Source organism: Apteryx rowi, unplaced genomic scaffold (assembly GCF_003343035.1).
Source record: "Apteryx rowi isolate R43461 unplaced genomic scaffold, aptRow1 scaffold_89, whole genome shotgun sequence".
In the NCBI taxonomy this organism is placed as follows: Eukaryota; Metazoa; Chordata; class Aves; order Apterygiformes; family Apterygidae; genus Apteryx; species Apteryx rowi.
The window spans coordinates 1201464-1262411 of NW_020451193.1; the positions used below are offsets into that span (position 1 = coordinate 1201464).

Here is a 60948-nt window from a genome sequence, read left to right on the forward strand (position 1 = left end):
ATGGATCTGTCCTTATGCCTTGTCCTGTCCTTATTGCCTGGCTCCACTCTGAACCTGCCAAGAACTGATCATGCTGGTTTGTTTCTTCATATGACTGCTGAACTTGTTTCTCAGATACTATTGCTAGCAACAACATTGAGACATGATTCCTTTAGACAGTAATGTCCAACAAAGCTTACTATTTTCTTTTAAGTATGAAAATTTACCAGAGACAAACCACAACTTCAGATCTGTCTATATCCCTGTGTATGGAAGAATATTCTGGGTTTGGAGCTGTCATTGAGGTTAGTGGCACATCAGCTCATGAAGGACTTGCGAAATTGGATAATTACGCTGTCCTGAAAACCTTCCACAACTCTGATTGTTGTTAGTGAAGTCTGTGTGTGTTTCTGTTACTTTTTGTGCTGACTCTTAGCTGTACCAGCAATATTGTTGGAATTACGCCCTGGCTCAAACTATCTCTGGAAGTCTGTAAAATCAGTTATGACGGGTCCTTGTAGGAGTAGGCAAGGCTTAAAAATGATCTTATGAAACACTGAACATTGACATTGACACTATTCTGTCTCTCTCTCTCTCATTTGTAAATGAAACCGAGCATTTAACCATTCACAGAAAATGTTCAAGACTTGGCTTGAGAAGGTCCAGGCTAACCTAATCAAAGGCCCTACTTCCAACAGAAGATGGGAGCAGATAACTCTGGAGATCCCTTGCAGCCTAGACTTTTCTCTGGTTCTGTGATTCTAGGTTAATGCCATGCAAACTATCACAATAAATCTAACAGAAAAATCACCAGCAAATGAGACATGCCCTCTGAGGTGATTCATTCTGGTCTCTAACCATCTAATACCTTTGTGTTGTATCAAATGAGTATGTTCTACCCACCAAAAAACCGGTGAGCGCTAATTGTTATACAGCTCAGGTAAGAAAAAGCTTTCTTCTACATTAGAATTCCAGTTGCACAGTTGGATTCATTTATGTAGGCCTCTATGAGCAGGGGTATGTCTGAGATTTAGTGTTTGCAGTTCAGAGAGAAAATGTGGGAAGACAGAATCAGTGTAAATTTTTTGTTTAAAAATTCCTAATTGCATTCTCTTTTATTTAGTCTCTCAGGAAAAGGACAATTTGTAGGTGTCAAAAATACTCTATTTGAAAGATTTTATACATGTAATCCACATTGGTAATGTTTTTTTACAGAAAAGAAACTCAACAGCTTCAATGGCCCATATGATCTTTTTTAGTTCCCTGCTATAGTGGATCCATGGAAAAAAAAAGTCAGAGTTATTACTAAAATGATTCCCAGTCTATAAGTGATGTCCTTGCAAGCCTCAACTTTAATTATGGGAACCAGGGATCATCTTCTGTTAGAGAAGCAAAATAGCAGAATATGAAAACCTATTATTCTATGGTATGGGCTACAGTAATGAGCCCCATGATTCTCTTCTGCCCTCTCAACATCCATTGTAAACCACAACTTCCTAATATCGTTCAAAAATGACTTGCACTGACCTATACAAAACATCAAGCAAGTTGTCAGTTAAAAGTCATTGGCATTTCTTCCAGCTACTAGCCGTCAACTGGAAGCCACTGTGGTACGTAGTAGTTCTGAGGTGGGTGAGGAGGGGAATTTCTGCCTTTGCTCTGAACTTTTTTGCTCATTGAGTCAACCAGGCGTTTAGCTTTGATATATTCTCTCCTCCTGGGCTATTTCTGGTTCCTCAGCTTGCTAGCGTGTCTGCCTCTGTTCAGAAATACCCTGGTATGCTGTTAATGCGTTAACAATTTTCATTTGTATACATGAAAGCCAAACAACTCTTCCATCCTAGACTCTCGGGTTTATCCGGCTGTGCAGACATGTGGCTTTGTCCTGATCTGTGTTCCCCACTCCTCCCCCACACCCACTGGCACAGATGGTGAAATACTCATCGGCTTTAGAATAAACCTGTGATGAACTGTGAAAATCCTTAATGTTTTCAGCGGCCTACACCAGAAGCGTGTTTTCAAATTCCTGTGAGTTTTGGTGATATTCAGCCACAACTCTGGATTTTGCTGCTTCGCTGTCTTATTACTCCAGAGATCTTATTGATCTTATCTTATTACTCGGAGATCTTAATGTGCTCAAGTGGTTGCTCTTCTTTGTGACATTCATTTGGTAGCTCTTCGTTCTGGCTGATTGTGTTTCCCTTCCTGATTAAGGCAGTTCATGAGCCTTCCTGTGACCTGACAGAAATTCCCTTACTGCCTGCGGGTAACCTCACCCCAGATAAAACTAATTTGGGGACAGACTATGCCAGTATGGGCTTTCCTGCTCTACCTCATTTTCTTTTTCTTTCCAGTTGTTGGTTGTGTGTTACAGGAGATTGACCCAACGCTGGGGACTTCAAGCTACGCTTTAAGCATAGCCCTTTGAACTGGCTAGGACATTTTCTGTCCAGGGCTGCACTTTTAGCACAAAGCCCGCCTTTGCTGCGGGAGCTCTGCTATGCTGTTATGCAGTGGTCAGGGGCGCTAAGTAAAGAGGTAGGCTGAGTCAGTGGTAGCTGTATATTATTTCATACATCTCTTTTTGATTGAGATTGAATGAAATGTGTAAATCGATTAGATTCACCATACAGTAGTATTTATCAAATTCTTTTCCTGGTACTTAGTAGAAGGCACAAATTTTGTACCTCAAAATTGGATTTGATTCTCTGAATTTTAGCCACCTAAAAGGTGTCTAGTCTGGATCATCTTTACTTTTTCCAGGGTTGATGAAGAGAAAATATCATCTCCAGTGAATGCTATATACTACTTATCCTGGGACTCTTGTCCTAGGACAGGATGAATTGTCTTTGGAGGTGTCTAGTGAGAGGGAGCCTAGATGGCTGGTTTAGAAGTGGAAGTTTTCGGTATCTGACGCTATGCGAGATGGATCCCATCAGAAGAGATTGCAGTCCATATCTGGATTAGCCTAAGGTGCAAACCCATTTGGTACACCAGATACGCTTCATGGAATTGTAGGCATCTGTATAGCATCATCATCAAAAATCTTCCTGGAAGAGACTTAGAAACAATTGAAAGAGCAAAGAAAATTGTTTGCCATGGGAGAAGAGGAGACCGGTTCTGGCACACTGCAACAGAGATGGAATTAGTGCATCCACCCCTCCTGCTACCTCCACCCCCCCCAAAATCTGAAAACTTCCTGATTTGTGTTCATCAATAATTAAGAGCCCATCAGCAATGCTCAGAGGGAGCTTGCATTGCACTTTTGAGCAGCCAGTTAGTAATGTACAGTGGAGAGATCCTCTTTTTCAAATCCCAGGGCACCAGGCCATGCAATGCTAGTATCGCATTTTCAATTAGCTTCTGAGTGAATGCTTGGCATACGTAGAAGTGAGCGGGTACACAATTAGCTTATTGTTCCTTTCAGCTTTGTGCTGAGAGGATCTGAAGGACTGGAGAAGACAGGCAGGGGAGGAGGAAAAAAAAAAAAAAAGACAAGTCAAGCCAGCGGCATCTCTGTGGATGTGGAATAAGGGAGTTGCTCGGCTCGCAGAGATTCACTTGCTAAGTCGGGAATTACAGCTGTTATCGAGGAGCGCTCAGCGTGGCTTTAGGGAGGGCGCCGGGGGGAGCACAGCACGAGCCTCCGTCTGCAGGAGCTCCGTCCGGGCTCTTCTCTCTCCTGATTCACCTCGGCAGCGTTATGGAGCCCAACAGTCCTAAAAAGATACAGTTTGCCGTGCCGCCATTTCAGAGCCAAATAGACCCCGAGGCAGCTGAACAGGTAAGAAAGACAAGTTTCTCCCACTGTTTTGAGGGAATGGGGTGGGAATGAGGGCGCCTGAGGCCTAAATGCTTTTCTAGCTTATATCTGTGTACCTGTAGATTAAATGTTCTGAAGGTTATAGCAATATGTTTGGATGCATCCAAAGACAGAGGAGGAAGTATCCTTTAGTTAGAATAAGTCTTCTTTACCTTAGTATGTTTATTCAGTATATATTTGCTGTGCCTTTTTTATAACTGGATTTCTGCTCTAATACATGTACTTCACATTAATACGTGCTCTCAACAAATCATCTAAGATACCTTGTTTTTATATACAGCAAAACATGAATTTGATAAGAGGTACCTGATGGAAAAATTGTGCAGTCCAGATAGAAGACAGTTTACTTACCATTCATTTTAACACGAGAAAATATGATTTACATTTTGCATAATGCTTATCCCTTCAGTTAGCTCCTGTATATTCAAGATTTTGATACCATTTTCTTTTTGTTATTGTTACAGTGTTTTATGTATCTGAAAGATATATAAGTGTAGAAATATGCCTGAATGGAGCATTATGTACACATGATATGAATATGCGTACTGTTTTAGGTTTTGACTCTCAAAACATGCACATACACACACACACACACACACGCACACACACACATGTATAATAATCAATCTATGGAGGAAAAAAATCTGTTATTGTGTAAAGATATGCATAGATGTGCATAAAGAAGGACGCACAGAATCTTAGGAGAAAAGCTGGAAAAATCATAATTAGGTCACCTAGTATATCACCTATAACAGTGCAAGTCCTTCTGGACATTCGCTTCTATTTTGGTAAGTCTACTTTTAGATGATACCAGAGGAATATTATAACCTTGACAGTTCCGTGTTAATAGCTATGAAATTATTCGCATCTTTAGGACAGATATCTTGTTTCCTGAATATTCTGATGTCATGTCTCTTCAGAGGCAACTGCCTTTGCCGGAAAGTGATGAGTTGTGGGTGACCACTGAACGAAGAAATATTAGAAGGGTACAGCAGAGAATTGCTGCAGGTCTTCATTTTGTCCGTAGATACTTTTGCGCTATAAGATGTCTGTGCCTTATGGAGCAGTACTGCAACTAAATCACGCAGGATGTGTTCTGTTATTTATGAGAATCATAGGATTAGGATTTCACTGAATTCCTATAGCTTCTGAAATGCTGTGGGCCAAATTCTGCCTGGTATTTATGGGCAGTCCCCTTCTTATGTTGTGATTTTAATTTCAAGTGCTATACATTTATTCTGTGGGTGTGTGATGAAAGTGCACTAATAAATTTGGCTATCAGCTACGTTTACGTTAACCCCATTAAACCTGATGATGTAATTTTCCATTTACACCTTTGACAGCAAAATTTGAACCCAGCTATCCACAGATGTTGGCTCAGCAATTAAAAAGAACAACCACACTGACACTGAGGTTTTGTTTCAGAATGGTTTCTAGATTAAATACTCTTGGTCCCCCTCTCAAATTCAGTAGAAAACCAATAGTCCAGAGGCTGTAGTATAGCAACACAAAGCTTTCAGCACAAATGTGTCCATTATCGGAGGATAGTCCAATATCATCTAGCTAAATGCCTGACATTAATGGAACAAAAAAATCTTAACTGAATAAACTTTAAATAAGAAGAATCACATACAATTACTATTCAGGATTATATGTTAATATGTAAATATCTATGCTATAGTGCTGTTTGGAAATGCTCTTTTGGAAGTATTCAGTATTGTTTTCCTATAGTAAAAGAACAATAATAGTGCCTGTGGCCACATTTAAGAAATATTCCTAACTAATTTCATTGGAAGGCTTATGTGTAATATGAGCTCTCAAGTGGGCTTGCAAAATATTCATATTGATAATTACTTGTGAGAATTATGACAATACTAGAAATTTGCATGTATAAGCTTACAATCCACTACAATCATTTTCCTGAAGCGGAGCTAAATGTCAATATTTTAAGATATATCTGAGAGGCTCAGTGATACAGGTCCAATAACTTATTCAAGATGACTGCAAATCCTAAAGGTATTTTGGAAAGCTCTCCCCAGCGCTGTTGCTTTCTGTGTACAAGCACTAGCACGATTCTGACACTAGAACAGCAGTTAGTAAGACATGCTGCCATTCTGTTAATATTTCCTTTTTTAACTTAATCAACTAGTTAGCTTAGTTAATCTAACATAGTTAACTTAGTTTACACTCAGGAGAACACCAGATGGATTTGTACTTTGCTTTGAGTGCAGGGTAGCTGGTGGTCCCTAATGACTCGGCTTTTGTGCATGTTACAGATCAGGAAAAGAAGGCCTACCCCAGCATCACTCGTCATCATGAACGAACATGTGCCCCCAGGTAAGGGTGAACATACCTTCTAAACTATTGAACTTGTATAAGGGAATAACATATCTTCTGCAAATTGTTTTTATTAAATACATGATTTAAAAAAAAAAACAGCATCAATTTCATGCACTAAATATCAAAAAATGGATCTTAGAACTGTTTGGAGTAAAACCCATGAATCTGCGTAACTCTTGGCCTCCAGGTAATGTCAAGTATTTCAGGATTTTAACAGCTGTGTAAATCTTCTGTTGTACGTAAAAAGAGAGTTCACATGCCCCTGATCCAGCACTTCTGTCCACAAACCTTTTTCTCCCTGGGTGGGTACTATGGAGATTAATGAAGTTGTAGTCATGGTTCTCCAGTTTCTAGAGATAACAGGATGGGTCCATGGCTAATGCAACAATTGCTTCTGCAAAATAGGTTGTTTTCTAGCCTTCTGTTCAAACATGTTACATCCGTTTTCACTATTCCCTTTCAACTGTGAATACGTTTTCTTCTTCTAAGACTCCTCCCATAAGTTTTTATGTGGGATGAGAGGATTTGCGATTGCGACATACTTGTCATGTAACTGTGACTTCAGAAAGACTCTATAATAAGCTGTTTTGGAAAATATTATATGTGAAAAAGCTCAGCAAAAATGAATTGCAGGAAAAAGTCGTGTAAGCATAATCCCCTTGAAACACATTACCCACTTGTTATCAAACTTTCTTTTTTATATAGTGCTCTGTACATTTTTTTCCTGTCTTATCTCTTTGTCACCTGAAATATTTTCTAAAAGCAGCTCAGGTTTTTCCCACTGATGTATCTCTTAGTTCATTGCTGTATTTGTCAGTCTCTCGGTAAAGCAAAGCCGCCGTAGGTCTGTTAGGATCTCCACGTTGTGCCCTGTATCGATGGCCTTCGGTTCTAATTACTACCAACAGTAGCTGAAGTTCCTCAGAAATGTGCAGGAAAAAGCATTCAGTGAGTCCTGCTTTTGTGTTTGGGCCAATTGYGACATAGATTAGGGATGTCCAAGCATGGCATACAGCTACGGTTATATACTTTTGGCACTGAAGTGACCTGTGCATTTGGCTGGTTTGGCTGAGCCAGGGGGCTGACGCTAATCACACCTCGAAGAGCGGCGTGCTGGCTGCACCCCTTGCTTCAGGTCAAACTTGTATTCTGGCAAGAAGATAGGGTGTTTTATGCTGCTGGCAGTGGGGCGCTGAGAAAATCCCCCCGGACCTGAAAGACCAGGCTGAGGTGCCTGCATTCTCCGGTGGGGCGGCTCTCGGGAGTCACACATGAAAGACCTGCCTTGGACTGACTTTCCTTAGCTAAATGGGATCTGCAGTATCTGTGTTGCTAGGCCTTATTTTAAAGCAAACTCACCTTGACTGTTGATCTCTTTTGCAATTCACTTTGTACGCTTAATACTGTGATATTTCCTTTTATAAATAGATACTTGGTACAGTACCAAATCAAAACCAAACAGAGAATAAGGACTCTTTTTAATTTACAGAAAATTTTACTGTAAACAGTGGTGCATGTCTGCTATGTCCTTTCCTGCAATATTTATAATAAATCTTTAAATAAATAATTTTTATTACCAATTACCATTGCCACAAGTGTCAGTCAAATTCCTGTAAGCCCAAGAGCTAGTATCCACCTTTTTCACTTAGTTATATAAGTCAGCAAGAGCTAGAGCCTCTTGACGCCTTGCTGACTGGAGCCCCAAATGCTGGTCTGGTATCGGATTTTGAATAGAATTCAGCAGAATATTGAATAACAATTTGTCTCCAAAAATGGTTAATTTATCATTGCACACGTTTACAGTCAAGAAAATAATAATAATGGTAACAGTATAAATTTGACTCTCAACATATATTGCTGTGTAAGCATGATAAGCATGATTCTCTGGGTCAGTGGGGAAACTGAGTGGCAGAGAATTTAAGTGGGTTTGTCGTAGTCACCTGCCCAGTTAGGGCTGCAAAGCCGAATCCCGTCTCTTGACTTTTACCCACTGGAGCACTCAATTCCCTCCTTAGGAGTGAACAGTCTAGTGAAGGATATGCTTCCAAGGGTTTGAAACATGCGTCTCACTGTGCTTCTAAATGTTTAGATGCCCCTGCAAAGTTTACTCAAATGATCTAAACTTATTTTATTTTGAAAAGAAAGAGACACATTTTCTAAGAATTGGGCTTTTCTGTAGGCTTCTGTTGCAGCTGCTCCTGATTGCAGAAGGGAAAAAAAAGCATCATTTTTGTGGTATTTTGACGTTCTGGATGCAGATCCATCTGGAAACCAGAAGGGAATAAAAATGTGTTTGGACGTTTCAGAACTTTATAATAAATTCAGTTTGAGTTGTGCTGTGTAAAGGTCTGAAACAGTTGTTTTCTTCTAAGTCTTCTCATCCATCCCTGAGGTATGCTACAGATTTGACAGGAATTTGTCTTCACTGATTAAGGTAAGGTCCACTGTGCCTTAAAGTGAAGATGAAGTGGTTTCTAAAGCTAAATGATTTTAAACTGATGATGGCTTCTCAAAAACTATAAGAAGAGTCTGCTTGGCTTCCTCGCTTCCAAGGAGACAGTAAGTGCCAGACCCCACTAAATGATTTAAAGACAAGTGGTAGATCTGACTGCAGGAGCTATACCCCGCACGTAGTATCATTGATTGGTGCACTTTTGCCTGTTCACTCTGGTGGGCACGACATACAATTGCAGTCAAAGTCAGGAAAAGAGAAATTTGAATTGCAAAAGCAACAGTAGCGACTGCAGTGGACAATCTAGATTGTGAAGCAAAATAAAAATGAATAAGCCCTTAATTTGCTCTGTAAATACTCTGTAAACTGCTCTGGGATGGATCTGAGCAGAGCAACTAGCACCAAAAAGATCAAGACTCAAGTTTTGAAGTTACTTAACTCTATTGTGCTTCAGTTGCCATCAATGGAGCTATATTTTATGGGCATCTGGTGTGTGATTTCATAATATCTAATGAATTTTACTTTTTTTGAAATTAAAAGACCCGTTTACTATATGTAAGCAAAGCCAGATATTAGTGAACAGAACTACAAAAATGTGCAGTATCTCATCCTGTGCAAGATTCCTGTATGGGCTACTTGAGTAACCCAGTCATATCCTGCTATAGCCACAGTCACTCCACGTCTATGCRCTTAAAAAAAGAATATAAACATGTGCTTAGTTTTAAGGACGCATTTAAGTATTGTGCTGCACAAGAGCTTAATCCAAAAATTGCTAAAGCTCTCCTGTTTCCTCTTTGTTTTGTGATGATATCATTGAAAGCAACAGAAACTAAAACTTACCATACCTCGTAAGCAACCTTTTATGGAAACAACCATAATATACTCAAAAGCTACTGTCTCCTTACAAAGCATAGGAGAATATATATAAAAAACAGTTCCTTTACTTGAAGTAAAAGTCTAACCATGCTGTAAACTAGCAGAGTGTCATACTGCAGTGGCTCAAGAATAAGCTGGTAGTGATGTAAAGGAGTGATGGCTGAGGGAGGAAACATTGCAGACCACGTCTCAGGTTGAGTGTCATTAGTGCTCACTTTGATCAGAAAACAATGCCAATGTTCTTGCGTGGACGAGCTTTGTCACGGAGCCAGGGCAACTTCAAATGGTCTGGCTGGCAAAGTCTGCTCGACTTGTGTCAAAGTGTTCAGTCTTCTCGAAGCTTTAGAATAAGGGCAAACATTAGGATAAACTTCTGCATTTCTGGACTTTCTACATATCTGCTGTTTCCAACTCTCCTTTTTAATAGTTGCATGTTTTGGCTTCCTTGCTTGTAACGTAAATGTTACTCAGTGTTTGGAAATAAGAAAAACATAGCACAGTGTTTTGATAATTCTTCCCCAGAGCTGCCTTTTTATTTTCATGAATCTCATTTCAAGGCAAAAAAGATATTATCACTTCAAAAGCAATATAAAACATATATACCAAGTACAGATTGGTACAAAATCTGAGTTTTCTGAATGCTGGCAATCATAACTGAAGATACAAAAGCTGTACCTATCTCCAGAGAAGAAACTTGCTTGCAGCTTGGGTTGGGGCATTAGCAGTTTTCCCATTGTGTTCCCAGCAGATTTGCAGTTGCCCAGACGGGGGTTCATGCCTTTCAGCTTACTGCTGCTTCCCCAGGGGCCTGCTTAGATGCCTTGGGATCAGCGTCAATATTTAGTACGGTAGCAAACAACACAGCTGGATGGGTGATGGGAGGAATAATTGTCCTTACACCTGCTGCAACCCCATGACAACCCAAAGTAGATCAATTTTTTTTATGCTGAATTGGTTCTAGGCACTCGATGCTTTCCCTGCACAATGAAACTCATTACCATGTATAGCCATGCTTTTCTGGTGAAGAAAGCTATACCACAAGCATTTCCTTGAGGGGAAAAAATGCCATATTCTCTATACAAAACTAATGTTTGTGACTAATATTTCTTACATTATACTTCTAAGTAAATGGGTGGGGTTTTTTTTTACATCTAGTGCTCACATTTTTTTTTCTSCCAAGGCAAAATAACCTGGGATCAAAGAACACCTATTAAGGAGGAGACAGGTGTTTCTGGGCAGTTATAAAACCTCTCCTGCAATCCTTTTTCAGACAAAAGTTTCACTGAAGCTTGAATCAGCAGAGAATTCTTGGCCTCACAGTTCATGAAAACTGATATGTTTTTCAAAAGCACGAGATTCTGGCTACTTAGGATGCACTGCTTGCGTTGGTTCAGGAAATAGAAAGTGAGTAAGCCAATAACAGCTGTTTTCAATTGAAAATTTAGGCTTCTAATATGGTAGTAAACTATTCAGAGGAGCAGTTCATCAATAAAAACTGTCATTAACTGTATTTTTTTTTTTTTGTCAAACTACTTGGTTTTTCTATATGCTAAATGTGCGTACCATTTGAGTATGCTGGCTGTTTTTATTTCACTCTAGGACATTATAGAGGTATGGCAAAAAGCAATGAAAAAGATTTGTTTCCTGCACAGGATTAGGGCCGCTCTGTGTACGTTAGTAGCGGCAAAAGATGACCAGAGATCAGGCGCTGGCAGCCAGGGCAGTAAGTACCACTGTGAGATTTAGGCCTGCATCCCCCTTGCTAAAAGGGACAGCCGACCCAATGAGATAGTGAAATATATATAACAAACATTGCTTGAGGCCATACATGCGACGAAAGGCTTCTGGAACTGAGAAGAAAGTATATATGGTTGAGTAAATCCTGCTGTTTGCCGGCTCATGTAGCTAGTATGACTGCAAATGTTGGGTGGCAAACTACATCCCTTTTTCTTATCTGTATAAAGTGGGCTAGAATGGTCCTGTGTTCAGGTTATTTTGAATTTACTCTGCAGTTCAGGATCACAGAAATCCCTGGGACAAGCCACAGCATAATTCCCTTACACATAAAGATGCCATGATGCAATTCTTGAAAATAAAAAGAAAAGCTCTGGAACTTAAAAAATAAATAAATAAATAAAAAGGACAGGAAACTGTTTGAGCTGTTTTTAATGCAGCCCAGAGGCAACAGCTCACAGGTTCCAAACAGAAGCAATGAAACTTTTTTTTTTTTTAAAGAAAAAATCTTTCCTTTTGCTTAGCATCTTTCAAATGCAGGCACTCCCATACTTGCGTGGACAGGAAGCATGTTCTGTTTTCATGAGAGAGTGAGGATTTTATGTCGTTGTCATTGTCTGCCAAAAGAGCTGTCAGGTGCTCTGTGGTATGGTAAAGGCAGCAAGCTGAAGGACTAGGCTTTAATCTGTTAAGGATGACTGGTGCAGTGCTGGGCCTAAATTAGTGGTTATCACAAAGGCATCCAGATGCTTTTGAGATCCAGCAAGTAGATTGGTTAATAAGATTTTGCAGAAGGTATTTTAAATATCCTCCACCCTTTAAGAGTAGATTTCAAATAGCTGCAGCAGGCTCTGTTTCACTATCCTTTCTGCTTAGCACAGCGGGATCTGGACCTGGACCTTAAAACTTTGTTTGGTGGAAGATGCATGCAGTGGTAAGTAAGACTGAAAGCAGTATCAGATGAGACCCAAAGCTGCAGTGCTGCACACTTCAGATGCGTTTCACTGCTAAGAAGCTGCGACTGGACATCTTGGCCAGGCCACCTCTCTGAAATCAAGTTCACTGCTTTATTTAGTAACTTTTCTTTTCCTCACTCTTGGTAAATGTATAGATTTTTGTGAAATGTATTTACCCAGTGGCTAGTTGAGTGATTGCACTGTTTCAAATTAACTTAACTTTCATTCTCATTTCTACCCTGTATTTTACTTATCTTTGTCAGAAATTAAGTGAGAGAAGATCCAATGCATTTGTGCTATTTTTTCAGGTCAGGAATCGTATTAGTCCACAAATATAAACATTCACTGGGAACATTTTAGTCATTGTGTAAAACACACCCCTATGCACTGTTTCACATAGCGCCTGGGTAAGCCATGTGTTTTGAAGATGGAAAAGAGCCAGGAGTTTCAGATATTCTGTTGCTCTGAACAGCTCTAGTAGCTTCAGGTGACTGTAATGCCAGCTGAACTCTCTCTGGGTGACATATGGTCACCGTTCTGCCCCCACACTTGCTTTGGCTGTTGTAGACATCAGGGCTGCTAATAATATATTGTGTGCATAAGGGTTAAGATAATTAAAGCAACCTTCAGGTTGCTTTAACTTGCAGCTGAGGAACTGCTTTGGTACAGAGGCATGAGGACTACAAGGACGTTATCTCCTTAGGATGCACTACCTGGTCTTCAGCTCCAGCTCAGGATGAGCCTTTGCCACTTGCAACCGACAGTCTTAAATCCCTGAACCACACTGCTAGTATAGTAAAACATCTCTGTGAAGAAACAAAACGGTCTCAAATGATAACACAGTCTGACAGCAGGGTGTTTAACTGAGGAATGAAACCGAGAGATCTCCAAATGGCAGGTCTGTGATGGCCAAGCACTGAAGTCAGTGAGCTCAACTGTCTAAAAGAAGAACTATTCATTCATGTTATCAGCTGCACTATTTGACCCTAATGTGTGTTGTATGTATAGGTAATTTATTTAAGTAGACAGTACTGTCCAAAGCTTGAATTGGATGTTCAGCTGAAAGTCTGAGTTTGAACTGTCTCTTTTAGTCAGTTAGGTAATGCTCTAAATGAGGAGAAAAGTAGAGATATTTGACTAAGGAGCCAGAACCCTGTTGAACTTGATGGGAGCTGGGATCCAGAAATAGCTACCTTTCACAGCGCCAAGACCTCTCCTTTCTAAGACAAGGGTCTCGACAGGTCTCAAAGCGCATCAGCCCTGCTGCCGTGCAGCAACCTGCCTCTGGCAGCTGCCAGGTGTCATCAACCAGCTCTGAGCCCAGGGGACCTGGACATGGAGCAGGGCTGCCTCACCTTGGGGGCTGGGGTCCCATCCCCAAGGGCCAGAAGCCACCACCTCTCACTGCCACAAGGTATCGCCCATAGCAGGCAGGCAGCTGGGAGAGACGGCGTCTCTTGAGACGGTCTCCTCCGTTGGGAATGCCCACAGGAGTTTGGCAGGAGAAATGTCTCCTGCTAAGTGCTTGTAGGTGTTCTGAGGACTTCAGCCTCTTTTTTATCTCCTCGCCTCTCCCCCCAAAACATGTACATGCTAAAAACATAAGTTACAGAAACAGTGAATTTCACAAGGAATTATGTCATTCACAATTTATATTAGCACTAATAATTAGTGTCCTTTTCCAGAAATTTTCATAATGAAAACTAACTACTCAGAGAAAGTCAAAACAAAAAGGTGTCATGCATGTTCAAGTCAAATTCACTTATTTTACATCATTTTTCTTGGCTTTTCTACATGCTTCATTCATTTCCAATGTTTAATTAAGATGTCATAGGCACAGTCTGCATGCTACATAACACATGTAAGCTTGGTGTCTTTTACTGACTACAATCTAGTTGGCTGAAGTGAGTAAATTCACAGTCAAAACAAGTCAAGAAGTCTCTCACACTCACCAGCGGTTGGCTTCTCTCCGTGAGCAGAGCGAGTATGTGATCCAAACACAGTCTGCATGGCCTCTGGTGTGTGAAACGGGCTGAACCAGTCCAGCAGACTGGAAATAGAGGTTGAGTGTTGACAGCTAGAACTCAAATTTCTGACCTAGCTCAGAGAAGTGGTACAGCTGAGGTGACATGAAGCCAAAACAGTTTACTCGCTCCCAGTTCAGCAGAATCGCGTTTATCCATTTCTCTCATTTCAGCCTCAAATACTAACAGGTAAATTTATCCACTTTTTGTGAGTGCAGCTGAGCTCCTCACACATATCATGACATGCTTGTTCTGCCTGCCTGCTCTTGGCTTGGCATTGGAGGTTCAATGTCTGTGGAACTATCTGAAAGTAAAGGAGATATTTTTAGAATTGAACCTTGTACTCTTTATCTGTTTTCCTCATTCCTTATACAAAAGCTCCATAGAAACAGCCTTCTTCCATCTTAGAAGATTATTTGTAAATCATTTTTAATATATATGGCTTCATGTTACAGATCTCCAGCTGCTTGATTGTTCAGTGTCAGATAAGCTTTTGGACTATTTACTTCTGTTATCATCTTGCTGCTTATTAACATGACAAAGAGGTGTATCATTGTGGGTAGAAATTAACAGTGCACTACATAATGTTGGCAAAGTAAGAAAGTTAGTTTGACAACTTCTGACTTTATTATCCTCATAAGGCTTAATATTTTGCCAGAAGTACCCTAACAGATTTGCACTAAGCCAAATAGTTATACACTTCGTACAGTTTGTTTTTGGTGAGGATTCTGACTAGATTGTGAGTTTTCTATTTAAAAAATAAAATGCCTAGCTGTAATTAACTATTTCTTGTAGTCAAAGTACTTATGCTGTATTTAATGCAGCCGCACAAGTATACAATTTTTTGGCTTGGTGGTATTAAAAATATTTAGATCAGAATAGTTCAAAATAGATCAAAATAGATCTACTTTAGCCTGCAAAAAAAATTACATTTGTATTTTGAGTGTTTTTTTAATGGCAAAATATTTAGAGACAATTCAAAATGAAGTAATTTAAAATAATAGTTTATAGTTTCATCTGAGCATAATGAGAGAAAGTGTTTTGAATAAAAATGTCAACTTATTTTAAGATTATGTTGAAATTATACTTTGATAATGTGCTAATATTGATGCATTTACTTTTTATATAAACAAGGTAATGAACTAAAATCCATTAATAATCCATTTCAGCCTTGCTGAGGGGAAAAAAAAAAGACCCCCTCCAAAACCAGGGTTTATCTCACCTCTACTATTTAGTACTTAATGCAGCATTCATTTACCATGGTGACGTGTGCAGGATAAATAGATAATGCTGACAGATGAGAGAGAATCCAGCTTTTAGCACTAACCTCATTATATTCAGACTATTTGGGGGTGGGGAGCGTTGCATTTTCAACATCAAACAAGATAGCCTCATTTATTGAGCTCCTAGAGACAAAATTTAACTCTTTATATGAAGTAGCTGAAATTGAAGCTTCATTTGAAAATACCCTTGAAGTAGGAATTTAACAAATCTGAATGCAATGCTAGCAGAGACTAAACAAAAAGAAGCAGCCGTCAATCACGAGAGTTTTCGTCAGCTGTACAAGGCGGGACTGTTGCAGTCCAGCGAGCGTGCAGAGGAGGTGTAATGCTTGCCGCTGCCTTCCTGACAACCTGAGCTGGTGAAATGAGGTCAGCTGGGCCAGCCAAATCTCTTTTTGCAGTGATCAAAGTTGTTCTAGGGTAGAATAAAGCTATATGTCCATTGAATCAGCACTTTTTTCCCCTCCTCCTCCGCAAAACCCTATTCATGTGACTGTATTCAAAATCAATATTCCAAATATTTTTCTGATCAATGGCTTTACTGGGGCACCAGGAGAACACCTTAGTAGCAGAATGAAGTGCAGTTACGTGCTTACCCTTCATACATGGTTTCCCTGGGACGTGTGGGACACAGACATACCACAGAGGACAGATGCCTTACAATTATTCATCCTGTATGATGCAACTACACTTACAGAAGCCTGTTAGTGGAGCTGAGTAGACAAATGTGCATTGTAAAAGCTGTTATTCACCTGAGGCCATATCTTCTGCTCTGACAACATAAGCAGGGGAGAGTTGCACAGAGCAGACTATGAGCTTGCTTGAGCCAGATGGAAAGTCTAATAAACCGCTAAGCCCTATTGCATCCTACAGTACCATTTATCCTGCTACACAGGCATCCCACTGTCCAAACATTTCAGCATTAAATCTCTGTTGCTCAGAAAAGAGAGAGGCTTGTGGTGATAGCACTCCCTTTAAGTCTTTCTGACGTTTCCCTTGCACGGCTGTTCTCCAGCAGCAGCCTAATGCATAGAAGGTCTGGATGAACCTTTCCTGCCTTTTATCTGACAACCACCAAACAACAATATTTGCCATCTTAGCCCCCATTTCTCCTAGGTAGCCACCACACTTGCTCCACCTTCTCGTTATTACAAGAGTATCTGCAGGTGCTGGCTGGGACAGCTACTGAATCACAGAACAATTTAACCTACAAGACCAGCTGGTCTCCATGTAACCTACTTATATCACTAAGTGCGATTTTATAACCTTTTCTCTTTGAAGTGGAATTGTTTTGATGAGCTAAAAACTGACTGTGGGGGAAGGAAAGGAAGAAAACCTCCTGAATGTCAACTTCCTTTTAAAGAGTTGTGCGCCAGAAGATTTTTTGGTCTAGAGAAACCTTAAGTTTTACTCTCTGTTTTTGAAATACAGTAAGTAGACAGCAGGGGTGTAATTGTTCAGAAATGTGCTCAAGACTCCTAAAATGCTGACGCTAGTGTATGAGTTACACCTTAATATATATAGCATATCCTGTAAGAGGGTGTGGAACAGTTCATATGAATCACAGTAATGTGTTTCTGATTGTGCTAGTACTGATGGAGATGTATAAAATGAAACACAGGGTCACCTCTGTCTCTCTGTTTAGTGAGATTAGTAGAAATTCTGAAAAACGTCTTTGGAAATTACAGGCTATCTTAGTCTCGGCTAACAAATTATTGCGTTGTCATTTCCATCCTGTCTAGTCATGTTCACAGTGAGAATGAGATTACGGAGCCTCATTTTGTTGACTTTTTGAAAGCTTCCAGACATGAGACCAAGCAATGAATTTGCGTAACCAGTATTTGCATCGTCTTTTTGTTGAAAGGGTTCTAAAACCCAGGAAGTACTATTATTAACAGCTCACTTGATTCATGCATAAACTGATGCATGTATGTGAGGAGCTTTATAATATGTGCAAACTAGAGAGGAGAGAGTAGCTGGCAAAGACTAGCCTTAAAATGCATTCTTACTGAAATCCTTTAGGTATTATTTCAAAAGGAAGGAAACTGCATAGGCAGCAATAATCATCAAAGCCTGAATCTCTGGCCAAGGAAGAATTTTATTGTTTTCTATTTGTTTTCTTCTCCCCTGGCAAATGTCACTTTCCAGAATATACAATACGCAACTACTCAGCTATGATAAATTTCTTTTTTCTTTTATGGCTCTATGAGCTATAGCATGCTAAGAAATGTTTGACTTTTTTACTTTTGGCTGCTGCTGCTGTTTTTTATTTTAGAGCTTAGCATACTCTTACAGCTCACAATAAAGAATGAAACGGCTCACATTGATAGTTATTGCAGCTGTAGTTCCAGTATAGATTGCCACCAGCACGTCAATTCTGAGCTATTTTTCATCACAATTGATTCCTGTGTATGATGCTATTAGGAAATAGCTCAAATGTATATTAGGAGATCAGTTAGTGTTATATTTCTGATGATCACGGATTTTTCTTAGAATCTTTGCCTCAGTTGTATTTAGATCTTCAACCTCTTCATTGTGTCATTTAAACATAGATTAAGCATAAAGCAGGCAAGCAGCTGGAAGGTAACACTTTAATAGTGCTATTCATTATTACTGATGAATTCACAGTTTAGGGAACTGTTTTCTCAAGGTACTTAGCTTCTTTTTGTATTCAATGAACATTTTACATCTTTGCACAAACTGATGCATTGCTCTGACTATTGCAGTCAATGGACAAGTTAATTGCTACTTGGGTAGTTTTGTGAATGCAGTTTGCTCAGTAGCCATTATTTGCAAATATTTAATAGTCTGGCAGTATGCTTTGCTTAGCCACATTGATTTCATCGGGAAGTTTATGCTGTTTGGACCTGTTTCTCTGAATATTCTCTGGCAGTCACTCAATAGCAGGCTCTCCTGTAACTTTTAAAAAAGTCTTTATGTTCACTTTACTTTTTCTTCTACTTTCCTTCCTTTTTCCTTCATGTGAGCCTTTTCTTTCACTGTTATTTTTCAGGCTAGGTAAGGTTATGTTGTGAGTGTGGAAATTACCCTCATCCCATGCAGCAGAGATGTAATCTTTATTGACGTCTGCTTTTGTGTCAGAGGACACCTTGTGTCAATATAACCTTACAATTAGGTAAGGTCTCCTTCTGCATTGTCAGATAAATTTTGAGACACCACACTATGCTTTAGGTTGATTTTCCAGTCCGTGTCCTTTACGTTGTTCCATATCTCTGTGACAGTCTCTACTTTTCCAAGGTCTCCTTGGACTTCCCTTTGAACCCCAGCACAGCCAGGCACACTCCACAGTGCTGACTATTAGGTTCTTTCATCTACTGTAATGTTTTTCTGCCCTGGAGCTACGGGGAGCTCACCCCAGAATATCAAATGCTCCCTGTTTTTCTACATTTATTTACTCCAAAAAGAAGCAAACCTTTCTTTTCCATGGTTCAATCTACAGGAGCAAGTGTTGGTTGAAGGGAATCATCCCAAATGGATGGATAAAAGTCACATGTAGATAATCATGTATCTTTTAAGCCTTTACTTTGCACATTTTTGAGACTTGAGTTTACAATCAAACTTTAGACCAGGAGGCCAAATATTTTAAATTCAACATTTCCAGTCACTGCAGTTTTCTTCAGCTTATCTCACTCATTTTTATTTAGTTGAGTGAATTAACCTGGATCTTCAAAACTGGAGTGAACATTAATGTGACTGTCATTTTTTGGTTTAGGTAATGAATCTTAGCTCAGACTAAGAACCTGATCTACATATGGCTGAAGTTCTTTCCCAGTTGCAGTAACTGTAGGACTAGTTCTTTAAATGAGAAAGTAGTTCAAGTCTTGTCTTTTCCCTTTGCTTTGCTTTTTGCTTTTTTTTTTTTTCACTTTTCTTCTWGACTTGTGCTATATATCTTGGATGAAGTCTTGACTTTGAAATCAATGACAAAACTTCCTTTTGCTTATGGCCTAGTGAAGTCAGTGGTAAAATGATTCTGCTTTTCACTTCCCTCACAAATTCTACTTTGTCTGATCTGTTTTGCTGATGCAGACCTTATATTCGCCACAGTATTTACACTGAGTAGCGTTCAACATGTTTTGAACTTCTGTGTTGGAATCATTTTGTTTGGAGCAGTGCTCACTTGCCCATAATGTGAAGTTAAGGCACTGAAGTATCTTGCTCTTTTTGGATTGTCAGGGTGTAATTTGTGCAAACACTGTGCTGCCTATGACCAATTACAAAGACTTGTGATTAAACTTAACTTTATTCTGCTGGAAACAGAAGAAATGATTTGCTTTCAGCTAAATGATATTCCTTTGGAATGAATTAATTCAGTGGAGCTCTGAAGCAACATACTCTTAAAAATTGAACTGGAATTTCTGTATACAGTGACACCTTGTGGTCTTACTGTTGGTTTCTCCTTTCTATAATATGATGAATTGATCATTGTTCAGCCGCAAATTTTATAAAAAGAAGTTTATCTCAAAATCATTCCTGATGTTCTAATGACTTCTTTATCTTTGACAACTTACCTCAGCTAGTAAGACATATATATTGTTTCCAGCATAAGTGCCATCTGAGAGCCCCAAAGAAAAAAAAAACCCTTTCATTTCATTCTGATTCCATGTTAGTCAGCTGTTCTTTGAAAGCCATTTCTGTTTACTTCACCAAAAAGGAGCTCGTGGGGCTTAGAAAGCAATGAAAAGACTTTAAATTCAAGCCTAGCATTGTTTATATTGTGATTTAAAGTCAGTCTTTGCATCAGTTACTTGAACAGAAGATTTGTTTTAAAAGAGTATTCTCCCTGCGTCGATTTCTTTGTCTGGGAAGAATTGCCAAGTCTGTAGTTGTCCCCATATGACTGATTAGGGGCTTCATGTTTGGAAAAGCCTGCTCAGGCATTCGCCGCTCCCTTGCGTGGAGCAGGACTACAGAATAGCGCCTTCCATACGTAGGGGATGCAGGGCGTCTGTATGAGAAAAATAGACTTCTACATGTGCTTTTTTTCATGACGGGCTTTTTCATGAAACCTGTTTTGTGGTCTAGTTCTCACAACTGGGATAGTAAGTAAAATAATAAAAATAGTTTTAAAAAAAAAAAAAAAGCCTGTCAAATATTACAGGTTGTTTTTGCCATTTTTGTCAAATTAGTTTTGTCTTCTGCCACCATAAAAAACCTTCTAATTGTGATGCATATTTTGCCAGAACCCTTAAAAACTGTTAAAATGGCTCTTCTTTTTTTTCTGCAATTTTGGTCAGGGACATGACTTGCGCTCCATCACTTTTCGGTGCTATCATTGAAAGCCAGTGTCGTGTCAGAGAGAGTCTTAGGTCCAAAAGAGTTTAAGGCAGCCGGAAGAGGGGAAGAATCAGACAGATGTGTAACCCTGGCTGTTGCTGCAGTGAGGCCTCGGCATCACCTAGGGTTTCAGCCCCCACTGTCAAGCTCCTGCGAGGGAGAAAGGCATCGCCCTCTTGGGAGGGCAGAGCCCAACCTGCCTGGGGGCAGGTGGCTACTTGTGTGACTAAACGCTCATGGAGGYGAGTAGGAGCTGCTCAGCTCATGTTCTCCATATGCAGAGCAGCGAAGCACATCAGATGCAGATGTGCTTTTTCCTACACCCATCCATTTGTATGCATGCTTCCTGATCGCACGGTAAGGGGATCTCCACTAGCAAAATGGCTTCGGTTACRAACGTGACGTGGTGTTTTGCCTCCTGTATGCTCATAGTATCCAAGAAAGCAGAAAGAACCAATCAATCATTATTGATAAGAGGGGAGAAAATAAAGAATTAAATTTAAATTCTTATCCAAAATACTCCAATGTATATTTTGAGAAGCTGTATTTGATTTATGAGACTTATTTATATWTTTTTTTCATTTCCATGTAACAGTTTTGGGGGAGAGAGAATGAGAAGATGACAACAAAAAGCTTAGGAGAAGGGCTGGGTTTTTTTTCTGCTTGTTATAATAATTCGTGACTGTTCTGTGGTAAGACTGCAGACCTGATTCATCATTGTTATACTCTGTGCCAGCAAAACTAACTGATTTCCATGAGTTACACTGGCATGAAAGTCGAATAGCAAGGTGGTGAATCAGGCGCTATACTTCCCTTCTGCAATTCGTATGATGTAAACGAATACATTTAGATTCACATTTGAGGTTTGCAATGTCCCTGGTTTCCTCCAGACAAAATCATAGTCTCAGACTGTATGTTTTAGGGAAAGAATGATCTGTGTAATTTGTGAAAGGTGGTTTTGTTTCATACCCTAAGGGCTGTGCAGTTGTCCATGGGTCTGTGTGGTTCTCAGAGATGCAGACAGTGTTTGGAACAGATGCTGTTGTGTTGGGAGGAAATGAATGGTAGTTTTCTTCATTTGCAAGTTGATTTTCAGCACCATTAGCAAGGATTCGTCCTAAGGAAGGAGACTGCTACCCCTACTCAGTACTAGTAGTGAGTACTTCAGGATTGAAGGTGGGAAATACAAAACTATATAAATGGGCTAATTTACCTCAAAATGTCCAAACAGCTGACTCATACAACCTATGGCATTTTAGTGGACTCTGAAAGTCTGGTTATGGTCAGAAGGTAGTTGGGAAAAACTTCTACGCAAACTAGGGCTACATTGAGGCAAATTAGTGCGAGAGACACCATGGCCAAGTATACTTGGGCTGAAATCACTTGTAGATACTAAAAGTGAGTGAGTAATACACTCATTGCAGACCCATTTCCCACTGATTTGAGAAGAACAGGGCTTGATGTAAAGGAAGTTCAGGAGAACGCAAGCCCTTGCCGTGGGCTGCCAGCTGTGACACCACCAGCCAGCGCAGGAGCAGGGACCCGGGGACCCTTGCCATGGTCAGCCAAGCGCAGCGTGGCGGCATGCCCCGGGTCGGGCTGCCCAGGGCGGGGTCCTTCTCCCTTCTCCAGCAGTCACTGTCATGGTGCTGAATTTGCAGCTCTGCCTGCAGGTCCAGCAACAGCCTACTCTTCTGCATGGTGAAACTCTGCCAGAATTGAATAGAAATGAATGCCTTCTTACTTTGTGTTTGGACCATGCCAACAATACACCAAGAGAAGAATTTTCTTTTGAAGAATTGTACACACACACACTTGCACACTTGCAAAAAAAATGCTGTAGAGGCCTATTCTTTTTTAGGATCACCATCAATCCAGCTTTCTAATGCTGTGAACAGAAGTATATTAAAATAAATCCAAAGAATCTTACTGAGTAGGAAGAGAATTCTGCAGAACAGAAGTCTCTTTTTTTAGGAAAGAAAATAGTAAAAATCAGTGAAAAGGCCACAATGTAATTTCATCTGAAGTTGTTTTGTTATAACTTTTCAAGACAGTAGTATGCTTATGCATTTTGTTTTTGAAAAGTGTTGATGAAGGCCTCAGTGCTGCARAGCCCTCTGAGCCTGCGGGAACGTTGCTCCTTCCATGGCTCCGCCTAAGCGCGACACCGGCCACCAGCCAAACTCTTCTCTGTCCCACACGGCACGTTTGTGACTCACCTCTGTCCTTTGGTTCAGTCAGTTCTGCCACTGGGGCTTTCTGTGTCCTCTCAAACCAGTCGATGTTGTTATACTGTCCAAATACTTAATGTAAAGGAGCCATCTGCTCCACATTCGATTTTGAGCCAAATAACAGGAGCTCTGGCAGTGAAGGCACTGTCAAGGTAGCACAGTTTCTTTAACATACTGCTTATCTTGGCAGAAAGCACCTTATAGAACAAGCAAGGAAATGCTTGTGTATCTCCTCTCTCCTCAACGTTTTTATCACTATTTCCTATCCAGATCTTGGTATTAGTGTTCCCTAAAGGACCAGGCAGTAATTTAGACATCGATTAGGGTGTGAAATGCAGCAGAACCATAACATACATACTCTCTTGTCAGCGCTTGACTAAGGAAGGGGAAAGACCCTCTAGCTACATTTACCAGAGCAGCTGGAAAACTGTAGTTTAATGAGCAGCCTTTTCAATGTGAAGATTTTCAGAAACATATACTCATGCTGGCAGGGCTTACCAGGATATTTTTTAGTAATTAAATGTAATTACATCTATACTCATAGTCAAGTTTTCATAGATAGATACAGGCAAATAAAAACCAGCAAGCAAATTCAAACATTTAACTAGATGAGCATTTCATATGCTTGTCTTATGGGACTTTTTTTCCATTTCTTACCTCAGTGGTTTAGTAAAGTGACATGGGATGCTAGCTGCTCTGGTGAAACATAGTTACAATTTTGCCAAATGCAGAGCATAAAATATGTTTTGATCTTACCTTGTTTTCTGGTCGAAGAGTAGTTTTGATAGCATGAAAACAAAATAATATTTATGCCCGTCAATTTGTAAGTCATGTTGTAAGTCATGAACTTGTTTTACAAATACCAATGGCAAACAGCAGCGAGGCAAGCTGGTAGATAAAATAAATAAATAAATATCCTTGATTTTACTGATGAGGAAATTGAAATGTGAAATGATCAAAACTAAAATTTTCAGAAGAATTCAGGTCTATCTGCCACTAAGTGGCAGGAGGATGAAGAATTATTTAATAAATTATGCATTTCTTTATCTAGTTCCTGTGGGTCTGTGCCATTTAAGTGCATTTTTAAAAAATTGGTCTGAATGGTTACACAGTTAACAAGCAGCAAAGCTGGGAGCAGAGCAGTGTTTGCCACTGGCCAAAGGCAGGAGCCTCACCTGCACCTGAGGCAGGGAGGCTTGGTGGAGACAGAGCCAGGAAGATTAAAGTCTCCTTTTCCTACCTACAAAGCTATATATTACCATCAATCGTATTCATCAGACATCAGCATTTGGTCCATTTCTTTCATATTTTTCAGGACACAAAGCTTTGCTCACCGACATGGTAGTGTTTCCCCATGGAGGCATTTCGTGTAAACTAGCAAAACAAAACCAGTTGGACTATTTCATAGCATTCGCATCTTCTGATTTCTTTGTAGCTTGAGGTTAACATCTGCAGTATTGCAATTGCAATCCTCGCGTGACAGTCTGGCTCCTTGCTTCTGTTTCATCTGCTTTGCTTTCTCCAGTGGCACTGTTTATATAGTGTCTCAGGCCAGGATTATAAGAAGGCTCCAGGCCAACAGTGACATTGTGCCCTTAAATTTTATTCAGACTCATTTCTCTGAGATTCAGACCATTCTTGTTTAAATCATTAAACAAGTCATTAAGTCATTATTTAACTTAAATATTATATGAGCACAGCTCATGGGTTATGCCCACTCTCTGAGCAATTAGAGTACTGTAATTATTAGCTTTATGGGAAAATTTAGACACTATGACAAAAAATTACCAAATCCAAAGGCCTATTAGCCCTCTGTGATTTTTATCTGAAACTTTCCAGCTTTGTTTTCCCAAAGAAAATTCCAAACTTTTCACATAGAGCTTTCTCCCACAATTATACCAGCCACTTACTGAGTTTCTTCTGTGTAAAAGCTACCCTCTGTGACCTGTTCTGTTCCTCCAGTGCCTGACTGAAACCCTACAGAAAAGGCTTTTATTTGCTCTTGCCAAAGGGAAAGAAAGCAGGGTACTTAGCTGGATGAGATAAGCTTTTGCAGGATGACTCCACTGTAGAGCCCATGGGTGACATCAGAGGCCAAGTCCTTTAAAATATGTCACCTCTTGCCCTGCTTAGTTGTTCCAAGTGCATTAACATTACCCGGTGGGAGAAGAGAGGCAGATGAATTTTAATCTCATTCTAAAATGACCATAAGGCTTCTCCCAGCTTGGTCATGCCGTTTGCACAGTAACAGAGATCCATGGAAAAAATGGCCATCAGCGTCAAGCAGTTGTCATTCTGGCTGCAACCAGCTTCCTTGGACTTGGTTGGTTTCTGACCTCATTTGTGTGATGATACCTTTGGAGTCGCTCAGCGTATTATGTCAGTCCGATTGGGTGGCTGCGCAGATAAACATTCAAAAGAGCCGTGCTAACAAGAGCTTGCAGGAGACAAATCCCTTGGTGTTTCTTCCTCCATATTTCAGTAATATAGCTGGATGAAACCTCATGGGTTTCCCTGGAAGCAAGGCGAATTTTGCACTGGGTAAAGACTAAAGCCTAAGGCTCTAATCCTGAAATGAGCTCTGTATAGGCAGATGTACTTGTGGAAGTGACTGTCCTTAAAGAAATAAGGGCTCATTTCAGAGTGTTTATTTTCATATTTGGACTGATAGAAATATCCTTTAGACTGAATCCTTCATGGATGTGACATGGACCTTTTCCCTTCCTGTGAACACTGACTAAAGCCTGAACCTTCCTTATTTTGCCAGGTTCTAGACCGGTTTACCTGACCTAAGGGTCACACTAGCTTCAGATATTATTTACCCAGCACAGGAGAAATGCAACAACTGCTTTTGCCTCAACGGAGGTGTAAAGAAACTCTAATCAAAGCTCCAACCTTATTTTTGGATGCCTCTACATTCCATTAGCTTGGGTTTGTACAAATCTGATTTGAGCTCTTCATATAGTTTCTAATATACCACTTTAAAACAAAACCACAAAAAACTTCCAAGAAATGACTCAGTAGATTAGATTCTTGTCAGCTAATTAGAGCAGCTGAAAATAAGTCAAACTGGAAAAAAGCCATATGTTCAGATTTGAAATATAATATAACAATATTATGTTCTGTGAGGGAAGAAAATGGAGCGTCATTGAAAAATCTCCTCTTTCCCTCCTCTCCCCTCAAAGAGAGGGAATTGGTAGGGAGAAGTTATCTACCAAGAGCTTGCATTTCATTTCAAAAGGAGAGAAATACCTAAACAACTGAATTCAAATTCTCCATGATGTAATTGCCTAGTTACAAACATGAACAGGAAATTTCTCATTCTATGTGAATGTGATGGTTTGTGAGTGGAAGCATGGCTCCGTAGTAGTCAATGGGAACTGAAGGACATTTAGGAACTGAGGATTTCATTCTCTCCTGAGAACCAAGCCTGGTATTTGTGATTGGGTTTCAGAACATTTTCTGACCGCTCTCAAGAAGCATTTATGTTCAGAGTTTAGTAAAGAAATTGAACTTCTTATTATCAATGGATTTTACAGAGATTTAAGGGTGGGAAGTCTGTGGTTTGTTTGACTTCCGTTAGCTGGATATGTCTGATTTGCATTAGCTAACTGATAATGTTCTTTCTTTCCTTGTGCCTTCTAGTCTCATCATAATTTTTGTTGTCTCAGAGATTTTCTGCATGGAATCATCTGATGCCAGAAGTAGCCTGTTGTAGTACTAGCATATATAGTAATAGCATGTATAGTGATAGTCTTTTCCAGCAAAATCCCTTGCATGGAATTGCAATGTACCATTGATGAAATTGCACCTCTAACCATCTCTACCTTTCATTTCTTTTCACAACTCATTCAAAACACTTCACATCTGCTGCCTCAAGCTTGTCTCCCTTGCATCTGTAGGCTCATTTCTGTTCTCTGTTTACTGGATTTGAAAAACTGTTTTGTTTGTGTGATTTTGTAAGTCATTCTTAAATTTGCTCATTTTTGTGATGTTATTCATTGGCACTGTTTGCCTTATGGATATGAATGATTATTCTAACTCCATACAAGGCCAATTCCTGTTCATAAAGGTGCCTGTCATATACCGGCTGCTGGGAGAAAGGAGAGGTTGGAAAGGGTACAGTTGTGACAGGTTTGGTGTCACCCCACTAAGAACTCTCAAAGCGCAAGCCCAAAGTGTTAGAGTTGTGCATATTCTTAGAAGTGAAACCGGAAACTAGACAGAGCTGCTGATTGTCAGTTTTTGTTCCTTACCCAAGCCTCCACTTGGGTTTACCAAAAATACTTCAAATCTGGGCAAGTTTAGGGTTTTCATCTTTGAAAGGTCATGGAGGACAGGAGAGGTGCCTGAGGACTGGAAGAAAGCCAATGTCACCCCAGTCTTCAAAAASGGCAAGAAGGAGGACCCAGGGAACTACAGGCCAGTCAGCCTCACCTGCATCCCTGGAAAGGTGATGGAGCAGCTCATCCTGGAGGCCATCTTCAAGCATGTGGAGGAAAAGAAGGTGATCAGGAGTAGTCAGCATGGCTTCACCAAGGGGAAATCATGCCTAACCAATCTGATAGCCTTCTATGATGGAATGACTGGCTGGGTAGATGAGGGGAGAGCAGTGGATGTTGTCTACCTTGACTTCAGCAAGGCTTTTGACACTGTCTCCCATAACATCCTCATAGACAAACTCAGGAAGTGTGGGTTAGATGAGTGGACAGTGAGGTGGATTGAGAACTGGCTGAATGGCAGAGCTCAGAGAGTTGTGATCAGTGGCACAGAGTCTAGTTGGAGGCCTGTAGCTAGCGGTGTCCCCCAGGGGTCAGTACTGGGTCCAGTCTTGTTCAACTTCTTCATCAATGACCTGGATGAAGGGACAGAGTGCACCCTCAGCAAGTTTGCCGACGATACAAAACTGGGAGGAGTGGCTGATTCACCAGAGGGCTGTGCTGCCATTCAGAGAGACCTGGACAGGCTGGAGAGGTGGGCGGAGAGGAACCTCCTGAAGTTCAACAGAGGGAAGTGCAGGGTCCTGCACCTGGGGAGGAATAACCCCATGCACCAGTACAGGTTGGGGGTTGACCTGCTGGAAAGCAGCTCTGCGGAGAAGGACCTGGGAGTGCTGGTGGACACCAAGTTAAGCATGAGGCAGCGATGTGCCCTTGTGGCCAAGAAGGCCAATGGTATCCTGGGGTGCATCAGGAAGAGTGTTGCCAGCAGGTCGAGGGAGGTGATCCTCCCCCTCTACTCAGCCCTGGTGAGGCCCCATCTGGAGTACTGCGTCCAGTTCTGGGCTCCCCAGTACAAGAGGGATGTGGCACTACTGGAGCAAGTCCAGCAAAGGGCTACAAAGAYGATTAGGGGACTGGAGCATCTCTCTTATGAGGAAAGGCTGAGAGAGCTSGGCCTGTTTAGCCTRGAGAAGAGRAGGCTGAGAGGAGATCTTATCAACGTGTACAAGTATCTGAAGGGAGGGTGTCGAGAGGATGGGACCAGACTCTTTTCAGTGGTGCCCAGTGACAGGACGCGAGGCAATGGGCACAAACTGAAACACAGACACTTCCATCTGAACATGAGGAAAAACTTCTTCACTGTGAGGGTGACAGAGCACTGGAACAGGTTGCCCAGAGAGGTTGTGGAGTCTCCTTCTCTGGAGATATTCAAAACGCGCCTGGATGCAATCCTGTGCAACGTGCTCTAGGTGACCCTGCTTGAGCAGGGGGGTTGGACTAGATGATCTCCAGAGGTCCCTTCCAACCTCAGCRATTCTGTGATTCTGTGATTCTGTGGGAGGGGAGGGGACATAACTTTGCATTGCACTCTGATGAAAGTTTGAGATTTATTCAAATTTCAGCCTCCAAACTAAATCCAGGATCTTGAGCTAAAAAAAATCTGATATTGAATTTTTGAAGTCAATGTCTCTCTTGCGTACAACTAATAATAAAAATTACAAGCATATAAGTGATTCCTCATTTAGACAGCCTGTCTTCGTACCCCAAAGTGTTTTACAAAGTATAATAGGTACTGCTATATTTATTTACAGGTAGGGAAGTCAAGGAAGCGGTGAGTCATCTACCAAAGTTCATACAAATTTCAATGGCAGGAACTGGCCTTGTGATTGTCTTGTCTAATTCTGTATCTGTCGGACTATGCTTTAGTAATCAGCTCTGTTTTGATCTATAGTTTTTAACCTACAGTATTAGTCATTTTAATGCCTCTCAAGGTGCACAGATACAGTGGTAAAGAATACAATATGAAATGGTATCAGTCTCCCTCGACTGGCTCTTTCCCTCACACACATCACACCAGAAGCAGTTTAGAATTAGAGAAAAAGTTAGATGAAGTGATATGAAGTAGACCTTGGTCTTCCTTCAGATCTACATTCACAGATCTGTCAGACCTCAGTGGAAATTGCACATGGTTATCTGCAAGTGGAAAATTTTAGACAGGGTGTTGGTACAATGAGAGTTTGATATCACTATTTTTAGTAACAAAATTAATTTTAGAGCTCCAAACTACTTTGTATCAAAGATCCTACATGATCTTTGTAAAATATTTGGGAAATCATCATCAGAAGACTAACACTTTCTGACCATTAATTACATCAATACAACGCTAGAAAAATAATTTCATTTTATGCACAAATTGATTAAGTACAGAATGGGAGTTAGGTGTCTAAATGCTTATGAAGAGCAAGGCCTCAGGTTTTCTAAGAAACACAAAAGAGAAAGAAAAGCTGTAAACCAGCAGAGTAATTTCTTATTTACAACAGCGCTGTAGAGTTCAGGGCAGAGTGGCAACACTTAGCACTGAGAGAAACACTGTTTGTACTAACTTTTCTCTATCCATATCTTTTCCTCTTCTAGAAAAAGAAGAGAAGAGAACAAACATCTCACAAGGAGAAGTAAGTGAAATATATTTTTAAATGCATTTATTGTTAAAAACCCTTTGAAACTTACTCATTCATCCCAGTTTATGTTTTTATTTACATTGTCACACCATTTTCAGTAACACAGCCTTTCAGGGACCTTCATTTTCAAGTCACACTTGTGCACAAACTGGGTTCTTTTTTGAAAAATTCAGGCCAGCTCTCCATTATCCCTATTACAGGGAACTCTGAAACTTGGGTATGGACTGCAAGTTTCCTTTTTGCCGTATCAAATCATGGTACCCTGAGAGGTCACCTCATCCAACATTATTCAAGCTTTGGTCTACAGCTTRCTGTTGCTCTACAACCCGTTGCAGGCTCTTCTCTTTTCCTCTCGTTTGGCAAACACACAGCAGACATCAGATTGATACTGTCTGCAGAATAGTTAAAAGTTAGCTTCTCCAGTCTCTTTTTCTAATCTCTCTCTGCCTAGCGCCTACATTGCCCTGCCCACCTTCTCCTTCACTGATGGCTTAGAGAAGCGGGCAGAGCTTTAAATAGCAGTAGGCAGTATTGATTGTTTCAAATTTGGATTCAAATACAGACATAAAAAGATTTCCTGGGGTCAGGATCAACAACCTATCACACAACATTTATAAATAGCTTTCTCTTTCAGAAGAAGACAATCTTTTATTTATAAATGTTATCATTCCATCCGTTATGATAGGATAAGGCAATATGATTACATCTGTGTGAAAGTGTTTGTCTTAAGAACCATTTCATATGTTTCTTGAAGAAAGAGATCTGATTAAAACTCACTGACAATATATCAGACAAAAGTACTCAGGGGAAAAAATATGAGGCACTTTTAGCAAATATTTGGGGAAAGATGACATCATCATGACCAAATACAATTAGAAATTGATTAGATGGGAAAAAATAAAGCTTGCCTATGCACAGCTTTTTGAACCTTTTTCTTGGGAATGTGTTATGATGTTTATAACATTAAAGACTAGCCATGTCAAAAGCTCAGCATGAGATCTTATGCAGCTTTATTATTCTTTGTATATGAAGATATTCCATATTCATATAGACACCAATTTAACTGCTTTCATTCTGGGAAAGTTGTGCTGCTTTAGTACTGGAATATATTCCAGTTAGCTTTTTGCTAACTATATTCTTGTATAATTATACTACGATTATATGTAAGCAGTTATGCTACTATTATTTTAGAATAATTCATCTTTTGTTGTGTAGATGTGATTTTGGGGTCATAAGAAATTTAACTCTCCAAAGATATCATTTAAATCAGGCCCAGTGAAAGGCTGAGTGATTGGTTGCTGAAATTAGTATTTTAGGAGTAATATAATACATTAGAAAAAGGAGGGAAAGGGATTTTCAATTTATTTATGTAAAAATTTATGTATTAAGTATTTCAGTATTACCTTACTTATACACAGAATAATTCATTACACCATATTTACTTGGAATATCAATTAAAATAAATCTTACAATCTTTTAATATTTGTAAATATTTATTTTCCATATGAGAATCAGTTACATAGAGCGTTAAAAGCATAGGCTATCTTAGTTTTACACTTAGCAATATTTTTTAGAGTGAAGGATAGTCTTCGGTAGTGTTGGGCCTATTTTGCCTGGAAGCTATAAAACTTGTCCATTAAAAATGCATTTTTTTCTGTCTAATCTTAGCTTTTCCTGTATAGATGGAAGCCCAGGAACTACCATCTGATTTATATAGTACCATTTTCCTAAAAACTTCTCAGATTGGTGTGTGCACCCTCTGAATTTTGAGCAAACGCAAAGTGTGCTCTAAACCTGTCAATCCAAACTGCTTGCATGCAGTAGAGGTCAAGGTGTGTTTTAAGACTCCCCTGAGTGCAGATACAAGGATATGCCATTTATTCTGTAAAGCACCCAAGGTGATCTCAAGTATGAGATATGTATTTGCAATTGTAGCAAGTCTTCGTGGTGTATTTTTTCAAGTAACAAGAGGGAAAGACCTCCCCAGGGGAGCCTGCTCGGAGAAATACCCCTGCTAGACCTGTACAACGCGTCGGGGTCATCGCTGCTATTCAATAGTCTGCTGCTGGCTGGGTTGGATCAACAGCAGCTGAAAGCAAGATGAAGCTGTGCGCTGTGAACAGGGCTAGCGCTGCGAGAGCAGGTGTGTGACAGGGCTCATAACTGCTATAAATATCCACAGAAACCTCTCTCTGCGTCTTACTCTGTATTTCTTAACTCTGCAGACACAGAGCGCCTCCCCGAAGCAGAGGAAGCAGAGCGTGTACACGCCGCCTGCCATCAAAGGTACAGTTCAGGCGCAGCCTGGTGTGGGCCAGCACCGTCCCGTCCCGTTCCGTCCCACCTGTCCGGCGGCTCCGCGCCTGCCCGCCAAGGACGCGGACGTGCCGGGGCAGCCCAGCCGCGCGCTGGCCCCCAGGCAGCAYGGCCGCGGAGCCTGGGGCAGGTTCATCTCTTTGCCTTGACAACCTCATGACTTTTCCTCCTTCAGGGAAGGGTCTTGCAGCAGTGGCATGAAAAAAAGCTCCTTTTTTGCAAATTCCTGATGCCTTTATCAGCTTGAGGTAACAGATAATTTTATATCAGACTTTGAGGAGAATTCCCTGAATGGATGTTTTAGCAGTGTTTGCCCCATACAACTTTTTGTTTCTTATTTAAACCACCCCTGTATGTTCTGCCTCACTCTCCAAGCAGCTGCAAGGAGGAGGATGGCCAAAATTGTGGGCTGAGTATCTGATCATAGGAAGCATAAAGCCTTTTTTGCGAAGAAAAGAGGAAACGAGAAATCTCCGTAAATCTTCAGAGGGCTTAAGTGCTTTTCGGAATGAGCCTAAAAGCAGCAGGAGTATTAGCTGTGACGAGGATGGCTACATTTAGGCCTCATTTCTTAAGTGACTCTGAGCAGAGTTTGGTTTGATCACATTTGCAATTAAGCAAGCTCTGTACTGATTTACCTGCGCTTCAGACTGACACTTGTTGTCAGTATGGGATCATTTTCAGACTGAAGTCTGTCCTGCCAGATGTCTCCAGATAGATAATGAATACCCTCAATTTCTATTCTTTCTGGTAAACATGATTTATTACCTGGCAAAAAAGTAGAATATCCGATTTGTAGCAAGAAACATCCACACTATTGTTTGGTACCATAATAACCAGTTCTACATATCTCATCCTGAAGCTTCAGTTCTCTAATACTCATCTTAGCAATGCTTAAAACATCACTCAGGTGCCTCGGAAGACTTTCTATCTGTTTATCAAAATGGGCTAAAGCTGACTTACTGGATATTAGAAATAATTTTATTATAGTCAATTATAACAGTTTGCAAAAGGAAAAAGCTTTGCACGCGTAGCAGTAATATCTACTGATCTCACTAATGTGTTATTCTGCTGTGTAAGTATAAACTCAGTACTATGTAAGTGAGGAGCTCTGTGGAAGTGGGGCAGTATTTTTGCTCTCAAGGGCCCAAGCCAGCTTGATGTTGACATCAATATCCTGTTGAGGTCTGAGGAAGTAACTGGGATAGTTCATTTCTACATCAATTTAATTCCCAGTGAGTGGACTTTCTAGTAGGAAAGTATGTGATTCAAGATAGCACATGACTAATCTGGAATACCTTGTAAACAGAACAAAGTTTATACAAAATACCACTCCTATTTCCCTTAACACCCTAAACTATGTAGTACTCCCAGATACACAGGTGGGAACCTGGAAGTTGATAACCCTTCCTGTAAACAGGCTGGATTGCTCCAAATTTACCATATTGTGACTGTCAAAAATACTATCCTACCTATTTATAAACAACCTAGAATAGAAAATTTGCCATTCCTTGCTCTTTGCTGTTATGAAAACATGAAATTTGTTTTGCTTAGACTAAGGGACTAAGAAGCAAACATGTAGCAATCAGAAATAGCCAGTGCTATGAAAGCACTACTGTAAAATGCAGAATTTTGTAAAAGTCCTGTAATGGTTTAAATAACTGAAGTTTTCTAGCTGTTGAAGATAGCAATATTTAGCAATATTTTCAGAATAACAGGATTCATAATTACAAAATATTCCCAGAGCTTTGCATATGATAATTTCCTGCAGGCTAAGCTTCTCCTTCAGTATTCTCAGAAAATGGTCTTCAATACAGAGTAAAGAATGAGATTTTGGATGCTGAACATTCTCTATTCCACGTCCTCTATGGCTGCTCCACAACCTCTAAGGCTACTATTAATGGATGATGGGATAGAATATATCCATCATCTTACATTCAAAGATGAGATAATAAATCTCAGTTCCTGTCCCCAAGCCTTGAAACAGAACTCCTGGTGGAAAAGAGCAACAAACATTTCCATTTGTTATATTGCTTTGGCATTTTAGTAGTTTTTAATTGCTATAAAATCCGAGTTCCCAGATATAACCCAAGCTCACACGTGAGAGCAGAGCCAGGAGCCCTGAGCAGCAGCCAAGCACGGGGCACTGGAGGAAAGAGAAGCTGTCACCGAGCGTCAGCTCTGCTTCCCGGCATCAACCGCGAGGTCTTCAGGAGAAACTGTGGGGGACGTTCATGCCGCACGTCTTGTGACTCAAAAACTCAAAGTAGTTCTTGAGATTATTTTTTCTTTAATTGAAAACATTTTTGCTGCAAGTTCCTTGAAATGATTACCAAATTGTATGAGAGAAAAAGATTGCCAGTTTCATGAACTCAGTAGACATTTAGGTTAATCAAGAGAGAGAGAAAACAAGAGTGAATTAAGCTGCATTTTGTGATTGCAAACAAAATAAGAAATTATTGACGTGGTTAAAAGGAGTGAGCTAAATCAGATAACAGTCATGATCACTTGGTAATACAGTATCAGGACTATAATACACGTTACTTGAAATATGTGAATACACGAAAATATGTGAAATAAATTAAAATGCAGGAGTGCTGAAGTTCCACATGTCCGTGTAAATATATGGAGATCAGCTTCTTAGTAAAATGTGGGCATATTTTCCCCTTCCGCCACGGCAGTCACTAAATTCAAAGACAGGGTTATTACTTGTCTCACATTGCTCCCAAAGCCCATCCTTGCAATGGTTGTACTGTCTCAGCCAGGGTCTGTAGGTTGTTGCGCCTAGGTGTAGCAAGCTGATGTTCCTGCAGAGCCAGCGTCATGTTATGGTGCAGCAGACAGGTTCCCGTCTGTATATATTTGTGGTGCTTTGGCTCCTGCGTTTATTTTCCTAAATGAAAATGCATCAGAGTCCCTACAGACGGAGCAAATAGCTGACTCATCTCAGCGCATTGTTCTTTTTACTGGAATACAGCATGCTGGAAAAATCAATGTGAGAGCTATTGATTTAAGTGGTAATCTGCAGAGCAAATCAGACAGCAAACCAGATAACAGTGCAGCACAGTGTTCTTGTTAGTATTATATTACCATGCCTAATGGATGTCAAAGAGGTTTTCGTTTTTTTTTTTTTTGAAAATATTTCTTTTGCTAAACCTGCTGCACTAATGTTTGCTAATTCCATGCTGTTACCATAGTATGCAAAATTGGTAAATTCAGAGTCTGAAGACTGCATCACATTAATCCATAATATTTTCAGTATTTTATGGTTAACCTCTTGTCAAATTGTTTTTCAGTATTTTGATACCTCTTAACTCCGGATAGTTATTATAACTAAAGAAGTACTGAAAGTTAGGAATGCTGAAATTGCTTTCTGTATTTCAGGTCCACTCAAATGTAATAGACTAAACTTTCAACTGATGTAAGCCAATGTATCCCTTTGCCTTTAATAAGCTTACACTGGTTTACATCAATGAAAAGTTTGTTCCATGTGCTTGAAAATCTGTTAATTTTTCTTTTGTTCTATGAATTCATCAGCTCTATCTCCCTTGATTGTTTCCCTTCCTTTTTCCCTTACTCTTCGGCTTTTCTGTCTGAATTTCAAATTCTCGTCCTTCTCTAACTTCTAACACACTTATGTGCTAAGCTTGAATCCCCCTCATCTTCTCCTTTCATTTCAAGTTCTCCTTCTTCATGTGCAGAGGTTTGTTTGTACCTCCCTACAAAGAATACCATGAAAACAACCAGAGGAAGGGTTCTCAATTAGATGGCTCGCTAGTTTTACCTAGTGCAATCTTTTTCAGTCAGTTCTCATTGCTTGAGGCCTCTCTCTCCTATCTGCTTCCATTTTTGTAGGAAAAAATCAAGTGGAATCCTTTGGTCCTTTTCCAACATATTGAAGTAGAAGTGCAGGTGTTTTAGCAAGAATGTTCATCCATCCATAAACAGCAGCCTTAAAGATATCTTCATTATTCTGGTCTGTGGGTTAAAAGAGAGGCTGCCCTTTGAAGCCTCGCTGGATTCTTGCCCCTTCCCCCATTGCACTCCTCAGAGCAGCGTAAAACGGGGCGATCGCCCTCCCGTGTGGAGACGGCCGAGCGGAAGGGACTGCCGACTGCCAAGGCTGCGAGCGGATTGCGCTTACCCAGGTAATGGTGCTTCCTTAGCATCTCATTGCCACCCAAAAATTAAAAGAGCACTTTTGAATCTCAGAGCTACAACTGCAACTTCCCATCCCCAAGCCACACTTTGCATCAAAACAGGCTTCCTTTTACCTAGATAATCAGGTTTTTTTGATATACCAACTCATCCTTGAAAGGAAACACAGACTAAAGTAACAGGAAACAGGGTTTTCAAAGACAAACACGAGACAGCGCCTGAGTTGTTCACAAACCTGTATTTCTCCCTAGAGCTCACAAGTCTCCACATTATCTAGCAGCTGTTGCTATTAATACTAGCAGCTATTTAAATCCCCCCAAGGTCTCCCATTCTGAAGGAAGCGTGCGTTCCAAAGGGCTTTGAGGATTTCATTAGCAGTGAGTCCGCTGGTGTGGGTGTGCTTGAGGTCAGGGGAATAGGAAACCTTCGCTCCTCCTGGTTCATCATGCAAAAGGCTATTGAGATCAGCATAATGATTCCTACTAATTTCAGTGGGCTTTAAAGAAAGCTCATGTAGCTTTCTGTGTTCACTGAACCACCTTTGCAATTAGCTGTCATCAAATCATAATTAAAGTTTTTCCCCGCAGAGGTGAAAGGTGCATTTGATTCTGTTTTTCCCTCTCTGAGTTGTATGTCTGCTCAGATTCAAAGTAATAAAAGTTCTGATAGTCACACTGAAGCCTTTTGGGAGAATACGTCCTTTAGATTCCCCTCTTAATGTATTTTTCTTTGCATAGAAACAATGACTTTTTTTGAGCTAGGCCCTAGCTACAACATTTGAAATGGGATTAAATCTGGGTTGTTATAAATCTAAGGGACATGGAGAGACATTATTTTGGTTTGCCTCATTAAAACAAACAGGACTCACTGGCTGTTCCCAAAGTGTTCATACCCAGGGATTTGATACATGCATAATTCTAGTATTTACAATGATGGTTGATATTAAATGAGCTCTTTCTAGCTTCAGCCATGAATTTCAGATGCTGGGCTTGTTTAGTGTGTGCTTGTTCTTCTCTCCAAAGGAAACAACATGCAGAATAAATGATTAAAATCATGATGTCCCTCCTGAAATATGTAATTTATTAGAAGCAATTAGTACAGTATGTGGCCCTGATCCAAATTTGTAACCCCTTAGGCCAGCTTGATGATGTCTGATGCATCTCATTACTTTGTGACTGAAGGTTAACAAGGAACACAGATAGAGTCTGGAGACATACGGGATTATTGTCAGTGTGGTAAGCGCTGCATTCAGACCCCACGAGAAGCCTCATGGAACAAAAATCTCAGGCTAAACTCACTTCGAGCAGCAGAGGAATGACATTTGTAGGTCTTAGGCAGTGACTACAGAAACCAGCATCATTTTATGTGCTGCCTTCTTATACTAGCAAACTCTCTGTGAACAGCTTCTAGCATTGGCTAAATACATCAGGATAATAGCAAGAAACATCGTATTATACCACAAAGAAAAACATTATGTCTTTTTGCATAATTATGCTTCATATACTGGTTTAAATATAGTTCTGTGGAGCAGAAGAAAGAGGAGGTGAGAAAGCCAAAGACACGCTAGCCATAATATAGCTCATCCTATATGGTTTCCTGAATGTCAAGCCTAGGTTTGTCAGACTTTACAGACTGGTGCTCTTCATATACTTTTCTAAGGAGGGTGAGTCACTTTGGCCCAGGTTATTGCATTTTCCCCATCTCTGCAATGATGACAAAATACCTACCATTTTTATTAACATGACTGTGCTGCACATGAGCCATGGAGTTGAACAGGAGAAGGAAATGGTTTTCAGTTGTCCCCTCAGCCCTGCACATGCATTCCAGACCTTTTGCTTTGCCAGAGGACTAAAGGGCTGAGATAATTGCTGGGCAGATGGCTGCAGCTGCTCCACTAAAGCATGCACAGTCCCGTAGCTGCAATTGTCCCCAGGGACAAGGACTAGTTCTCTAATTCCTCAGCAGAGCTGGGGTCACGGCAAAGCTCTCTGTTCCTGTAGCATATCTTTTCTTTAGCTTGTTGATACTCATTCTTTGGTCCATTTTTAGATAGAAGGCCCACCTCAATACACTGCTTCTTGGATAACAGAAGATGGAAAAGCTCTGCCCCATTATTCCTGTGCCTTACTCTGTTTTGCTCATCTGTTTTGACGTGGCTCAGCACCATCAATGCCTTTGGTTTCACAGGTAGAAATTCCACTGCTGCCAGGATTTCCTGAAGCACTAAGAAAGAAAAATTCATGTTGCAATATTTATCATTACATTTTTTCTTTTGCCTAGCCAAGTCACCAAAGACTGGTGCAGCTTTGGTTTCAAAACCAGTTCTTCTTTTCATTTGTACACCATTCTTACCTGCAACTTAGCCAGAATCCACCTCGATGCAACCACACCACTTAATACAGTATGGACTTGAGCAAATTTCCTGGCTATGTTGCTTCTGATGTATTGGAACGAGTTATAGAGCTTATCTTCATGAAGTTCCTATATATGCTGTTGTAAGAAGAGACAGAATATGCCTGTATATTATTCTTTTTCAAGATGCTACCTTCCAGTGCTTGTTCTCTTTTTCTGACTCTCTCTACCCTTCTCTCTCCTTTCTCAGACTTGTATGGGAGTATGATGACAGTAGATACAATTAAAAAAATATTTTGAGTTAAATTAATTACTGACTCACTGACTTGGTGAACGGGATACATTAGATTGCTGCCATCTCAAGTTCAATTGGCTGCCACCATTCTGCTACTGCCCCAAAAGCTGGCAGACGCTGCTGTAGTCTGTATTTAATTTCTTACTGTTGGCAGCCTTGAATACATTTCATTTCACACAGCTGGCGGCTTCTGCTTCAAAATGGCTCTGGCCTTGGCTGCAGTAAATACCACATTACCTTTAGAGAGACCGAGGTGTTCAGTGGAGATTAAGCTTGACATCTGCTGTACAACAAAACTGGGATGTTTGTGTTATAACTTGTCATCTGCCACTATTACCTGGCATGTGAAAGAGAAAAGATTGCACAGAGCATTAATACCAGTCCCTAACTTTCCATGTGTGGTTTAAGGACTTGATTCTCTACAGACTGAAGGCTAGGGGAATATTTCCCCTGACTTCATTCAGTTCAGCATAAGATCCACATATCTGATAGTTCTTTCTATTTTCCAAGCAATGATTGTTAAATTGGCCTTTTTTTAAGGGTATAACTTTACTTTTATGATAGAAGGATAATCTTACAATGTTTCTCTGTGAAACAACATTTATGACTTGAAAGTAATATTACTGAGCATTTTAATACTTAATATTAAGCAGTGTAAACATGGTAGTATTATTTTTTGCCTCTAAGCAGTAACAGACAACATTAAAAAGTCAACCGCTTCAGAGATAACAACATAAAATATTATAGAAAGAGAGTGTGGGAGACTCTGCACTTATTTTAAAATACAAAGTAGAAAGCCCAGGAAGGGCAACATGTGTTGTTCTGGTTACTTTATGTCATAAGATATATTTATAGTGAAATTCCAAAGATTTTGGCAGTGTTGTGCTCYGAATTGAAATAGCTTTTGAAGAAAAGATAATATTTCTGTATAAGAAGATGTAACATTCTTGTGAAGCCAGTCATTTGGCAGGGTATTAAATTTTATTTCCTGGCTTCAGTTGTATATTCTAGGTTGAAGGTTAACAGCCAAGTCACATGACAAATACTGACTCCAGTGAGTCCTATTATAATAAATAATTGCCCCTTTGTTCTTCTCAAGCATTGAAAATTCTGAATTTGTTCCCAAGCCAGAGGACCAAATAAAGGCCTGGACTAGAGGGGTGCAGGGTCTGCAGGCTTTACCTGCTCCCATTAGTACTCCTGTGCAGTGTTTGACTTACCGTTGGCTTCTCCAAAGCTGGACAGAAGATGCAGTATTGCACAGACATGTGAAGTGTATAAAGATATGGAAACCTTAGGTATACAGGTATAGGTAGAGGACAAGTATAGAGGTATGGATACAGAGATGCGTCTCTAAGTAGGATTCTCCATAGCATGGGAGCTCACATCTCATTTAGTATACCCCTAAATGAAAATCCTTCCTTGTGTTGTTTCTAACTGCATATTGCCACAGTTCCTCCATGTCTGTTAATGGCTCCTGTATAAGTAGTTGGATTTCATTTATAAAAATCTCCACCCCTAAAAGTAAAGCTGTCAAAAGACAGCACAAAAAATTGCAGTAATAACCAATGATATTGAACTTTGTATAGGATGAATGACATTGCTGTGCACTGAGCACAAGCCTGCAGTGACTGATACAGCAGAATCATCCTCTGACCTTTCAGTCAGGACTTTGTCGACTACTTTCCCTTATGAATGTGAATAAGTAGAAGCAGGCTTGCAGGCCAGTCAACAGAGCTCCCACCACCTGCATTTACTCCTACTGGGGTCAGAGCCGGGAGTTTTGAAAAATGCAGTGATTTTGTAGAAGGCTTTAAAAAGTGTTTTTCACTATTTAGCCACAAGAGCACGGCGAGAAGGCACAGCGATAGGTTTCCCCTGCAGACCTGGAGCCACCTGTGCAGGATCCTAAAGAGTGGCTCCTGCCCATGGGCTGCTCTTTCAGGGATAGCAGTTTAAGATCATTTATTTTGCTTTCTACCATCTGGTTTCACTCTGACCTGAGTAAATGTCCAAGTAGTGTGTCGGCTTTGTGATATCTTTATCTCTGTACAACGTCTTCCTTGTTTCTTGCGTTAGACCAAAAGAGGAAACTTGCTTCTGATTCTTGGGGACCATGTGTGTTGGGTTTCCTGTGGTGGGGGTGTTATCTGGTTTTCTGACTTGAGTTTTGTTCCTTTTGTAGTGGATGACTGTTAGTCTGAATTTATTGAAGAGCAAAAATTTTCTAAAGACGTCCATGTGGCTCTCCTCCCCTTCCTAATTTCTCCCTTCCTTCACCCCTTGGGATGCAACATTGCCCAGTTTCGCAGGAACACAGAGTTCCCAAAACCATCCACCAGAACCTTGGCACTGAGACAAGTACATGAGCAGACTGAAGATTTCAACCACATCCTTTTAGGACCAGAGCTAGGACTGAAAACTTGCATGCAATTATGCGTGTGAATGTGACCAGAAAAACACAGGAAATACTGCAGCGAGCATGTGGATCTGAAAAGGGATTCATTTTTCTGTGAGGTGCATGGGCCAGAAGGAAGTTGTTTAAAAAACTCTAATCTAGGTTAGCTGCTAATTTTTCTTGAATCAGTTAAAGCATTTTTCAGTATTTTCAACTCCCATCCAACCCATGAACCAATGTTATTCCATGTGGCTTTTATAACCAGTGAGGACCATCAGCAGGCTCTGAGCAATCAACAGAATAATTTCTTTAAGAATACATTTAAAGGAATTGTGGGATCTGATGACCACTCAGAAACAGAAAAAAAAAAACTGAAGTATTTGTTATATGTCATCTCAGCCTAAAATGCACCTTCATTGCATGTTGTGCACACAGCAAGAAGTATATGTGAATGTATGCTTAGTGGACTCTAGGACACGATGCAGGTTTGCGGGATGCAACCGTGCCTTCCCAAGCGACAGGGATAGAAAACACCAGATTTGCCTCTCTAACCTGGAGTGCAGCTAGTAAAGTGTACGAAGCCTATGCACTTCTGCTCGGCTTCAGCTGTAACAGTGTCCTGTCTGAGATATCATGGGCAGGAGGATGAGGACAGTCGAAGGGGGATGAGCTGGAGGCAATGAAAATGCTTTAGCCCTAGAAAACACCACTATAAGAGAGACCCTGAACGAATGGGGTTCTGCAGAGCAAGTGGTTGACGGTGTCCCAAAATAACGTATTACCCAAAAAACTAGTCTTCCTGTCCAAAGCCAGGTAACATTTTTTTTGCTTTCTAGGATGAGGAGAAATTATGTAAATTCAGCATTCTTTTCAATCTCCTCGCTGTCACTAGTAAAGCTGAATAGTTTTTAAAAAATGTCAATGGGATTTTTGGCATTAAAGCTCCCCCTGGTGACACTTAGGTGTATTTTTCTTACTACTATTTCTAGTGAATCACTACATGCTTTTTTCTGAAGAAGCATGCTGAAAATTTTTGGAAATACATAAGAAAAGAGATAAGAGAAGGAGGGGAAAAATATTGAAGTATTTTTTCATTTTATAATTTCCAACTAAAATCTATCAGATTATTATTAAATTTCAGCTTCAGTATTTCCCCAAATCCTGGAGTGGTTAGAGCCTGACTTTTTCTTCARGCTCATTCTTGGCAAGATGAAAAGCAAGAATAGTGTTAAAACCCATTTTTACAGGTGCTGCTATGTGATATGAATGCGTCTAAACCTTGCGAGATTTTTCTACTTTTTCTGTACTTTGTCTATATTTTCTAATAATGAAAATGTGTAAACTGATATTCTTTGTCCTAGATTCCTGTTTGCTCTTTCCAGAAAAAATTGAGAGCAGTACTTGTTTTCAGCCTCTGACTATTAATATGAGTGCCAGATCGTGTGCTTCCAGGCTGTAATTACATTCTGGTTGTGCTGAATGTTGGCTCTAGGGTATTTTGATGCCTTAGGCAAACCAGAAGATGTAGGTCTCTCACAAGCTCAAGTCACTCACACAATAAAGAGCCGCTAAAGATTTTGCCCCTAATGTTTTGCTGCCTGTGGCAACTGCAAAGTGAGACCAGTTGTATCTACTGTAATGCAAATAGTTTGTGATGACTGCATTTTATGTTGAATAACTGATTTTTTAATATTTTTTTTAATTTGTCAGCAATCCAAAAAATCTTAAATATAAGAATTTGGTAGGTTTTCAGTTGTCAGTAAGTTTAATGACTCAAATTGGAAAAAAAGTTCCAAAATGAAAATATTATTGAAGAAATCAGAATAAACCTTTCACTCTTATCACGTTCTACTTCCTCCTCTCCCAAAAGATCAGTACAGAGACATTGACCCAGATGTGTTCTGCAGCCTGTGCTAGGAGTTTGCTTTTGCTGAATTTGTATATTTTCAGAAAAAGAAGCACCCTTGGTTGTGTGTAAACACTGTGTACTGAATCTTTTTGCACATCTTTTAGAGGTGGAATAGCCCACCAATATTATTGTTCCAAGAGCCATAAATCGCTATATTTTGCTTTGTTTCCCTTGATTCAAACATATTTTTATACTCTTATTCTGTCCTTGAAAATCATTTCTTTCAGCAAAGTGCTTCTATTCCCTATTGCAGTTAAAGTCACCATGTTAATTAGTGCTGTTTGAACAGTTTCAGACAGAACTGTTTTGCACCGGCTGTTTCTGATTCAGCACTGTGCAGGAAAGGGTCATTTCGTTTTCGAGGATGCCGGGGGCAGGAGCCTGCCTTCTTTCTTGCCAGCTTAATAGCAAGTGTAAGTTACCACGTTTTAGGCCTTGCTAGGGGTTAATGCAGGTATCTCCTTGGTTCCCGTCCTGGTAGCTGCAGCCAGGCCTACAGCAGGCGCGCGTTTCCCGCTCACAAAACACTTCTTAAAGATTAAATGCTTCTGCCTGCGTGGGGATGGGCTTTGGAGCGGGAGCCATTTAGTGCATTTTTTTTAGCTGTAGGCTATGGGACTTTGGTTGCTAAGGGCCAACATGTGTTTAGAAGATCAAAGGATGAAGTCTTTGGAGAAGCCTATGGTGAACACTGGGAACAGTATTGATATTTAGGGAAATCTATCCATCACCCTCTCTGCTACATCTGTGCAGTTACTTTCCAGACTAGAGATGCAATATAATGTTTGAATATAGCCACATCTTAAGAAACGCTAACAATAGGCAAAATTTCTTTGATTATACTTCTCTGTGCTAGAAAATGAGAAGCCAGTGGGCACAGACTGAAATACAGGAAGTTCAGCTTAAACTTAAGAATTTTTTTTTACTCTGTGGTTGGTCAGACACTGGAACAGGTTGCCCTGAAAGGCTGTGGGGTGTCCCTTCTGGAGATATTCAAACCCCGATAGGACATGGTCCTGAGCAACCTGCTGTAGTTGACCCTGCTTCGAGAGGGGGTTTGGACTAGGCAGTCTCCAAAGGTCCCTTCCAACCTCCATGATTCTATGATTCAATAACTATTTTATTTACCCATAAGCATTTCATAACATGGTGGTGACGGCATGATAAAATCTTAATTTTAATGAAGAATAAAGGATGGCATTTGATTCTGCGGTAGTAAGTTCCCTCCTTCTGTAACAGCACCCTCTACATATCAATTTGCCTGGTGATACTGTGTTTTACAGGGGGAATATCTGAGAATCCAGAATTAGGACTAGTGAAGGCTGCAAGCCCCAAGTTAGCTCCTAATGGGAGAAAAATCCTTTCTCTAGCACCAAGGGATGTTAATAAAACCAGAAGAGGGACTGGCTCTGATCTCGCAGAGATACTCTAGTGCTCCTAGGTAGGTAAGCAGACTTGATTTGTAACTCAGTTCATTAGATTTGCTTTGATTAACATAAAATGCCAACTACAGAGGGAAGAGGGGAAGTATTCAAGCCATGTTCAGCTTTAGTCTTCTGAAATGGATCCCAGTTGTTTCAGATGATATCTGCAGCTCACACACAATGAAGCGGTGAAAACTGAAAAGGCTCATTCTTCCTGACAAATTCCTGCTTGGATATAAGAACTACAGCTACAGTACCTGTAATGTAAAGAAAATGGTAATTGCCTGCTATGCATATACCACCCATAAAGCAACTGTGATGGGGATAATTTAATGTAAACACTGACCTATCAATCACTTGTTTAATCATTGCAATGTTTTTGTAATTTTGAAGGTATTTATAAAATACTTAAAAGAAAAGAAGAACTCCTTCCAACATTTATGAAATTACTGATGTCAGATTATGCTGATGCCAAAATCCTATCTCCTTTGTCATCACAAGAAGGATCACAATGATGATTATAATTATAACTCAGTAGGGGATTCATCTGCAAATTAACAGAGAAGCTTATAGACTTCTGACAGAAACCAAACAGACTGCATTAATTAAAAGTGAAAGCCACACAGCACAGGGAAGTATGGAAGAGAAACACAATGTTGGATTTTTGGCTGACCAGCAAAGATTTTGCTCCTATCTCCGTTTTAAAAAGTACAACTCACTGGAATGCTTTTTAACTGCTCTCTGAAAATCCAAGGCTCCATAGAGTATTCAACAAAAGATTTAGATCTGCCACTAACAAATCTTGTGATTCATCTGACCGTGGAAAGAAATAATGCCCACAAAAGCAACAGCAAAAATAGAAAACAGGGATCCAGGATAAAAACCAAATTGAATCCTTAGGGTACCATGCCAGGTCTTGGAGTGAAACAGTAGAAGCTGTGAAGCAGTATAAGCTGTTCAGTCGCTACATGCAGAACTTCATCCACTCCATCATTTAGTCAGTCTTCTGCCTCTGTGCATTAGTGTCTCCTCTTCTCTGTCAAAGAGTCTCTTCCCTCAGGATGTTGCAGTAATTTTATTTCTCATCTGTTTACGTTTTACAACCTCAGAAAAATCCCCATGTCAGCCAAAATATAGAAAAGTAGAGCCACAGTTGGATAAGGCTATGAGTTATCCCAGTATCTGAGACACTGCCGGTTCCACATGATACCTTTATTTGCAGATTTTTCAGATGGGTATACTGCTTCATTCATCCCTATCATAAATAGATCTCTGGTGGCCACTCTGTTTTTGAAACCCTAGTGATAATTGTTGTTCAAATGGAAACATGGTCTTTATTTGGAAAAAATAAATGAATACAGATGAACATGGGACATTTTTTGACTTTATTTACATTACTAGAATCCAATTTAATCTGAAGTTAAAACATATGGCACAAGAAATCTATACTACGAATCCTGATAATGTCACAGTGTAGTTTTTAATATCATGACTACCAACTGCCTGTAGGTTTCAGCCCAACATGCAAACAGCTGAGACACCCGGAGTTCAGGTTCTCTAATACTGCATTTTCCCTGAGAATGAATTGCTTAAGTAAATTCCTTTAGAAAGCTTACTCATTCTGCTTTGAAGTCAGGTTTGTGCAGCCCCAAGAGCAGTTTCTAGGAAGGATGCATTTCTAGTCTTCATTAGAAAAGATAAAGACATGAATACCTGTAGTAAGAGAAGTGGCCAGGACAGCACAGCAGAGATTTCCTGTTAAGGACTGGTGAAGGAAAATGAAAATAGAAAGTGTTCTGGGTTGCCACTATTCCCAGGACATATCAGAGGAAAATAATTTGGTATGAGACTCGGTTTCCTTTTTCACGTATATCACCATTTAACACTAATATATAGGGAACAGAACTGCCTTTTTATCATCAGCAAAAGGAATAATACCTGTGGATAAAAAGCACTTGTTCCTAGACAGACAAATAGGATCACTTTTGTAAATGCTCATTGATCTTAAGGCTAGGAAAGGACTGTTATTTTTACGTAATTGAATCTTTGGCACACCCTTTAACCTAATTTTAACCTAATTCCTATATTCGATCCATAATTTATTTTGAACTATGACACATAATTAGGAATGCCAAAGTTAAGACTTCTCATGAAAGTTAAGATTTATTTAATTATTTTTATCCTGCTCCCTTCTTTGATTATAGCAGGTAGGACTATAAAAACATTGATTAATTTTGTAGATAGCAAACTATATAACCAAGCTGTGTCTTGTCCCTGCCTCTAAATGGACTTACATACTGCTATTGAAATACTGAGCAGAGCTTCATATTGTCTTGAGCATCAGCCTTTCCAAGCATTGACTGATGTGATCTTATAAACTTTTCTTCCTGCTTTTTTCCCCAACAGTTTGTCTAAAGGTGGTCAAACTACAGACAGTCTCAAACTCAAAACAGCCTACAGTATCATGTGGTGACTTAACAGAATGACAGAAATTGCTTGAGAAAATGCACAGTGTTTTAATTTAAAGAAGCCACACTCAGAAAATGCTTCTCATAAGCTTTTAAGGACAGTGATATTTTGGTACAGTAGCCCAGTTGTTGGCCTCTGTTATTATGGAGCAGCTGATCCAGGTTTGAATATGTGGTCCTTTATTTGATGGAATTATTTTAATCCTTTGACTTAAGGGAACGATTCTGCCAACACTGTCTTTTTAATCTATTGTTAGATAGAAAGTCAACTGGCTGTGAAAGGTACTGTTGTTAAAAGTGAGTTTTTAGCAATTCCAGAAGATAAACACACCATCCAGTAAAACTTGGCTCCCAGATATCTAGCTTCTGAGGAGTGATTCTGACTATCTAATAAGCTTACCAGGACTCTACAGAGCACGGCACCCTTGAAAGTCTGCCTGCACTGGCTTCATTTAAGCACACTTCACTTCTAAGCCTATCTCTGAATTATGAAAAATTGAGATGAAAAATCTGAGCTGAAAACTCTAATTCTCTCATAGCTGCAGACTCAAGCCTTTGCAGTCACACCAGCACACTGGAGAGGTGTAAAAAAAGAGCCTTGCAGTACTGTCAGGCTTCATTACAAATGTTCAAGTCATCTTTGCATTCTTTTCACCTGAAGTTGCTGTTGAGGTATTTGACCAAGAGCCATCCTCCACAAAATCAGCTGAGAAATGTTTTCTTGCTTTCCAAAGGACAAATTAAAATTGAGTTGAGACTGTTACAAGCTGAAACTTCCACTTAGCTGACTGCAAGGGCTTCTGCTTTTTATTAGAAGTTTTAAGACTGTCTGACTTTGGCAATCTAAGGACTAGTAAGCGAATTAGGGAATCAGCAAAATGAGATGTTTACATACGAGCAGAAGTTGCCTAGAGCAATGAAAGCCTTACTGTTTACTCTTCTGGACACTGTTAAGTGAGAGATGCATTCTCTTCAGTTACCAGCTAAACTGATCTCTGTCTCCAGGCCATCTCCGTGCAATCTGCGGAGGATTAACAAAAGCATTTTGTGTTGACGCAGATCCTTCATGCTACTCATATGGAGCTAGTGCTGATTTAAGCAACTTTTCAATGTAAGGAGGGAAAAACAGAATGGAAAGTGCTGTGTGAGAGAATAAAATGGAAAGCAGCCAGACCTTTGTAACATGAATTTTGCTGCTCTCATACAGTCTTCATTATGATAGTCATAACACTGGGTCTTTTGACCATGGAGAAAGTAGCATAAGGCCTAAAATTTGTCATTTAAAAGGCCTACTGTGAGGACTGACTATTGTATATCTGGAGCTAAGAGAAGACTTAGCTAAGAGAAGACAACCATTAAGCATTTAGAAAATTAGTCAGTCCTTGTTGCTTGGTATCTGTGTATGATCATTCAGCATTTAGAAAATTAGTCAGTCATTATTGCTTGATGTCTGAATGATCATTCGCAACCATTTATGGTGACCTGCTGGAAATGCTGATGATATAATCTACTCCAGCTGTAACCTGCATAAGCATGTCAGATTTGCCAGTACTTAAGATCATTTGTTTTGATTTAGTTATCAGCACTTTTGAAAGGGAAGCATGCTACAGAAAATTGCATGACTGAATAACATCTTGGACTCGTGGTCATATGAGACACATGAGAGCTTTTTCTGCTCCTCAGCCTGAACTTCAATATAAAATAATGAGGCACGCAATTTTGCTGATTTATAGCTCACTAAAATATCAACATAGTTTTAACTGCCACACTGGTGCTTCAAATTCTTTTTACGTTAAACTTCTAAGAAATAAAATGTGTGCTGGTCTTTGAAGAGTCAATTAACTCTAAAGGACTGAGTGATACCCTGGCTTTGCATTTCCTTGGATAAACTAAACAGGAGTTTGAGATTACCTTGTGTGCAAATTTTATGTGTCGATCTGTTTATCTCGTACTTCTAACTTTAAATCCCAATGCAACATTAATTTGTAGTATTTTACATAGATTCATTGTAAGTGAACAGTAGCTATTTGAAAATATTTTTTCATTATAACTGGAAATTAAAATCATTTACAAAATCCGATCCTTCTTCTTTGAAAACCCTAAGAGAAAGCCTCACTGACTTCTGGAGTAGGGGATCAAGCCCTGTGAAATGCTAAGCGATGTAAATAACCTGGCTGTGTTCATACTGTCTCATTGATTCACAGGGGTAAGGACACACTTTTGCATGTTGGTTATAAAGCTTAAAGTGATTAGTTTTACTTTGCCATGAMAACTTGGTAAATGGAAGTTAACAGGCACATGTATGGTTTAGAGATAGTTCCTCAGAGCAGTGTTTTTCAGTCTTTCTAGATGAAGAACAGCTTAACTTTTTGGAAAACTGCCAAACACTGTATTGAGCAAACTGTTCACATTTGCCCACATATAYAAAGCAAAATTTTCCATGTCCATCTTCTTTTATTTCTTTTTCCCTTCCCCCCTTCCCTCCCATTTTATCTGTGCACTCGCTTGCATACATGGCACTTGTGAAGGCCTGGGTCTGTTTGTTTTTTTGCTGTCATCTCACAGATTACTTTCTAATGTGCTTGGGACCACCAGCGTCTCGCAGACTACCCTCAGAGAGCGGCTGCCGCGGGACACACACGAAGGGGCGAGGGTGCCTGGGCTGCCACCTGCCCAAGCCGAGACACCCTGTGCCTCAGCCCACCACCAGGAGCAGCCGCGGCTCCGGCGCTGCGTCTGCTTTAAAGAAGGGCTAGCCCCCAGGCACAGGTGGCCCGGTTGGCATGATTTATGAGCAGGAGCGTCAGCAGATGAAATAATTGCTTCCAGGCTGATAGACTGAAGCCACTCTCGTAGGTGGGAATGAAGAAACAAAAGGGAAGGTACCGCAAACACCTTTGCTGTTTGTATACAAATACCCAGCCATAGTCTAGCTCTTACTTCAACTCAGTAATCCCCCGCTTATCATTATATGCCATAATTCTTGTCATATTTTATTTGCACTAAACCCACACCAGGGATTAGGACTATGCACTAGGCAGTGTTCAAACATTTAAGAGAAATGAGTTGTTGCACCAGGGAGCTTACAGCTGGGGGGTAACAATAACAACCAAGCCCAGAAACAGATAAGGAGTAGTAGGAAGGAAGGCAACAGTCATTTGTCTCAGCACACTGGCAACCTAACTGCTCTCAAGTTGTTTTTTTAAATCCCGTAACACAGAGTTTTGAGGAGGATTTTGAAGCAACTGTGGATGCATTCAGTACAATGTGAGAGAAAGGATGAAAATGCTCATTTAAAAGCCTAGCAAAGGGAGCACTGAAACTGCATCATGTCCTCATTCGAGGTGAGAGCAGGTGGTGATGACAATATGGGCAGAGATCTAATTTGCCTGGGAAGCAAAAATAAACACCTTTAGTCAGAAACGTTTAGGATGGAAGCAATGGAAGGAGTTCAACAGAAAAAGTAACTTGTTCAGTGGTGACCTAGGAAATGGTCAAGGAAACGATTCGGATGATCTTAGCTACGGGATGCTGAATGCAGGAACAGGGCAGCATTCATAACGCCCAGAGACAAAGATACAATAGTAATGAAGGTCCAGAAAAAGGAGAGTCTGCATGACTATTTTTGCTGGATAAATGATAAAGACCATATTGGAGGCATTAAGTAATAAATATGTGCAAGATTTAGATGAAAATTGAATGTGACAATCTGGAGAAGAGTGAAAATCAGAAAAATGACAGTGAGCATCTCCTTCAGTGAGCTGGAAAGTAGAAGGAGGGAGAGAGTTGGGCAGCAGCTGGGGAGACAAGTAGGGTTAAGGATAAGGTTTATGTTTTAAGGGGATACTAATACATGCTCATGTACTGAATTCTGACTTGTCTGCAAGGAGAGCTTATCTAAACCAGGCAATTAAGTAAAAATGGATTAAAAGTTTCAGGAACTGATTATATAGATCATGGAGATAGATGGCAGGTCATTTATGTGAAGAGGAAATGAGAAGGCTCAGAACAGGCGTTTTGCAAATTAGCATTTTCTTTTTTGATTTACTGTCCTACTCTTACTTGGAATACATCCTCTTCTGTATTTCAGCTATTTTAGATGAAAACTTTATACAGTAGGGATGAAAATTCAACTGTTTGGTCAGAGAAATTTTCATCAAGAAGTCAAAGTACCCAGGATGTGTTTTTACCAAAGAATGTGTAGGGAGTAAGCTCTGAGTTTTTCCATGAGCAATAGTGACAGCTTTGTATCTGAATTCTTGATCAAATGGGGCTGAGGGAAGACAAGACATATGCCTTATGTTTAAATAAATACAGCAGCATATTTCGCATGCACCTGACAATAAAAACATGTAATATGCAACTTAGAACAATAGACACATTTCACTTGTCAAAATGTTGAAAGTGTTTAGAAAGAAAATGAATTTGATGTATATGGATTTGAAATGACTTTTAACAGATTTTAGTGATTTTGAACAGCTAGTTTTTTTCTAGCAGAAAGGGAAACCAAAGCTTGATTACATAGGAAGTGTATTTTAAAAGTATATCTATCATGTTCTTATCTGTCATAAGGTCTATGGTATACATCATTTGAAAAATGTATGTGATTGCTTAGAAAGATAAATACAACAGCCACAACAATTCACAAACATTGAATAGGTGATAGGCCTCTATGTACTTAATAGTCTTTTAAGATGATTAAACCTGCCTTTTCTAAACTCTTATGAAGCAGGAAATGTTGAGAATGGAGAATGGTTAAACAGTAAAAGCTGTACTCTGTTAGACTGATGAAAGGCACAGAGAAGAAAAGCATCTAATAATTGCTTTGCTCCTACAGAAGGAGATTTCTGCCAGGTGGAGCTGTTCCTGCAAGACTCTGAAAGTCCTCAGCTTTGGCTGAACCTGTAATGGGAGAAAGCTTTTTTTTTGCTTTCACAGTAGGGAGTTTCCTGGAGCAGAGAACTGAGCCTTGGGCTGGACAACGTGACTTAACAGCATTTTGACAGGAAGTATCAAGTTGTGCAGCAGTGTCTCTCTCTCGGAGATCCTCAGTGCTTCCAGGTAGCACTGACCCTGTAGAAGTAAGGTTTCCCACACAGAGCACCTGACGCTTCTGGAAACTTGTGGCAAAATATTTTGTAAAGTGTTGGGATTCTGTGTTACTTTCATTGCTCATATGTCTAGCGGAGTAAAAAGCAATTTCTTTTGTAACAGGAGTGCATAGGTTTTGTTTTTATTACTACAGTGTATGTTTTAAAATCCGTTACATCTGCAGGCAGTGAACAGTCATATTCTTTTAAGTATAAGACAATTCGCAGTCCTCAGGCGCCATACATCAGCAGAGAGTAACTGAGACAGATGATCTGCCTATGAGGTCAAGGTGGAAAGACACGCTGGCTCAGCACCAGCCACCGTCTGCTCCTGGTAGGGCTCCCTACCAGAGGTGTAACAGGACTTGCTCTTCAGGACGCCTTGCTCTTACGTCTCCCTCTCAGACACTGACGTTCTTTTCTTTGTAGGTACTGGGCCAGGAGTGTGGTCCGATTTCTGTGAGAGATTGTCTGGGGACCTATTCGCCACAGGCAGGGGATATTACATGTTCTCTGATTTTAGAAATACAGTAACGTCTGGTTCAAAGCAACCCCTTAATCCCATTGGTTTTAATCCCTCTTATTTGAGGACAAATACATACAACTGGCAGAGCACAATGGGCCAGATAACCTAATTATTGTGAGCTGGCACATTTCCTGAAATCAGTGTTGAGATGCCGATTTACAGCTGCTGAGACCTTGCCTCCCCACCCCCCCAGTCACCTGGGGGGGCCTCCACTGGACTCGCTCAAGTCTATCAATGTCTTTCTTGTACGGGGGGCCAAATGCAGTATTCCAGATGCAGTCGAGTGCATGCTGAGTAAAGAGGAATAAACACTTTCCTCAATCTATTGGCTGTGCTGCTGCTGTAACGTGCTAGTATGGTGTTGATCATCTTTGCTGCTGCACTTCTAACTCATTTTTAGCCTATGGTCCACCAGGATCCACAGGTCCTTCAGCAGAGATCCTACCTAGCTGGTTAGTCCCTAGCCTGTACAATTGCAATGGGTTAGTCTACCACAGGGGTAGGACTTTGCTTTTGTCTTTGTTTAATTTCATTAAGTTCCTGTTGGTCTGTTCCTCTAGCCTGTCTAGGTCCATCTGAATGGCAGCTCTGCCCTTGAGCACCCCCAGTTTGGTGTCATCTCCAAACTTAATGAAGATGATTTGCAGCTCCTCCTCCAGTTCACTGATAAAGGTATTAAACAGGATAGGTCCCAGGATGGACCCTGAGGAACTTCACTTGTAACTGGCATCCATGTTGAGTACGGCCCACTAACCCACTACCTTTTGAGCTCAGCAATCCAGCCAGTTTTTCACCCATATAGCAGTCTACCTATCTAAACCCAGATTCAACACAAGGATGCTGTTAGAGACTGTGTCTTGCTAAAGTCAAGGTAGATGACATCCATTGCTCTCCTGTCTTCTACAAATCTTGTTACTTTATCATATTAGACAATCAAGTTCGTCAAGCACGATTTACTCTTGGTCAATACATGCTAGCTACTGCCAGTCATTCTCTTCTTCACGTGACAAGAAAATGGCTCCAAGATTTGCTCCATAATTTTGCCAGGGACCAAAGTGAGGGGATAGGCCTGTAGTTTCCTTCTTGACCTTTTCAAAGATGGGTGCAACATCCACCTTTCTCCAGTCATTGGGGACCTCTCCCAGTTTCCACAACCCTTCAAAGATGACAGAGAATGGCCTCACGATGACATCAGCATCAGATTTCTCAGCACCCTTGGATGCAACCCGCCAAGCCCCATGGACGTCAGTAGTTCAAGATTTCTCAAGAGAGCCTTGACTCAATCCTCGTCTACTACTGGCAGTTCCTCTCCCTGTTGGACCCTGTGTCTGGGCACAAAGGCCTGGGAGATTCTCAGTCCAAGAGCAAGGCAAAGAAGGCAGTGAGTACATCAGCCTTTGTCACTAAATCCACCCACCCATTCAGTAGGAGACCCCATTTTCCTTGTTTATTCTTTACTGCTAATGTAGGGGAAGAAACTCTTCCTGTGGCCCTTGACACCCTTTGCCTGTTTAAGCTCTAGCTGAGCTTTAGCTTTTGTATCACCATCCCTGCAAAGTGGGCTTGCCTTTTATTCTACAATCCTCATTTTTAGCTTGTCTTCACTTTCATCTGCTGTGTATGTCATGATTTTGGCACTGAAGCTCAGTCATGAGTTCCCTGCTTAGGCAAGCTGCTCTTCTGATACAGCTACTCATTTGCCTGTGTATCAGTATGGACCACTCTCGTGCTTGGAGGAGGCTGCCCTAAAGACCTGCCAGCATTGCTGGGCTCTTCTGCCTTTCAGAGCTGCCTCCCACTGCATCCCACTTACCACTTCTCTGACTAAGCCAAAGATTTGTGGTGGATGCTGTTTTTCATTAAATGAGTTTCTGGTTTTTCTTTTTTTTAATCCAAAAACTCACATCAGATGAAAAAAGATGACAAAGGAGTTTCAGAGAAGTCAAAACACTTTTGACTGATAAATTTGAAATAAAGTGTTTCATAAAAGAACATTTCTTTTTCCAGGTTAGTGGCTTGAATACATGATTTTTGTTTTGATTTTCTCATTTTTGTTGGAGGAATAAGAAAGTTTTTCATTGAGGATGGGTATAAATTAAATATTTTTACTTGGCTATTATCCCCTTTCTACAGCTCTTTTTGATAATTTCAAAGTGATTTGCGTTCTGAAACTCTGAAAATCAGGCTACTTTGTATGTGCCTCAGCTTGGGCTTCCACTGGTTTTTGAAAAAATGGAAATATATTTTTGATAGAGAAAGGCTCAGTTCCAAATCATAAGACTAAGTAACCCTTCAAACTTCAGGGAATTTAAATTGCCAACCAGACTTTTTTATTTCTAGAGAGATTTAATTCAGGAACATTTGGCTATTTCATATCTTGTGACACTGCTTAGCCTTCTAATCTGGTGCTGTTCAAAAAAAGCTGTTCATTAAACAGCATAGATTTTATTATGTGACTGCAAAAATGCCAGAAAGTTGTCCCATTTGATCTCATAATTTATAAGTAATCTAGAAATATGCTTTGAGGCAGTGATTCATCTAAAAGGCATTACCAGTTCAAAGTGCATTAGTGCATGGCTGCTGAATATGGTTTGGCATTAAGGGTTTCTTCGTCAGCATTACTAGGATTAAATTACCTGCGGTGGAATATGAGCCCTCTGAGAAAAACAGCTCTCCTCCTTTTGGCGTTAAGAGCATAAAGGGAGAGCGAGACGGGAGAAGGAACCCAAAAGGTGGTGTACAGACAGGCGTAGCTGGCGGGCGGAAGAGCGAGCGAGCTGGAGCCCGTGGGGATGAGCTGGTGGGTAGGGTGCGGCGGGAGAGTCGAGGCGCAGGAGGCCGGGAGTCGCGCGGCGCCAGGCTGGGCACTGCGGCTTGCTGCTGCCGGACCTCCCCAGCTAGCGGAGAGCAGCCGGAGCTGGCACAAAGTAGCTGCGGGAGAGCACGGGCAGGTCTCCGCGGGAGGGCAAGGGTGCTGACAAACTCGCGGCATGGTTTGCTGCCTGAAAAGAGGGGCACTGGTGAGCCAGGGTGACTCGTTGTGGTTCAGCCTTTGCGGTTCTTTCCATTTGCAATTATTAATTTTATAAAGCTTGGGCAGTTTGCATGGCACCAGTTAACTTCGTGTTTTGAACTTAGGTCTGCTGTATGTACAAATAGTGTCTTCCTCATTAAATATCCCCCTTCAAAATTATATCATTCTGTTTTTTGTTTGTTTTTTTTAACAAGTAAAATCTCAGAGCCTGTATTTGTTGCTCAGCTTTAATATACCGCTGCATTGGTGAATAGTGGCAGACCCCAAATAGTGTTCTGATGCCTCCTGATAGCTATTTAGGAAAGCAGAGGACATGAACAGTGTTACCAGTGTAATGTGTATGAAGCCTGAAAAGATAAATGTATTTCCCTTTCTACTTAGTTAACACACTTCCATGAAAGCAGTAGTAAAAATGGTTTGGGTAATCTGAGTAATAATGTCTTCACCCAATCTCTAGCCAGAATATAACCTTTTAGCAAACACTTTAGATGTTCCTAAACAAAGATACTGGATACGAATAGATCCAACTCCTCAGCACCTGGTACAGCTTGCTTAGAAAAAAATCTCTCCCTATAAATAGAGCTCTGCCTTATTACTTGCTTATCATTGTCTTCACATTGACAAAGGGGAGGTCGCACAGCTTAACCAGCCCTGCTAGAGTGACATTTGAGAGCCGCCGTAAAGGCCTCTTCTCTTAAATTGTTTTAGCTAAGCAGGAACTGTGGATAAATGTGCCAATATATTGCTGGGTATGCTTAGTTTTAAGATATTGTGACCATCCATGGTAGCTACTATGGTTTACTGCAATACTGTGTGACTAGATATGCTTTTTAATCTAAGAGTATGGTTGCTATGACTTTACTAAATATTTTTATTACCCCAGACACTGGCTTTGTGCACAGAACACAACTTCAGAAAAGCCACCTTTCTTTTCTGTCATGCATGTTTATATCTTATTGACAGGAACTTCTTTACCTGTAGGTCAATTCATGCTGACTTATTTTATTGTTTAGCTGAGTCAAGACAGTAGGGTTGTCTTTTATTATCAACTCTTGTTGTGTCTTTTATTGTCTAGTTGAAATACTTATGACTTGTATAGGGTTAGTTAATTCTGGCAAACTGCAGTGTAACATTCTGAGGCTTACCAATAATGGCATTATGAGTCTTGTGCATCTATTGCTCCGTGCAGGAAACCCTGTGAATCTTTACTTCTAAATGATACTGCAGTATTAAATGACCAGCAGAGGTGAAGGCAGGCTGTAAAACAGAGTTTATGAAAAATCATTAAATAAGACTGATAGTTGCCTGCTATGTAAGAATCAATGGGTAATACTCATTGATATCATTGCTCTCAATTTACTGAAATTTTCACATTAAAATATTGCAATTAAGCCACATAACCAAAAGTCCTCAATCCTACCAAAAACATCATTTCATGAAACTTTATCATACTGATTGTATATCCTGCACCCTCATTTCTGCCCCTAATTGTTCCTGTTCATATCCTAAAAATTCCCTGGAAAATGCAGTATTCTGGCTTCTAACAATTCCTGTCTGAACTACTAAATAATATATGTTAGACAGGTATTGTAAATGTGTAAAAAATGGCTCTGTAGGACCAGAGATAAACAACAGGAGATGAACTTGCAGCACAAACATAATTTCATTTTGAAATTAATGCCCATTAACCTACAGTTAGGTGAAATCGTATTAAAAGTGTTTGCCTTACTAATAGGTGCTGCTAAATAGGTCCACTGGGTGGTAGCTGAGCACCCAAAGTGTTTCTTTACTTATCGCAGTTACTTAATTGGAAATAAGAGATTTTTAAATACTCTGCATAAAGCAAAAATGAGCTGAAATGGTTTGATTATCGCAGGGCACATTTACAAATACTGTGGATTGGGAGCATTAATTTATTTGCTTGTTTTACATCTGAACAACTGTTTCCCAGGGAACCGAGTACTGTCTTTCATGTGACTAGACAGAAAGAGAAGTAGCCAGCCCGGAGCGCTGCCTGGCTAGTGCTGGAAGTGGAGCAGACAGCACTCCTGTTGTAAGATCTGTTATAAGATCTGTTCTCAGTTATTTGTATCTTTGCTGAACTAGAATCACTTATGCTGAAATTTTTCAAGTAACATACCTAGAAAAAAAGTATCCCAAATTTCACAGTGGTGTGAACATAACCGGTAAAGTGTAGGCACCTCCAGGCCTGGCAGTTTTAGGGTTGAGATTCTTGGACATAAACCCTCAATTCCTCTAACTCACAACCTAAGAGTAATCTGCATCTTTCCCTATGTGGCCTAAAGATGGTCCCTTTTTGAAAATTGTGCCTTTACAAGTGCTAAGACAGTAGGATATTTGTTATCCAGCTGTGGTTATATAGAGTGGGTGAGGTGCAATTACTCCTCAACAAACAGAGCAGCTGACACCTAAAGGAAGCTTTTTTTTCTGACAACTGCAAATGGTGAGTAGAAGTATGTATGATCTGCAACGAAAGCAAAAATGCCTTCATGTTATGACAGTAATGACAGCAGAAAATTTAATTCAGGCTTACATTTTCATGAAATCATGCATCTTTGACTAGCGATTACGTTCCCACTATGACTGCTTTAGCCAAAATCCAGGGGACCCAGAAACTAACTAGTGTTGTGAATTTGCTATTTTAGATTTTCTGAAAATAATAATCCTTGTTCTTTGGTCTCTTTTCTCTATCTTCTTTTTAGCTTGACTTTGCTTCCTTTTTTAGCTTGAATTCTTCTGTCACACCAAGGTAGAGCTGAGAAGATGAGATTGGGCCCATTTGTTGAAGCCTGTTTGCTTGTACTGAATTTGAGACAGGGAAAATAACTTTACAGGTTGATTAATTATCACAGAGCCTACTTCACTTGCCTACTCAAACAGGCAGGCAGCCAGGACTTTCTTCAAAAAAACCACTCCAAGTATCCTGCTATAAGGGTTTACTCTTTTCATCCAGCCTCATGTGGTATTTGGAGGTCAAATACATTCTAACGTTCCTCCTGCTCCGGAATACATCTTCCCTATGAGGAAACTGTATGATCCAACTTTGTCACTGCTTTGGCCCCAACAGCTTCCCTTATTTGTCAAGTTCTGTGCTTTCTTTGTGTCAGGACAATTATAAACATCGTCCGTAGACTAGCAGTAAGCACACTGGAAAACTCCTTGGTCATACATAAGAAGCTGTGAACATGGGTTTTGGCTCCAAGTGAGCAATGACCTTCAGAAGATCAGTTTCAGAAGGGCTGAAGTTTAAATTCTGGTAGAATAATTCCCATGCTTTTTATCTGAGCCTCTAAGACTTGAATTATCTGAGACTGGCCATTAATCTGATTAAGAAACACAGAGGAAAAAGAGAGGCAACTACTATTCTCTTCTGCAGGGCATCCTTTAGCAGTTTTTTCAACAAACGCTGATAGATTTCTGAAGAGCCGATATTCAGGGCAGAGAATATTTCTGTTGGAAGCACATCTTAGCATTGTTTGAATTAAGAGGTTTGTGCGATGGTATGGGCATTAAAAAAAACCAACAACTTTCCATTGGCTTGGTTTTTCGCTTGTTTCTTCCTTCAGGAAAATAAAAAGTGAGCTAATACAACTTTAACCATGACTTTTATATTTGCAGGGATTAAGCACCTGAAAAGTCAGAATGATACAGCATTTCCGGAGGAGGAAGAGGGAGTTAGTGAAAGAGAGGAAGAGTGGGGCCACTAAACTGCACCGAGCTTCCTCGCGAGCGATCCCTGAGGCTCCGGGGACTGCGAGCCTCGGCACACCCGAGGCGGGATGGCTCGGCTCGTGCGCCTGACACGGCCTGCACCTCGGCGTTCAACGCGCGCAGTCGGGTGCTCTCGGGGCAGCACTCCTTGACTGGGTTTTACAGCCATTCGCAAACCTGTTCTGTGATCCCTATACCTGAAGATAAACAGTTATTTTAAAGTCATTTTTCTTCCATTTTGTATGACTTAGAAATGTAATTTGCAAACGTGTTAGTGATCTGACAACAGTACTGCCAGAGCTTAACTCCTGAGTGTGAGCTGTATTCTAAGACCTACTGTAAATAAAACCAATTTAAAAGCTACGAAATAAATACTATGTTCATTTAGACAAAAATGTTGTGTGTTGTACAGTGTTTTTGTCTAGCCTGCAGGTGAATATTCGTGTAAAATGACTCCTTCAGTTCAGGGCAGCTTTTACCAGGATTATTAGAGTTACTTGCAGTGATGTAGGTAGAAACCAAAATGCACAGGGCTGACTCTTTGGCCTAGGGCAAAGGCAGTCTTCTCCGTGTTCCCTGGGTCTGCATCACGTACAATATACAGCACTCTTCTTGCTTTGGGTCTGCGGCTGTCTAGTCACATCAGCCAAAATGATTTCTCCTTATGTAAGACCACTGTTACATGGAGGCATTAGAAAAAGCCTTGATCTGGGGGAGACACAAAACGTGAGTGCCAGACCTGTGGGCAGGTTTCCACGCATCAGCTGAGCCACAGGAGCTGACCATGTTCGTTCCTAGCCCACAGCAAGGACAAGCGTAATATGGCTTACCTGGGAGAGAGGGTCAAACTATCCTGCATTTATCAGTTTCAGCTAACGATTAGCAGTATATCAAGCTGCGGTGACTGATCATGTGCCTGACCCCTAGGATATCTGGTTCAGTTTTGGCATGGTTCAAAGCAACATTTTCATTTTTTAGATCATGCAAACTCTATGGCTTCAATGAAGCTTAAGACAAAGCCTAAAATGAAATAAGGTAGAGAAGGAGAACCGTGTTTCTTTAAAATTGTTCTTGACCATTTCCTTCTTTATCAATGGCCAATTTTTAAACCAGTTAACTGTCATTTTGTATCAAGTTTGCCTTTAATACAAAGATTTATCCTCAGTTTAACTTTCTATTGCTTTGGGTCTCTCTTAAAAGGCTGAGCTGGCACAAAAAAAGAAAAAAAAAAACAAAACAGGGTGAAGAGTATGAAAACACAGAGCCTTTGTCTGCGTGTTGCATGTGGCCGTTTTGTTCTCTTCTGGGCTGTTCCATGAAGACCGACTGCGGACGGGATGTGTTAACAA

The 60948-nt window shown here is 40.3% G+C and overlaps 1 protein-coding gene across 1 annotated transcript; it reads left to right on the forward strand.

Annotated features, from left to right (window-relative positions):
• The first annotated feature begins 3501 nt into the window (after positions 1–3501).
• PPP1R1C (protein phosphatase 1 regulatory inhibitor subunit 1C) lies at positions 3502–59595 on the forward strand. Its single transcript, XM_026091000.1, is given in 7 exon segments — positions 3502–3576; positions 3579–3617; positions 3620–3763; positions 6079–6139; positions 29854–29891; positions 32123–32183; positions 59507–59595. Coding segments are annotated over 7 exon segments (507 nt in total).
• Positions 59596–60948: the final 1353 nt, after the last annotated feature.